This window comes from Tauraco erythrolophus, chromosome 7, assembly GCF_009769465.1.
Source record: "Tauraco erythrolophus isolate bTauEry1 chromosome 7, bTauEry1.pri, whole genome shotgun sequence".
NCBI classification, from domain to species: domain Eukaryota; kingdom Metazoa; phylum Chordata; class Aves; order Musophagiformes; family Musophagidae; genus Tauraco; species Tauraco erythrolophus.
Genome location: NC_141471.1, coordinates 36,790,256 through 36,862,344, shown reverse-complemented (window position 1 = coordinate 36,862,344; position 72,089 = coordinate 36,790,256). Strand labels below are relative to the sequence as shown.

At 38.2% G+C, this 72,089-nt stretch overlaps 1 protein-coding gene across 5 annotated transcripts; it reads left to right on the top strand.

Moving 5' to 3' along the window:
* Positions 1-17,001: 17,001 nt before the first annotated feature.
* OSBPL3 (oxysterol binding protein like 3) lies at positions 17,002-60,840 on the top strand. 5 transcript variants are annotated; one of them, XM_009979659.2, is made up of 22 exons: positions 17,002-17,149; positions 26,827-26,943; positions 27,140-27,193; positions 27,391-27,504; positions 28,240-28,410; positions 31,739-31,865; positions 32,711-32,814; positions 32,952-33,044; positions 33,649-33,805; positions 36,184-36,314; positions 39,110-39,217; positions 42,045-42,179; positions 42,864-42,957; positions 45,992-46,242; positions 48,104-48,241; positions 50,935-50,998; positions 54,044-54,122; positions 56,205-56,349; positions 57,578-57,722; positions 58,408-58,534; positions 59,106-59,228; positions 60,697-60,840. In XM_009979659.2, exons 1-22 carry the CDS (start codon positions 17,057-17,059, stop codon positions 60,791-60,793), a joined length of 2,667 nt encoding a protein of 888 aa, XP_009977961.1. In that variant the 5' UTR covers positions 17,002-17,056; the 3' UTR covers positions 60,794-60,840. The 5 variants fall into 5 exon arrangements, with proteins under 5 accessions (XP_009977961.1, XP_086470345.1, XP_009977962.1 ...); XM_086614219.1 differs by having other exon boundaries at positions 26,824-26,943; XM_009979660.2 differs by lacking the exon at positions 32,952-33,044.
* Positions 60,841-72,089: the final 11,249 nt, after the last annotated feature.

Here is a 72,089-nt window from a genome sequence, read left to right as displayed (position 1 = left end):
TCTAAGGCCAGATTCATGAGATACCTTACCTTAAAAAAACCCACAAATTTTCTCTCTCTTTTTTTTTCTCTGTGAGTTTTGTCCATGTATACATTTGTCCCCAGGAGGTTTTTTTACTTCTAGTACTTAAATATCTGAACAATTTGACAACTATTCACAGGTGTCTTTGAATGTACTGCAAGTAGTAGCTTATTTTAAACAGCAGGAGTTGTGCTTTCAGAAAAATCAAAGAAATTTAAATTATTATTCTCCTTTAGATGTCTAATACTAAGTGATTAATGAAAATGCTGCACTATAGAAGGACAATTTTCTAGTAGCAACAAGTGTCTGGAAGTGCTAACAAGCTGTCAAGTGCTATAAAATGAAATAATTTTAATTCTTGGGGGCTCTTACATTAGCTAAGAGGTAGATGCTGTCAGCTACAATAATAGTCCAGAAACAGCAGTGCTCCCTGTGGTGACAGTGAAAAAGCTGCATGTATATGGTTGAGACACATCAAGAGAATTTGGTGTTGCTGATGAGAAGGACAAGGAGAACTGAAAAAGTGCCCTGTCCCTGTGTGATTTTTAACACCGGCTTTTATTGGGCAGCAACTCTTTGCTTCTAAAGGTTGAAACTGTTTGTTAATGCAGTTTTTAATATTTAATGACGCACCACTCCCTACCTGCAGATTTTATTTTTATCATCAGTGGACAAAACGATATTGACAAGTGGTCAGCAAGGTGAAAGCTACCCTAAAATAAGCTACTGTATAGTTTTACTTGTAATACCTTCCAGCATCTGGCAAACAGCTTTTGAGAGAAAACATTTGGTTCAGGAGAAGTGGAAAAGTATTTATGCTTTCGCTCAAGCTTTGGGACTCTGAAGGAAACTGAATTCTCCACTGTATGAAGGGAGATAGGCTGCAAAGTTGAGAACTGAAAAGTTTATTGTGAGGGTAGTATAAATTTGCAGATTTTCTATGTCTGTAGATGGCTTTCAGAGCTAGTAAACTTCTGACTAAATTTAGCATGTTGTAGTGAAATGGGGATGCGAAAATATAAACAGAGCAGACTGCTTCCTGAAAAAGGAGACATATCTCTGTGGTCTTGTAAATTAAGGTGATACTGGAAGAAGGACAAAAACATCTCTAAATCCAGAAGAAAATTTTGGTTTATTTTTAGTTGGCTTTAACATTTTTGTATGATTGCTTTTTATGAAGATATGGAAAGACTGATTCTCATTAGAACCTAATGAACTATATGTGGATATTTGGTAGTAAATTTAGCTTAGCAAAACAAAGCATTTTCAGACAGCTATACATATTAATTTATATAACGTGGCATATGTCTAATTCAGATTCTTAAGTGAATTCTTTCATTACTCTTGGAATGGTGACTAAGGTGATATTTGGTGTATGAACATTTCCACGGAAATTGGTTAAAATACTGAAAAAGTAACTTTTAAAAATAATTTTTAGATGTGCAACATACATATATTTAATTTACTGAACCAGAAATATACAATTGTACCACTGTATTGGTTTGCTTCTGGTTGTACTTCAGAAGTGTAAAAGCTACTCCCTTGCAGTTTGATATTTTGTTAATTTATTAAGTGATGAAATAGTAGTTTTTTCAGTTCCCATTTGCCTTCCTCCTTTTGACTGAGCAATATACAACACTTATGACTGGCAGCATATATTAACCTGAAGAAGATCTTGCTATATAAAAGCTCATGTTAACTTTCCAGAGCAGCCTTGATTCTAAGTAGGTGATTAACAGCTCTTCCTAATCCCATGGTTAGAGTCCTCTTAAAACCTTCTGTTTAAGCATGCTTTAATTTGCATTTTCAATTTAAATCACGTTTAGTAGAATATCATCAGGCAGTGTAATCATAACTTCAGAAATAAAATTTCAAAGTTAAACATTTTGGCAATATTATCTTTTGTTGGTCTTTCAGGCTGTCCATAATGACCACAATTTCAGTTTTTCTAATGTTCTGTCATCATCTGGGGTGACAGAATCCACCTGTTCTCTGAGAAACAGGGACACAGCTCTCCTGTCTCCTTCCTTTCTATTCTCTTAATGGGAAAGACAACAGGTCATAAAATATGCAAAAGCTCTAACTGCCACGCTCAAAATAACAATCAGACAGTTATTTGCTTCCAGTAATACGTTATACAAGGAATGACTACCAAAGACTTTTAAATCAGCACTGGTTCAACTCAGGGTTTATGATCTGTAGTGTTATAGTTTGGAAAAGATATTAATGAATACAATAGTTTACTCATTTTTTTCTGTGTGGTGTTTTTTCAAGTAAACATAAAGGAATGAAAATGTAAATAAAAGTGAGAGTTTTTTCTACAGCAGATCACTAAGCCTGGAGAATTTCTTGCATGTGCCGTATCTTTGCTGTATGACCAACTGTAGAAGTGTGCACATCGGTGTCTGAAATAGTAATAAACCTTTTAGTTTGGTTTTCTTATAAATCAGTTCTTGACAGTTCTTGGTTTTATTTCACCCATTGTTGTTGAAGGATGTATTGGAGAGAAGAAAAGGGAGGCCAACAGTGGGTGAGGGAGGACTGTAGTTGGGTGTAAGAAAAGTGGAGGGTTTACTGCTCTGGTTAAATCATCATCTTGGCTTTGTGCAGCATGGGCTTTTCTACAGAAGTTGGCTGTATTGGGCAGTTTTCCAGAGAAATAAATACTTGGATGAATCAAGTTTGGTGACAAGTTTCTTTTCCTTACTAGTCCAAATCCTGCTGGGGGAGTGGTTGAAGAGTGAGGGAGTTCACTTGCTTGTTTTTAAAGTCTTCCTGTGACCAGAAATTCCGATTTTTTTTAATTTATTTTTTTTTTTTAAATCTCCTAAGTACAAAATTATTTTTCCCTCAGGCCACGATTCATGCTTTCGCTTAGACACTGAATCTAGAAGACTATTTGTTCTCTCTCTCCAGACTGTAGTTTATGCTTTACCTTTAAAATTTTTGCATATGGTTTATGGTTTGGGTTTTTTTTTTTTGGGAGGGGGATGGTTATTCCCTCCCTCCCCAGTGCCATACAGTTAATCAAGGAAATCTAAAAGAAACCACTAATTAAGAGGTGGTAATAGCTAAGTAACAGCTGTTAAGGGCATGATTCAGCATCTCCCCCTGCAAGTTGAGATTTTCATCTGCCCTGTGTTTGCAGACTCCTTGGTGAAGGAATGCTGGTGACCAGGGTGCAGGGGCTACTGCAGTGGATGAACTCTGTGCTTCTCTGTGCCTGACTCTGGCCAGTGCCAGACGCTACAGAGAAAAGTGCGTCAGTTCTTATCCTGAATAGTTATAAAACATTTACCATTTTGTCAGACCTTTCCTGGAATCTTCATCAGGGTGAGTTACAATCTAATGTTAAAGAGGCTATCTTTAAATTATTTTTTTTCAAGTTTATAGAAATTGCACATTCTATTCTAATAAGTGTATACACCTTAATGGTGTACATGAAATTAAATATATTGTAGAGATTGACTTTGGGTATATTTGGCAAAAATAAGTCTGCTTTCAAGGGTGGTGTATATTACTTCTACGAGCAGCAATTGCCATGACCTAACGTATCAACTTGAAAAATAATGCTCATTTAATTTAAATAAAAACAGCGAAACTACAAAAAAGAAAATCCCCAAACACCAAGCTAAAGAAAGCAATGACCATAACAAACCATAATAGCTGCAATGAAGTTTGCCCTTGAAATGAAAGGGGGACTGGGGGGAAACACCTCTCCCTTAGTAAAGTAGCTTTACACCGTATCACTGAATCTCACTTGAGAAAGTTGAGGTGTCTCTTTCAAGACACTTGCAACGAGGAACTTTGTTTTCCATTTGAGGCTGTTCTCTTCCCACCCCCAGAAATGCCTGCAAGCTCTCACTGGTTTTGGCGGTGTTCTTAAGTTTTTTCTCCCTGCAGTTGTATTTGAGATGGAAGATTTTCTGAACAATATCACAGAAGTATTCATCAAAAGAAAAAACATGTAATATTCCTAAATGCTGAGTATCTTTCAGATTGTCAGTATGTCAAAACAGTATCACTGAAATGAGTGGTGCTTTAGTAAAAGTGGATGTGTTGGTAGGAGAGTGGCACCACGCATCAATAGTCATCATCTCTGTATGGTGGTGGGAAGTGTGGAGGACAGTACAGCTGAAAAATGTAGAGGACGGTGGCTAGAGGCTTTAGAGAAATATAGAAAGAAAGAAATGAGTGTTAAGAATTTATTATGGTTTTTTATTTCTGCACTTAAAATCAGATCTTGGGCTTTGTATAATACATGTCTCTTTCAAAGCAGAAGTAGAAAGATATTTTCAAATCATGAACAGATTTCAGGGTTCTGTAAAACCTAACCGGGCTAAAAATCTTATTTCTAAATATATTTCATTTTATTCCTGTCAGTGTTGTCTTGCCTCTCTTATATTTTTGGAAAAGCAAATATAAGTGTTTTGAAAACCCTCACTAAGGCTGAAATGCAACTCAAGATACATGGCTATCGCAGTGGTGTTCTTTTCTTTGAAGTCCTAATGGAGGAGGATATAAATACCTCTGAAAAGTTCTGTTGGCCAAGCCACAGGTTATTTAGTGTGCATCTGTTTAGGCAGATTTGAATATCTGGGGATTTATCTTGTTAGCATCTTCAGACCTGGTTAATTTATGACCAGCAGCACAAAATTTGCAGAATACTTCTGAAGTAGATTCTTTGGCTGTGAGCTAGAGGCCCTTTTAGTAGTGGCTTGCAAGGAATAAGGAATCACTGACACTGTCTTTTGCCTGGATGTCTGGCTGTGTGGGGGATGCTCCAGCTGTGCTGTTAGAATTGTCACCTGTGGGAAGATAAATTCATGTTTTTCAGTTACATAACTATGCATCACATTTTATTTAACTTATAGCCCAGAAGTCTTACCGCAACATTCTAGATATGATGTATGCATTTAAAACACAAAGGTATTGTCATGGAAAAAATAAATTTGCACATTAAGACTTGATTAAAAAAGGATCAATAGCACTTGAACCAGGTAGTAGCATTACTGTGGATGTATGTAGAGAAAGCATGTATAAAAATAAATGCATATACTTTGCATAGGTATTGGAAATAAAGCAGCTTTATGACCAGCAAGACTTGTGGATTTTGTCATGGAAGGTGCTGCAGAAGTTCTTAGCCTGAAAAAATGGAATACAGTAGCTAAAGGTGTATTGGGTAGAGAGGAAGGCTGCGGTTCCACTGAGTCTCCCAGGCAGGTGGCGTACTGATGAATCCAAGTGGAGTGGCCAGCTCAGAAAGCCCAAGTGGTGCAGATCTGGAATGAAACGTCCAGGTCAGTTGAGACTCTGCAGTGACTCAGAGCCAGGGGCTTCTGCCTTAGCTTCCAAATCCGCTCTGTCATGGGGGCGGTGTAATCTAATAGGCAGTGACCTTTAGTTGTCCTTCAGCCTTGCAAGCATAGGGCTGCTACTGCCGCGATTGAGTATTAGTCAGTAAAATTCCTGTCATTAAGCTGGAGTCTGAGAACAACGGGGCATCGTTCTTCTTTTTTTAGGGGTAGCTTTACTTGAGGTCTAACAAAGTGTCCTTAGCAAGGTCTTTGCTTGTTTAGCTGATGTGAAAGAGAGTAACATGTTAACAAAGTGCAGGATAAGGAAGATGTACCTTCCTTTATAAAGAATATCTTTTCTGTCACAAAAGTACTCGCATTTCTGCATGTGCAGAGTACTCTGAAATGATTGTGAAAACCGGCATTGCTGATATTTATTTATTTCTGTTAGCAGTGGTGAACAAGTCCCAATTCAGTATGTTACAGGGAAGATCAAATGGAAGGCTGTTCAATTCTTTTGGACAAATCATGGCAACCTGATTTAACTATTTGCTTTCACATTATTTATTTAATTTGCTGCCTGTGAAATATCCTGTTCCTATGCGTGTGGACTTGAAGGCTGATTACTCTAAGTGGATGTTGTTCACATATTATCTTGCTGCTTGCTCAGCTGAAGAATTGGAATTCATCCCTGGAATTGGTTCTGAATAGAAAGAAGCCAGTGGTTGATTATGTACAAAATGTTAATTGTTGTTCTGCTCTGTTCAGACATAACTAATGTGTGACTTAATTTAGATACATTAGCTGAGAATCATTATATTCACATGGAAAGAAATGCATTTGTTACATGTGTTTACTTGCTCATACTTAATGTGTAATGTCCAACTTGACAATTTCTGCACTTGTTGGTAAGTTTAAACCTCTTTAATGTGCTGTATAAGGTTGTTAAGCTGCTGGTTTTAACTGCCAAATGCCTCATGCTTTTTCTGCATTTCTAGCTCTGGAAGAGTATTCCAGGCTCAGGGAATGGGGCAAGGAGGAAAATGGAGAGACATGTAGCTGTGATTGTACGAACTGGTAACAGGAGATGTGAGCTCTGTTTGGGCAGTTTGTGGAGTCCCCTGGCAAAGTAAATACAAAGTCAGATCCCTCTGCAGAAGGCAGCAAAAACAGTGCATTGCAGCATTTACTAGAACCTCTAATTATTTTCAAGCACTGTATGCTGGAATTGCATAAACAAACCACAAGAGCAAATAACAGACTCCTGAAAATGAGTTGCTGGATGCCATAGGGAATAAAGGCAAATTTACATCCCACTTTTGGGAATGATTCAGTTTAATCGTTGTGTTTTAACTGTCTCTATGGCACAGGTGTATTTTTTTCTAGAAGATAGTGTGAGTTATGAAAATGCTTTAATGTTTGCAAACTTCAAGTTTTGTGGTCAAGACTTGATGAAAACTTTGTACATAGCTTCAATCTTGAGCAGCCTCTGAAAAGACAGCTTTGTCAAAACTGCAATTTTATGGCGTGAGCTTTGTAAAAGTATTTTCTTCCTTTTTGCTTTCTGTATTTTACCCTGTAAAAAAGATGTACTTGAATGAGTTTCTCAGACCTTTTATCCTAAAAGTATCGCTTGCTGGCAAAATTGTGGAAAACACAGTCAGTGAAAGATGACTATTAATAAAAGTTAAGGAAAAATTATGTAGGTCAGCCTGGGTGAAGAGGGCATGACTGCTATCTGTCAAGAAATTAGCTTTCAAGAATGTTTCCTGCAACTTCATGTGTTGTTACTTTAGACATATTTTTATTAAAAATAACAACCCCTTTTAGCTCCTTCCTTGAAGAAATGTGTTTTTTTTCCTATTTTCAGAAATTCAAGTGCATTATATGATAAATTGTGGAAAATGTCTTAGGTATGTCAGGTGCACTTTATGTTACACTACTCATAATTAATCACAGGTTTAATTTATTTTTGTATTCTAAGTCCTGATGGTCTATAAAAGCCAATAGTATATGCCAGCAGTTTAGAAACATGCACAAAAATGATGAGAGGTTTGGAGGGGAGTAGAGAGATGGAAGGCAAAGATTGAGAATGGTGGCACTCTTCTGATATTAAGCAGTTTAAACGAAATCTACATGACTTGTAAACGCTTCTGTTTATTGCTGCTTTTATAGCCTATAATTAAAACCCAAGTTGTTAGCTGCTGTTCAAGCATAACCAACCTCAAAAATGCTGTGAAGCAACCAAGACGCAAGACTGCACACATTATAAAACTCTCACGTTGCCTGCTGTGTCTGTAGCCTGTTTACAGTGACTGGAACTGAAGTAAAAAATGAGCGTACTCATTAGAAATAACAAATAGGGATTGTTAATTTGTAGCACCCTTTTGCTGAGCTCAAAGCAAGTTCTTTGTAAATTATTCATTCTTTCATATTGCTGAGGCATCCTAATTAAAACCTTCCATCTTTTAAACTTCTAAAAATGCTTGAGAATGGGAGAGTAGCTGAAGCTTTTTTTAATAATGTGGAATTTCTTTTGTTTTTGATTAAATTCAAATAAATAGCTAGTAGCTTGCACTACCCTGAATCTAAATGTAAGATTAGGGACAGAGTATCTTTTTACGATCTGTCTGGATCAGTTGAAAATACTACTGCTTCTACTTTCTTGCCCACAAGTTGGTGATGACCACCTGCATTTTGGCCAAAGCAAAGTATGTGAACTACCCCTTCTGACAAATGGCTCTCCACTGAAGTAGATTAGGGAGGGCTTCTGTGATTTTTTTTTTTTTTTTTTTTTTTAATTTCTGTATTTTTTGGCAGGGGAACTGCTAATCTCCAGAAAAGGGCCAGTAACAGATTGCTTGGGAGCAATAGTTTCTTTAACTGCTTTGGCAGTTTTAAAAGTGAGTATGAATTTGAGCTCTAACCTGTCAGTGAGGCACTGAGCTGCTACTGAGACCCATAAAAGTTCTCAGCAGCTTTATGTTCGCTCTGAGCTCTATTGCTGGAGGGAGGCCGTATTCTTACATTGGGATGTCATACTGTAGTATACTTGTATAAACACAGTGCATCAAAACTATACATCTTCCTTATTCTGGGCTGTCTGTAATAGTGTTGAATTATTCACAGTCTTAATTGAAGCTTTCCTTTTTGGCCAGACTCTTAATTTGCTTTTAGATTTTTGTTCCGTTGTGGTTAGGCAGCATCAGGACAAGATCTGACATGAAAGAGCTCTCTGAAATGGACCTTCTGTTCTTCCCGAGCATGGTTGCTGCTTCTGCAGCTTTGTGTTCTCTTTCTTCCTTTTTCAAGGTCAAAAGTTCTCTTACCACCTCTGCCCAAGTAGAGGCTGTAAGGTAACCCTAGCTAGATTCAAGTTCTTCTCCAGCATTTCAGAACTTGAGGAGGTGGTGGATGGAGTTCTACCATTTGAGGTGGAGAGAAGATCTCTTTTATGGTCTCTCTCCTGCTCAAGAGCTACCCTGTTAACCTAGTCAGAGGCCCTCATCTCTAGCCTGCGTCATCTTTGATCCAACTATTGCGATTGATACTTTCCCGTTTCATATTCATTAGGCATAACACTGCATGTAATCATTCAGATTCATAATCTGTTTTCCCACATCTTGCATCTCTCTGCTTCTAGGTCTCTTTCAGTTCATCTTTATTCTATGCCATGAGGATAATGTTGCAGAAAACCGGATCTGTGGAGCTCTTTTCTGGTTCCCATTGTCGAGGCGTTCATTACAACCATAAATATGAATGGATCTAAGACCAACTGTGAAGTAGAATCTTCCATGGTTCATTCCATCCACATCTGCTTCTCATGGTTCTTCTCACCTGCATACATTTATATGATACGTATTTCCAAGCAAAAGGACAGTTGCAGGTATCATCCTGTCTGTCCTTGAAGAGCTCCAGCCAAAGCCTTAACATTTTAATTTAGAAGAAACACATTTCTATGTAGACTTCTTTCTTTACATTTTTTTTTTCATTGAAAGCTTGAAGTTAACAAACTTACCTTTTGCATTAATAACAAAAATACTTAGCACTTGTAGTACTCAGTCCTCAGTATACTTGGCATGTGTTAATTGTTTCCTACAACACATCCCTAAAGTTTCAGGGTTTATTCACACATTACGTGTTCAGAAACACAGTGTTGGGAAGTTAGTGATCCCTCGCCTAAGATGGTGTTAGAAAGGGTTAACACTGATGTGCTAACAATTACCTGCCCTTATTCAGAATGCTACACGCTTCTTTTGATGTTTCAAGCTATCTTAACGTGAAAGACCTTCTGTAAAGAAATAATCTGCATAATATTTAAAAGAAAGCTGTAGCTATGCCTGCTACTGTACGCTGAAGATGATGTACTGGAATGGACTTGAGAGACACAAGCCTCTAAAGATAACGGTAGGTCAATCAAGAAGAAATGTGACATTTTCATAACTCATGGTCATTACACTTTTATAAAGTGTGTAAATGAATTTCCGTGTATCCTAGGAATAACTAAATTTTGTTACCACAGTCAGTAAAGTTAGTGAGATTTAAATTTTGAGCTAATAGGCCTGCTTATAAAGGTGAAGCACTAAACATTCTCAAAGAGAAGTGGTTTCCTTTGTAGCTTTATTTCTTTTAGATATTAAGTGACATATACAAGACGTTCATGGCAATTCCAGTGTATTGTGGAAAAACAGGTATCTGAGAGGAAGACTCTGGTTTTTTGGTTGTTTTTTTTTCTTTGGTGTGTTTGATTGTTTGATGTTTGGGTTTGGGGTTTTTTTTTTGAGAAAGTAAGTGATGCCGAAATGTGAAAAATAAAACGCCACCTAAAAGAGGACAAAGCAGGTTTGTTGGATCTTACCACTCTTTAATGGACTTGTCTAGCTTTCCTGTATGAGATAAAGGATCTCTGTGTTATATTTGCTCTTCATACACACCCCATGATGTTTTTCTTTAGACTTTCGTGAGGATCATTCCTGAGCTCTTCCAGTAGTCTATTTGCTGTTCTACGTGAAACCACAGGTGATTGGTTTTGGGTTTCTTTCTCCATAGTTAAACAACTATGTCAGCTGGTGTAATAAAATACATTGCTTGACATCGGCCTTGATAGATTTATGCAAGTCACAGCATTATGCAGCTTATCAGGTCACAAAGAGAGTCTGATTCGAAGTTACATGGATGCGTTCAGTGATTTGACATGCCAGTGATGTCTTTTTCTTCATGTGCAGGCAGTGCTGCCTTAAGATCTTGAATTACTACATGCTAGCAGGCTGACAGATACTTCCACGAGAAGGCACTGACTTCCAGAACTAACATTGTGCCTATCAAAACCGAATCTAGGAAAGCAAACTGTGTACTTCAGTAATGTTTTAGCGATAACGAGTGCAGTATTAAAAACGAATAAGCCTTGGGGCATAGTGGACTATCTTTGGTTTAGTGAACAAAGCAAAGCTTTAAATAGTAACAGCAGAAGAAGGAAGGGCAACCAAGCTCATGCCAAAGCTCTGATGGTAATGTTTCCACTCCTATCAACTCTGGGATGTTATCACTAACAACCCGACCTTTTTAAGGTTTTCAGTACAGACTGTAAAATGATACCATGTACCTGTCTGTTACTTTCCTTACTGAAAATGATAACAAGCCTTTCTCTTTTCTGCTGCCTGATCATCCTTTGTCTTTTCACTCATAAGGTCTTCTCTAGGTGAACAGCACTTCCTGGGCAAGCACTCACTGCTTCTCTATTATTTGAGCACAGGGAGGGCTGTCAGCGTTGTTAGCACTGCTGTATGCAGTGTATGTGCTCCCAGCGTAGGATTTGATCAGATCACAGCTCAGTAGCTGTTATTTTCTGCACCACCCTTGTGACAGGGAGACTGTGGACCACTCATTTACTGGGTCACACACTGGTTCCTGTGGTCTCCCAGCTTCTGGCTTCTCATTGGAGTGTGTAAGTCACGCTAAGAGCTGCAAGGGGGCACGTGGGACCCCATTCAGTCCAGCAGCTCCTGCTAGAGAGCCCTGAGCTGCCAGGCTGTCCCTAGGCAAGGCTCTTCCCAAAAGGGACAGGAGGAGAATGAGAATTATTAATTATTTAGGACCTGGCTGTAAGCTAGGTCGGTCCTGTTAGTTATGATTCTCAACTGCGATTAAAAGTTGGGTGGAGAACGTGGTATGAGAGCTGACTAATTACTGTACTAATACAACCATTACTGCATGTGTTTTCTGTATCACTAGCTACCAAGACTTTTAACATATCTACCTAGAATATATACCCAGCAAGTTTTCTTTATAGAAGTATAATCTAGCGCGGATCTGCTGGGGGCGTGGAAACAGTGTCAAGATTACGCGTTTCAAATGAATCATGTCGCATGCAGTAGTACAGTCAGTTTCTATGGTGGATGTGAGGGGAAGGTGGTATTTTTATATATACTTATATTTCAGGATGCCAATTGACCTATTTCTAAATTTATATAAGATTTTTCTAATACAAGGATTGAATTACTCACCCCAAGGGTTAGTGAAACAGCAGATGCTTGTTTTCCTTCAGGAGACTCTGACTAAACTTGATATTGAAGCATGTTCTTCTTTCTTGGGGTGTATTCTACTGGTTTGCTTGGGTTTTTTTGTTTTGTTTTTTTGTTTTCCTCATACTGGAACATGCAGGATTTTCTTTCATCAAGTAATGAATATTATGCATGAAAAGTAATCTGGTGTTAAACGTGAAATGTTTGTCATTTGTCTAGCTTTTTCCCTTTTCCACTCTGTGTCTCTCTCGATTAGACAATTAGAAGAGTTTGAGCTAAATTTTGTTCTTTGGGATCACTGAAATAGCATGATCTAATTACTGCAATAGTCTTCTTAAGGAGGTGGGGTAGATGGAACTGTTTCTCTGTATCACGGGCTACTTCAGAGTAGTATGTGTCCATGGCTAACGAAAGCATCTGCTCAACAGGTCGTGATTTGGACGATGTCTAGAGACAGCACCTTTCTGGTGGAAGGCAGTTCTGAAATACTTCCTGTTATTGCTTGAACTTTTGCTTTCAAAGATATTTTTAATAACCTAGTTGTTTTAAACTATTTCGTGTTTGTTTCTGCAAGTTTTCTTCTCTAAAGAGAATAGTTAGCAACAGGATGGTATTTGTGGGCTTTTTTCTTCAATAGTACGAATCTTACCATAATTCAGGAACAGCAGATAACCTGCCTTGAAAAGACATCTCCAGTAGTTGTACGTGACGTATTTGTGGTCTATAAATAATTCTTTCCTTTTCTGTGCCAGATGAGACACTGGGATAGATTAAAACTGACAATTTGAAGTAGAACAGAGAAAGACATGAAAGCAATACTCGGAAAAGATTATTGCTTTGTTTGTCCAGGTGAATGTGAGTAATTTAATAATAGCTACAGAGCAAAGGTTTCAGCTTGGGTTCTTCTTTAATTCTGTGAAATTCACTCAGTGTTTCTTGCAACTTTGATTTGGATTGCTCAGTCCTGTGCTTGCTGTGTCCGCATGACTCTCATCAGATTTTCTGTTGTTCCTATTGTTTTATCCACAAAAACTTAATTGACTACAGTTATAAAATGAGATGTACGCTTCCAGTTTTGCTGCTCAAAATCTCTCTACAGTGTTCTTTCACTGCTGAATCAGCTCTGAAGCAGCTGTTAAGGCTTTATTTTTCTTCCAGAGCTGTAACAAAGATAATTGTGTGAGGGTTTTTTTTTTTTAACTGCAGTTTTCCTTTTTTTTTTCCTGAATTTCTGCTACTGTTCTTTTGTGAGATGTGGAAAAACTTGGATTTTGCTGTAAGCTTATTGGGTTGAGAGTTACAAGAGATGAATTGTGATACTGAGAGGCTGCTTTGAACCTGTGCAATTTTAAAGGTTTAAGGACAAGTCAGGATGGTACTTTTTAAAAAAAATAGGTCTTCCTGTTGTACATATGATAATATGTTTACATCAGCTTTAATTGATGTAGAATGATAAGGCTCTTAGTAACAGGTGATAAGTAGAGATAAGTGCTGTTTATGGCTTTAGGATGTAGTAGCTATAAATAATATTTGATACTCTTGTATTCTTAATTCTTTAAAATGCACCTAGCGAGGTCATTTGCAAAAGTACTCCTGACCTGCTTTTGCTGCTATTGACTTGATAGTGAGGAATTAGGCCAATGCTTGTGAAAATTCCTGTCCTAAATGTATTGGATTTGCCTCAGCCTCACACCTTTGATTTATCTTTTCAGAGTAGACCAAAGTAAGTGGCACTGTGTGCTCCAGAGGAAAGGTGGGAACAAACACAGGTCTGAGGCCATCCTGTGGCATAGGGAGGATCAAAATGTATTGAACATGAAGTAATTGGATCATGATGACCTCAAAACATCAATTTTTGCTGCAATCTTATTGTAGTTAGCATAATACTGATTTTTATGCCTGCTTTAAAGTTGTAATTACTCTTGTGTCTGGTAGCCTTAACTTCCACAGGTAATGTAAAATATCAGTTGCCCTAGAGAGGCCCAGTCACTGCTGTTGGCAGGCAGAGTGAGAGTTAGTTTGGAAAGCAGGATCAGTGTTTTCACACCTTCCTGGAAGAGTAAGTGGATTATTCTTGAAGGACAGCCACAGTTTTCTTTTTTTCTTCCTGAACTTGAAGAGAATTCTAAAAAAGGAGCACAAAGCAGTTGCTGGAGCACGCAGCAGTTTTCACAGATGAGTTGGGACTACGTTCATTATTCACATATACCTTCATGTTCAGATCTGGAAGTCTCAAGGTAGTAGGTTGAATTACTGAGAAACACCAATAAAATAATAAAACGCTTTGGAGGGAGGGCACACTGCACTCCTGCTTTCTTCAGGGCTGGTAACAAAAGCCTTTTCTTCAGCCCATGTAGTAAATTAATTTGAAGGAATAAAGGTAAATTCAAAACCCCAATTTTGGAAGCAAACTGACAAAATACTTCAGGTGCTCTCTGTCAGACTTACTCCGCCTGTCCTCTGCCCCTCATCTGAGCACCTCTGGTGCAAATGACATCAACTTTCAGTGCATTTTGCTGCAAATTAGAGCCTGTTTCTCACTATGAACTCTGCCAGTCTTTGCCAAAATGCCAGATAGTCACCAATGAAAGCCGAGTGCTCGTTTTGAACCTGGAGCAGCAAAGAGGACAAGCAGTTATCTGAGCGAACAGTGTCCCAAAAAAGTAAAGCACTTGCTGCACGGTACTTTGAAGGGGATCTCTAAACCATGAGTTTGCAGGAAGTGTGTTTCTGTTCCTGTTGTGAATATTTGACGTCTGCTTGATAATAGAGATGCTATCATTAAACTCTATTGCTTTGTTTCAAGCTCTATTTAGTAAGAGTTATACTTTATGGGTTAAAAACCTGCATGAAGTGAGACAAATCTAAACTGGTTAAAAGTGCTAGTCCTTAATGAAATGCCACACAAATTTGTCTTCTGGGTAGGGAACAACTATACCTTTTTCAGAACACACTATTCCTAATCTCAGAAGTAATTTCAGTGTAAAATCCATGTGCTAGGCCCAGTTCAGGCCTTTCTATCACATTGCTGTGCTATTCTGGGTGGGGTTTTTTTGTTTTTTTTTTTTTTCAGCTCTTGCATTATGCTTGCTGACTTCTTACCTGTCTGATGGTTTCTGGAAATAATTGCCAAGCTGACTCGCCAGTGAAAGAGCCCCAGCAGAGCTTGCTTTCCCACCTGACTTTTGGGGGCTGGGGCTGTTTCATTACTGTTGCTGAGCATAGATTTGCTCTGGGCATAATTGAATATTTCTAACTAGGTAAGGTAAATGCCATGAAAAGAGACCTTGTTTCAGGTGAAAAGAGTGTGTGTTGGTTGAAAAGTTACAGCAAACTATATTGCCAGAGGTCTCTGTTCAGAAGTTGGAGGCTTCAGACTACAGCAGTAGAGAGAGAGGTTTTGTGCCACGTAGTGTTGTCTTCATCATAAATGTAGCACCTGGTTTTATTTGCTTTTTTGGTTTGTGTTTTTTTTTAAAGGGAAATAATACACAAAGTGTTTTACTAGGGATCTGGAAATGCTACTTCTCTCAGAGTCATGGAATCATAGAATGGTTTGGGTTGGAAGGGACCTTGAAGATCATCTAGTTCCAATCTCCCTGCCATGGGCAGGGACGCTTTCCATTAGACCAGGTTGCTCAAGGCCTCATCCAGCCTGGCCTTGAACACTTCCAAGAACAGGCATTCACAGCTTATCTGGACAACTTGTTCCCATGCCCCAGAATCCTCAGAGTGAAGAATTTCTTCGTTATCTTTAGTCTAAGTCTACCCTCTTTTAGTTTAAAGCCATTACCCCTTGTCCTATCACTCCATGCCCTTGTAAAATGTCTCTTTCTAGCTTTCTTGTAGACTCCCTTTAGGTACTGGGAGGCTGCTAGAAGGTGTCTCCAGAGCTTTCTCTTCTCTAGGCTGAACAACCCCAGCTCTCTCAGCCTGTCTTCATAGAAGAGGTGCTCCAGCCCTTGGATCATCTTTGTGGTCTTCTTCTGGACTCACTGTCACAAGTCTACGTCCTGGTTATGTTGAGGGGCTTTTAAGCCTCTTAAAGAGAATGGCAAACTCAATAACCAGTGATCACAGTTCAGGACTGTTCTGACAGCGCAAGCGAAGGGATTGTGGTGTAGTACCTCCCTGTTCCGGCAATGATTTTTCACTTCTCTTTGTGGAAACTTCCTTACCTTCCTCAGTGGTGGTTCTTGCACTCTTCCTAAAGTACAAATTCCTTGCCTGAGAGAATAAAATCTGAAGTGATACACAATTTATAAAGCTCCTCCACCACCTCAAGTTTTGAAAAGCATTGCCCTTTTGTTATGTCCTCTGTTTTTAAGAAAAATATGCAGTTACCATGGCAACTCTTGCCCACACTGGAAATCCGTTATTGGGAGTTTCTGGCATGGCTTTTATTTGCATATGCTGCAAACAGCACTGTTATTAAACAGACTGTTAATTATTCTTCCAGTCATTGACTGAGACAACTGATGTGACAATAGCTACAACTTTCTGATTCCTGCTCAGAGTGGTCATGCACAGCTCTCTGCAGCTGAGTTTCCATGCTCACTACTCTTCTGTATTGCTCTTTTTATTGAGGGATTTTTTTTCCCTTACAACTTGAAGCTGTGCTTACTTATTTAAATTATCAGGGAACTGGGGAAAATAAGGTGTTTTTTTTGATCACGCACCATCCTTTTCGTGAGACATTTTATTAGATGTTTTCTTCTCATTTTGAGGCTATTTTGATCCATTTTATATAGATATCTATTATATTCTATATTTGTCTTTATTAATCCTTTTTTATGAATTTAAATCTTTAAAAAGATACTCGATACTATATTTGTCCTCTGAATAAATAGTGACAATTAAAGCGTATGTTTAGGATCCAAAATTCGTATTGTTTCTGTTTCAGTCTTGAAAATTTATCTTAAAGTGATTATTCAATTAATTTCTAATAAGGTACAGTAATGCAGTCAGCTTATATTACCAAAGGCTTTATTACAATTCGTGCTACAGGATGGCAGTAAGAGATGGCATCTGCTAACTTGGCTTTTTGTTTTTCTTTTCCCATTTAGGAATTTTCCATGGGATGCAGATCATGCCACTGGACTGCACTGGGATAAAGGATGAGTTCTGCATTTCTCTCAGGAGTCTTCCAACACATTTTCTAAATTACCTTTTAATGCTGGTGTAAGTGAGCTTATGTGAAACAAATGGTATTGGATCATGAGTGAAGAAAAAAGCTTTGGTGTATCCCAGAAAATGTTGTCTCCTTCAAGAAGTACTAGCAGCTGCTCCTCCAAACAGGGTAGTCGACAGGTAATGCAAACTTTTTTAACCAAACTGAAAGCGTTATTAAGATTGGCTGTTACTTCTGCTCTTGAATTTCGGCAAGTCTCTCAACAGGAAAACTCTTTTTTCCTGTTGCTTGCTTCTTCATGGCTTCTTTGTTTTCCTTAACTCTCTTTTCTTTTTTGTTGGTAGCAGCATCTCATTTTGAGTGAAACGCAGTAAACACATTACTGAATAGCAGGCACTTGTACAACTGGAATGCTAACAGTGAGCTTGAATGGTGTCTTTATAGTGAAATATTGCTACTGTAGTGGCTTGGTCTCAATGGCTTGATCCTGAAATCTCAAATCTTCCCTGAAAGATACTGCCTTTGTAGTAGAATATTGTGTAACTGCTCTGCATATTTCAAGTTTTCAGGGAAAGGTGTGCATATGTGCATGAAAGGGAATGCATTTTTCTAAAACTTGACATAGGGCCTCTTTGACAATGAAAAAGTGCCTGTGAATGCATGTGTATGCTGCTTGTTGCTGTAAAACTGTAGTTAGGAAAAAAGTATTTGTGTAATGTGATGCATCTGGGTACCTGATGCAAAGGGTGCTTTGTTTTCTGTGGCTTTGATGCTACTCTTTAAACCTTACAGTTTTAAAAGATGTGTCTATGAGTGTTTGAACCTGACAAGTAAGACTGCTGAAGACAGCTTTTTTTTGTGGACAAGAAACATTGACCTGCAGCCATGCTGAGAATTAAGCTTAGACACGATCAATCCATGCTTGCAACATCACGAGCAATATGCTTAACATAAACTTTTGTTTATACAAATGCTGGCTTAGTGGAGCTCTTGAAGCTGCCTCAGGTTGAAATTTTAATTGGGAAATTGAGCATCCCAATTCCCAAAAGCTTTGGAGACCTCAGCTGCGTTTTGAAATAGCACCCGCTTTTCTCGGACTTCTGGCCCTGTAGAATTGGTGAGGCAGGCAAATCTCTGAACAGTTTGTGCCTTTTAAAGTGCTGTGCTTGTAAGAAACACTGTGCATTTCTAATACCGAGCAAAGACACTCTTGCTTTCGGGATGCCTTTTTTGTTCTCCTGCAACATTATTTTTATATGCTTGGTATGAGATTACCTTTAAAAAGTGTAATTTAAAACATTTAGTATTGTCTGTTTCAACAGTTTGTGTCTATCAAGTGTTATGGTGTGGTATTTACATAAGATTTACATGAGCATGACTAAATCCACTGGTGTGTTACACAACCGTTATAAACAGCCATACTTATGCAGAAGCAATTTCTGTAAGAACCTCACTTACTGCCCTTTAACATGATCAGATCTGTTGCCTGGCTCAGTCTTTTCATAGTATTATTAGTGGGTCCCATTTCTTATCCATTTTGTTCTCACCTGCTCTCTTTGGAGAAAAGGAATAATTCAGTAGGGTTTAATGTTATCTTGTCAATCCCAAATTTCTTAGCCTTTGATCCTTGTACAAAAGTGCAAGGTGTACCTTGCAACTTGATGTTTTGTTTGTATTCCTGGTACATCCATGCTCATTTGTTTTATTCAGGTAGACAGTAAATTGCCTCATACAGCTATAGAGTCAAACTAAATGGAGGTATAAAGCAGATTGTTTCCAAACGTATATGGAAGGATGATACAGTTGATACTTCTTTGTGATAATGTGGGGCATTGTGATAAGTATCTCCACTTTGATCAGTGTTTCAATATTAATCTTTTTGTGGTCAGTCATTGCAATACTAAGTGAGTAACAGTATACTTTTGCATGTGGGGAACCTACATGGGTTGACTGGTTGTCCATGTTTTCAGGGGTGGTAATCATAGAAGGCAAGCCCACAGAAGTTTGGGAGTTTGTGTGACTTGTTATATGCTGGAAAGTGATCACTAAGCAGTGCTAAAAGCTCTGCTTGCCTGCTTCTTCTATATAGTCTGAAAATTTAGACACATTTTTCAGACATTTTTCAGACATCTATATAGTCCGAAAATTTACAAACATTTTTCAGGTTCTGCAGTCTTTTTGTTGTTTTTATTTTTAAATTGGGACTTCTAATATTTGTAAGGAGTACTTTAATACTTTCTCTATTTCCCTCTTTACCAAGTGCAGTAACTTTCTAGCTTATCTTTGTTTGCATCTGCTGAAGTGATCTAGAGGTCTTCCTTCAAACGGGCAAAATTTAGAAAGGAAAAAAAGAAATTAATTCTAAATTACAGTTTCTTTCAGCATTATCAGTGTTTATGTGCATGGCTGTGTATTGCCCTTCCTTCCTTAATTCCCTGATGTTTTTGTTGTTTTTCACGTCTGTTTTTAACACTGAAGTTGTCTTGCAGTTTACAGAAGAAACTGTTTTGCTGAGGAAACAAAAGAGTTGAATACGCTGCTCAGTATGCACTTGAAAATGACTTCTGTGGGTCATTTTCCCTTACGTTTTTTTAAAATTTATTTGTTAATTATAGTTTGTGATAGTAGCATGTTTCAGTGAATGTTTTGTTAGATATAATCTTCTGTGCTGCATGTGGAAAGACGGACCTTTAGGTCTAACAGAGGCAGTACTCTGCAAGACTTACTAGCCTTGGACACAGCAGTGCTTTGGGTGAGGAACGGATATCTTCTCCCTGTTCCAGTTCCCCAAAAGGCTATCGTCTTGCAGACTATAAAGATCTTTACCTTGCTAGGAAGACCCTGTCTTTAGTGATGTAAACCATATAGTATAGCATATCTTATAAAATCTAAATCGCTGGTCTGGACAGCGAGGATGTTGAGATCTGCCTTGTGTCTTTTGCTCCCTTATTCCCACAGAAAATTTCTTGTCACATCTAATCAAGTAGTTTTGTTTATATCATTAATTGCTTCTTTTCTCACTCAGCCTCTTCTAGTGTGGTAAATTGGAGCTTTGCAGTCTGTCCTTGTTGATATCCACCTACTCAGGGTTGACAAGACTGGGGATGAGTGATGCGCTGTCTGGGAGTTATTTAATTTGCCCTTTTCATCTGAATGTTAGTTTAAATGACAGTACTTCAGGTATTCTGTTAAGAAAACAGCAACAATCTAAAGTTCTATAAATCTGCTAAAAATCTTCTAATCTAAAAAGTACCACAGAATTATTTTTTTCTGCAAAGCCCTTGTAGAAGAGTGCAATATAACACTGTTACTGATACTTTTTATTAATAGTATCATGAAAGTTTAAATAATTTTGCCATATGCTTTGCAGATTGAGAAATGAAGTGCTATGACTTTTATATTGTTTAAATGATCTTCTAGCTCCGTGGAGGGCTTCTTATTCCTCCTTCAAACACTTGCACCTCTCTTGCAGAGCTTCAGAGCTAAGCTCATTGCTTGCAGGTTAACAACAGATCTGCCTGACAGGTGCTTTCCTTTGTGCTGCTGATCTGACACAACGGTTCTTTTAATCTGATTAAGTAGAAAGAAATACCAAAACGCACAGGGGAAAGGACATGGACAGTTCACTTCCCCTCTCCCTGCCGCACACACCCCCCCCCCCCCCCCCCCCCCCCCCAAAAAAAAAAAAAATAGTGGGATCTGAGTTTTGAGTCTCTCTGATTTCCTAGGTACAGACTCTGTTGCAGGTACACACTAGCACCAAATAATAAGCAGCTACCTGAGACTGGGATATGGAACACCTGTAGCACAAGACTGCTGTGCCCACTAAAATTTAGTTATTGCTCCCCGCAGAGCAACATGTGTCAGTGGTGTAGAGCATAAGGAGACTTCAGCAGGGCTGCAGGACTTGGAGAGGCCAGCTCCTTCCTTTGCTGAACTTGGTGCCATTTTTCTGTCAGATGCAACACATTTGCAATGTGAACTGAAGATGCTAACAATTAATCCTGTTCCACTAAGTTCACCTTCACCTGGAAGCCCCATAGCAGGTTGGAGGTTACTGCCACATCCCACTTCTCTGCTTTTCCCTCTCTGCCTGTCCTTCAGTCATGGAAAGGGATCTCTTCCACAAAGCCACAACTCAAACTGTGTTTTGTGAGGAAGGAAAACTGATGTTGAGCTTCTTTAAATTTAAATTGACCTGCGATCAAAAGAAGATATATTGTGGTTAGTTATTTTTAAGTCTAATATGTTAACTAACTTTTAAAATAAATTCAGTAGGGAAAATCTTTGTCAGGAATGCTGCTTAAAAAACCCTCATGTTCTAAAAAAGAAAATTAAATCATTTCTGCCAATTTTATGAACCGTAACAAATGCTTTAGTTGCAGCTGATGCCAACCCTTATCCTCCACTGCGCGGGTTTCTATTTTTGGCACTTTAAAATAATCAGTGCAACTGACAGCATTTTGCACTGGAAGAAAGTCTGGCACTGTCATCTGTTTTGTTCAGGGAGCTGTAAGTGCAAGCATCGGTCTGAGAGCCGTTCAAACTCATTACTTCATCCCTTCTGCTGAAATAATTTGCCTTGAGGAGCTGTATGGCACAGAATATTGCAGGAAATGAGGAGGGTTTTGTTTTATTAAATAAAGAAAATGCCTACAGTTACCTAATGACAGACTTATCTCTAAAGACCAAAGTGTATGCTTTTTTTATTTTTTCCCCTCAACCACAGAGCAGGTATAAGCTGAGTAGCAACTAAAGAGCAAATTTCCAGCGCTGATCTGAAATAAGCACCTCTGGATGTGAGAGAAGCAAAGAGTATGTTCCTCCCTCTGCCTCAAGTGAAATTTCTGCCTGGACAGCAAATGCAGTGTTGATCATTTTGTGCAGTTATTGGCCCATAATGATACAAAATCTTTTATAGTTCCATAACCTTAAGACACTACCAATCTGGGTCTGAGCATCAGGCTTACCCTAGAATTGTTAAGGCCATTCAGCTGGGAGGTTTAGTGGTTTTTTTGATGGGTGTGGTTATTGGTTTTATAGTGCTGTGGATTGGTGTATCTCTTTCAGTTCCTTGTTGTGGCATAAGAATCAGCAAAATGGAGCATAATCTGCAAGGCTTCCAGTAGCTTTCAGGAAATCCTGTATCTCCAGTTTGCTCCTCTGCTATTTTGGACAGATGAGAACAGATGATAACCGACCAGCCTGACTCATTTGCCTTCGTTTTAGAGTAAGCAGTTTTCTTTCACGTCTGCATCTGCTCCCAGCAATAGCCAACTGATGCTTTTTCCTTATTAAATGAGATGTCAGGTCTCTCACAAAACAAAATATCAATTAAGATCCTGTAGGGTTTGGGTCAAGAGCAAATGGATCCAAAATGAGTTGCAGCAGCAGTGTTTTGAAAAATGTGGGAGTTTAGGGGTTCAGGTGGGAAAGGTTGGACTCTTCTGGACAGATGTATGTGGAAGAGGACCAGATGCTGTTGCTGCCGTGCTGTACCGTGTATATATCCAGTAGTTCCCCAAACTGTTAATTCTCTGAGCTATTCCTTGCCTTTCCTTGGGTAACTTAGTTGATTAAATAGTCTTGTGCTTTTAAAAGGATCCATTTCTAATTCAACTAAAGCTACCTTTACCTTAAGCTTACAATTGAAATGTCAGGTTCCCAGGGTGAGTTAAGAGAGTGAGTTAAGAGACTCCAATGTGAGTTAAGAGACTTCCCTTCACCTGAGATTTGGCAGGTTATTGGGCCAACTCAATGGCAAGAAGTCCTCCCACTTCAGCTTTTCTTCCCATTTTCACACTTAATCACGGAGGCACTTTCTTGGCCACCTCACTGACCAGAACAAAAGTGAGAAACATGGCTTTCTTGCAGGAACGTGGGAGACACCTTGTGCTGCACTGCAGGAGAGGCCCAGACAGAGTTGGAGTTGTAATGCAGGCCAGGATGTGCTCTGTATTTAAAAGTTTTGCCAAAACTATTTGACACCATCTGTATTCCAGATGGGTGCAACAGTCTGAGCTATTTCTTAGCTGCTTCCTTCTCTTCACCTTATATGCCCAATGCAGCACGGGTCTGTCTCTCTTCAGGAGTCCCTTTCTTTCTAAGCTTGTAGAAAGGTGAATCTGGATTCTTATTTTTCTTGATTGTTCTCAAATTTGTGCTTGTCTCCTGCGAGCAGACCACTCTATCAACCATATACTGTGTTTAAGCTTAACCAAAGTCTGTCAGCACTTGATCCAGAGTTCAAGAAAGCTGCTTCGCTAGGTATAACACTGGAATATTGAAAGGGATCTGCTGTTCACTAGTCTTGACTGCTATCAAGTTAGTTCTCAGTAGAAAATTTATGTGTTTGAGTATCACAGTTTAATATATTACTGCTAAGACAAGAAAAACAACTTGCTTAGTAATCAGGCAAAACAGCTTTTAAGCTCTTCTGGCTAATTTCAAGAAGAAAGAAACAAAAACATAAACACAGCATTTTTGTTAATCTTGCAGATGCTCCTGGTGGTTCTTAATTAGACTTATCTTTCACTATTTCCAAGTCTCCAATTTGAAATTGGTTCATGTCAAGATTATTTTTTATATTGGCTCACTTAGTAGATCGTATTTTCTGAGGAGATAAGATTTTATACACACATGGACATTTAAGCAGCAGTAAGTTCAGCTGTTACTTAGTTAAGGTAAATTGTACCATTATGCTATATTAGATGATATTTAAAGAGGCTGCTCTGTGTCATCATAACAGTCTCACTCCTTGTGATTATATGAAGGTTAATAAATAATCTTTAACAGGAAAAAGAAATCCAAGACCACTACAGAAAGCATTTAGTGTACTAATATTTACATTTATGGCAAAAGAGGTGGGGGAACATAATTTCTCTTTGGCTTTCAAGGTTGTAGACTGGAATGTTCTGTTTTAGGAAATAAAAAAACAAACAAACACGCTGTTGTGGCTGTTAGGCTGGTGTGCTGGAGACAGCCCAGGAGGCTTTCAGCCCTACTAACTCATGACATCCATGAGTAACTTCCCTGTTCCCTGATCAGATCTAATAGTAATTTACCCCAAAGCAGGAAAAGCTTCATGATTATTGAGAATTGTAAGTGAATCCCAAAGTAGTAAAAATGAAAAATAAAGACTATGGAGCGTAACTTCTGTTTTTCAATAGGAAAAAAGATTTCACCATAGTTGGTGAGAAATAATGGTATCTAACTAGCTGTCAAAATCTCTCTCAAACTAGAGGGAGTAAAGAAGCTGTTACAAAACTGGCAAGGGTAAAATCCAAACTTGTAGGGGTGCAAAATCTGTGCCATGATAACAATTTCACGTAGGACAGCTGCAGTTTTGACTTACCATCAGGTAGCAGAACATCGTTGAGTGATTGGTAGGGTGTCGAGTGATGGGAGCTACTCAGCCCCACATTTCTGCTACTTGCAGCCTGTCGTGTGGTGCTGGGAGAGTGAACCCAAGCCAGGGAAGAAGAGCGGCTTTCCACTTTGTTCCCTGAAGTGCAATGCAAGGAAAACAATAACAAAATAGTGAACTGCCACCTGTAATGTGGTGGAATAAGAGATCACGTTCCTTAAGCTGTTTAATTAATGTCTTTCCGAAGATGGTTTGCCATTATGCCTTGTTACGCAGATAAAGAGCATATTGCCTGATGTAACTATTTTTCCTAGGTTTCCAGGGGGGAATTTTAAGGATTCTGAAGATGGATAAATGAGCACATGAGATAGGTTGACCTTGGCTGGATCCCAGGTGCTCACCAAAGCTCTGCAGGACAGGGGAGAGAAAATATGTTAAAAGGCTCATGGGTTGAGATGAGGACAGGGAGATCACTCAGCAATTACTGTCACAGGCAAAACAGACTCGACTTGGGAAAAAATTAGTTTAATTTATTACCAATCACATCAGAGTAGGATAACGAGACAAACCACCTTTCCCCTACCCCTCCCTTCTTTCTTGGTTCAACTTTACTCCTGATTTCTCTACCTCCTCTCCCTCAGTGGTGCAGGGGGACGGGAAATGGGGGTTGTGGTCAGTTCGTCACATGTTGTCTCTGCAGCTCCTTCCTCCTCAGGGGCAGAACTCCTTACACTCTTCCACTGCTCCAGCATGGGATACCTCCTATGTGAGACATTTCTCCACGAACTTCTCCAACATGAGTCCTTCCCATAGACTGCAGTTCTTCATTAACCACTACAGCGTGGGTCCCTTCTGCGAGGTGCTGTCCTTCATGAACTGGCTGCTCAGCATGAGTCCCCCACGGGGTCACACATCCTGCCAGAAAATCTGCTCCAGCGTAGGCTGTGCTCTCCATAGGGCCACAGGTCCTGCCAGGAACCTCCTCCAGCGTGGACTTTCCATGGGGTCACAGCCTCCTTTAGGCATCCACCTGCTCTGGCACGGGATCCTCCACAGGCTGCAGGGAAATCTCTGCTCTGCTATCTGGAGCACCTTCTTCCCCTCCTTCATCACTGACCTTGCTGTCTGCATAGTATTTTCTCTCACATATTCTCACTCCTCTTTCCGGCTGTAGTTGATGTTGCTCAGGTTCCCTACACACCCTGCACACCCCTACCCCTTCTTAAACGTGTTATCACAGAGGTGCTACCACCATTGCTGATGGGCTCTGCCTTGGCCAGTGGCAGGTCCATCTGGCATTGACTCTATCAGACGTAGAGGAAGCTTCTAGCAGCTTCTCGCAGAAGCCACCCATGTAGCACCTGCTACCAAAATCTTGCCACGTAAACCCCATGCAGCACAACCAGCACTCTTACTGATTTTTGTTTCACTTTTGTTTAAAGGTTGAGTCAGCCAAGTTCTTTTTGGGAATACTTCCCTATGTATCTTACAGGGAGTACCACAAGTACTTACCTACCTGGTATAGTTTTGTTTTCCTGTAAGTGTTTCATACCAGTCCTTTTTTTGTCATTATGTTCAATACATTAAAGTGTTGTCTTTTTCAAATATATGGGGATGGTACTAGCACATGCCATTTCCTGTCAGTTGTTCATAATTCTAGATCTGTCAAATCCTATGGTAGCTTGCAGTAAATAAATCATGACATCTCTGGTCAAAAATCTGGAAACTCATGTTATATTGTCATTAGCAGTCATTCCATAAGTGAGAACTGTAAAAATACTGAGATTTGTTCTCTTCTCTGTTATGTTGCTGCAGAGTCTTTCATTTAAGAGTTTCTGATGGCAAAAAAGATAGTTCCTCTTTTAATTAGAGGTGTACCTGATGAAGGGTGGGTTTTATTTTTCTTGTACTCTCCCTTTATGCCATGTTCTTCACAGTACTTGAGTTACTTCCCTGGCTTTTTAATTTTTAAAATTTTATTAATTTTGCTTTAGGGAGGCCGTAATTCACAGCAAGCAAAACCTGGAGTTACTGAATATGGGCGAAACAGTTTTATAGCAAAGGTCCTTATTTTCCGTATCTTTTATTTCTGCTTCATAACCTACAAAATGTGTCCTTTTAGCATAGACTGTTTCTAACTGTGATGGCAGAAGGGTTTTTTTATGCTAAATTGTGACTAGTCTGTGGCTGTACACTGTGTGTATGTATGTACAGAAAAATATACATATAAAATTCTGGTAAGGACATATGTTCAATGAAGGATAGTGTCATCAAAATAGTGTTTTGTTTCATTTGTATTATTTCTATCAAAATAGAAAAGAATCTTGTATCTTGATAGATACAAAACAAAGTGTAAAGATGGATCTAAGGTTGGATTTCAACATAATTTACAGGTTTTTTAAATTATGACCTTCATCCCCTTGATTATTTCTTAACAATTCTGTTCTTTAGCAGAAAAAAGACCTAGATTTGAATTTTCTGTTTAAGCAGGACAGCTGGGAAATTGTAGAAGGACTCCGAGGAGCAATGAATTATACCCAGGAGCCACAGAAGCAGGAGGGCTGCTTGCTGAAAAAGAGGAAATGGCCTCTGAAGGGCTGGCACAAGGTAGGAAAGAAATGTGTGTCTGAAGTTCTGATGCCATATTAGTGAGACTTCTTTGGTGTAGTTTTGTCGCAAAAAGGTTACTTAAGAGTAGAAATTTTTCCAAAGAAATATAGGGGGGGTGTGGTGGTTTTTGTTTGGGTTTTTGGGGTGTGTTGTTTTGGCAATTGTTTTTAATTCTCTGCATTTCTGGTTACAGAGATACTTCTTTTTGGACAGAGGGATTTTGAAGTATTCTAAATGCCAAGCTGATGTAAGTCATCTGAAACCCTTTAAGGCCATTATAAGGTAACAACACTAATTTATCCAAAATAACAGTAATTCCGTATTGTTGGCAATGGGAAATAGAGTTTCAGCAGTTCTAAACAGTAGGTTGAAGGGGGAGAATGGTGCTTTCAGCAGGTGTTCTGCTTTATTCTGGAGTGATTGTATTGTTTTTACTTTTTGCAGATAGAGAGAGGGAAGCTTCATGGCTGTATTGATGTTGGACTTTCTGTCATGTCTGTAAAGAAATCAACAAAATGTATAGACTTGGATACAGAAGAACAGATATATCATCTGAAGGTAGGTCTTCAAGATTGCAGTAACCTTGCTCCCAAAATAAAAACATTAGCTGTGTATGGTGGAGACCTTATTTTTTTTAATAGTAGTAGAGATCTGTTAGTTATACTGATAACTTTTTAGTGTCAGCAGACTAGTTTATACTTTATAACTTGAGGCCTTATTGTGCACTCCAAAGCCAGTCATTCCTGTTCTAAATAGAAACTTTGAAGATGCCCCATGTTTAGCAGCACTCTTTTCACCCAGCAGGTTTTTCAGCAAAGGACATGCACTTGTTGCACAAGTGCGTTTATTTTCCACATATCAAATGTGTTAAATGTGTAGATTTATCTGTTCTTGCGAAGTAAATTGTTTTAAAATACATTACCAAAATCAAATTTCTGTTTGTGGTTAGTTAAACCTTGACTAAACCTTAAAAATGGCAATTAAGAAATTACAAATTAAATATTTTTAGTTACTTTTTTTTCCATCTAGAATTTGCTAAGTATTGTGTTCTGCATTGGAAGTCATAACTATACTGATTGAAGTTTCTCTTTTTCTTGACTTTATCCTGTAATTAATTTTCTGTCATGCTTAAGCTCATACGGTATGCATTTTAGTAGGACCATCATTAGAAAAACTTTCCTGATATTTTGCCAAAAAAGGTCACCCAGGCTAGCTGTCTAATGAGCACAAAATACCTTGGTTTCTTTGTTAGTGATCTTGAATGTGGATGTTACAATCTGAAATTTTGTGTAGGTGAAATCTCAGGAGCTGTTTGATGAATGGGTAGCAAAACTTCGTCATCACAGAATGTACCGTCAGAACGAAATCTCCATGTTTCCTCATGATGTCAATAATCTCTTCTTCCCTGTGTCTACTACTGCGGACTCTGTCCCTGGTTTCTGTGATTCTACTCTGGGTAGAAAGGTAATATTTATGATTTATAAATAATGAGCTTTCATCAGGGATTAAATTAGTCTGATTTGTGTTTGTTAAGTAAAGACCATAATGGAAGCTTGTGATGGGGTTTAAGTTATGATCTAAAATGTCAAGAGAAACGTTATATTATTTATTGGTTTACTCCTAAGCAGTTTTCTCTATGATGCTGTTAAATTTTATAACATTGTTTCATTGTTTTAATGTAGTAAGTAAATTTTCATTATGACTGTTAAAACTGGATATGGAGTAAGAATCTTTGTAATTTTTGAGATATATATCAGTATTTGTCTGATATGTGCTGGTGAATATTAGTCTGGGTCACAGAAGAGCACTCAGCTAGATTGTTTTTTCCCCCTAGCTTTTTTTCATTTATCCTTTAGCTAATAAAACTTCTCCCCTTTTACACTAATGAATCTGACTCTGCTTACTTAAGAAATATGTAGGAATTATCCAAGAGCCATTACCTGTGGCCACTATTTATTTTTTTGACTGAAGAATTATTCAAACCAATCCAGGGACCATGCAGTAGTTGAGTATGGGGTCTGGATGGGTCCAGTCAGCAGTGTACTTCTCTCTAGGTAAAGTCTGTAACTGTTAGTTTCACAAATGACCTGACAAATGCTCAGTCCGACACCATAACTGAGCTCTTTGCGGTATCACGGAAGAGTGAGCGTTCTGTGCCTGAACACAACCTCTGTGTCTTCAGCAGGCTCCACATCAACTGACTGATGTTCACCCGAAGAAGCTCTTCTGTTCCAGTCTAGAACCAGTGTTCTCTTTTCAGAGTAATGTCTATTTTAGCAGTACTGTGTCACTTACTATAGCCGAAATGGCTCTCTGTTTTGGTCAGTTCCTGAAGTGTCTCCTAAGCAGTAACCACCTCTGTTATCCTCTTATCTAAGATTTTCTTTTCTCTGGCTATATTGCTGTATGATCTGAGTGGGCTTTTTCCCCTGATACCTGCAGTTCTTCACTTCGATAGGACTATCCTCTCTCTAAGTATGAGTTTTACCAAACACGAACATGTGCCTAAACAGCTTTTTGCTAGTGGCTGAGAAGGAGGGGATCTGTGCAAGCAGGCAGCTGTAAGAACAGTAGCACCCTGTAGGAGTGGGACTGTCTGTAAAGAGCTGCCTGCACGCTTTCCATTGTGGCAGCACCTCCGTGGCTCTGACAGCCTGCTTTTCTGAGGCTGTGTCTGCAAGGAAATCGCAAACCTTTTGTGGCCCTTTAGTTCTTGTCTCCCAAAAGGCAGCAGGGATAGAAGGGTAGAAGAACATTGAGGGCAAAAGTGGAAGAGTTGCGAAGTCCATGATATCTCTATGCCTATGCTCTCCAAAAAAAAAACCCCATGCGACCAGTGTATCTACAATCTATGCTCACTGTCAGGAAACTAACCATTTCTTCTTTGGCGTGACAGACTTTAATTCATTTCTAATTTATTAATCCAGATTTACGCAGCAAAGCAGCCCTGCTTATTTTCATGTGAAAAATAGAAGGGATAGTTCTTAAGCTGCAGTTAATCACCTTAGCTCTGCTGAAGCTAGATGGAAGTTTGCCAATTTACATCAGCCCTAGTTTGATGTTAGTTGATACCAATACAGCAGTGAGGTTATTTTGAGAAAAATATACTGAGTGAACTTTGCATTGCATTTTATTTGCTTTTAGAAACACCTGATCAGTTTTCACATCTTTTTTGTTGCTGTTGTTTTTGTTGGGAGGTAGATTTATGTATCTGCGTATGTTACTGTGGAATGCTTGGATTGTAAAGCTTAGCTATGATGATGAAAAGCAAAACTATGCTAACTGGAGCTTTACAAACTCTCTCGCCTGTTTCCTGGTAATACCTACTTCCTTCTTCCCTCCTGCTGATGCCCCGCTTATATATGAATTCCAGAAAAGTTGGTTATATGAGACAAATTTCTGAAGAGATGAATGTGGATTTGTTCACAAAACGCCAATACAATTGCTCATCTTTGAATTCAGTTTACCTGTGCTTTTAAAGTTACTGGGATTATTGTTTGGGTATACGTATATAGATGACTAAAGCTCATACAGTTTTATGTAGGAATAAAACAGCTGAACTACACAGATTAGTTTAGAAGTAAGTGTGCTTACACTTACTACTGTTGCATACTAACAATATAAACTGACATAGTACTGAATGACATCACACGGATAGTGCACTTTATTTTATTCTGCAACTCAAGTTGGAGTTTATATTGTAAATTTGAAAAGACCAGCTAAGAAAATGTCAACTGATTGAGATACAGGTGATGTTTCATATGAATAGATTTAAAAACTAGTACTAGCTGAGTTTTGATATAAGGTGAGCAAGAGGTAACAAAGCATGTAGTTTAGAGAAGAGCCAAACAATTTAGTCAGCTTTTCTTGCAACCAGTAAAGTGGTCTTGTAACAGCACTTAAAATGAAACATTTTAAAACTGATTTTAAACAAGATGTTAACAAAGCATGTGATTTGTGCAACTTCCTGACATAGATATTATTAAAGATTAAAAAGTTAGTAAGGTTTAAAATTTAGGTATTTGAATGGCTATTATTTGTAGCTACTATAGAGAAGGAAACAGCCGTTATAGGCCACAATCTACTGGTAGTACTATTGGGAAGAAATTTCTTCCTATTGAAAATTAATGGATTGTACTGCTCACTTAGCTCTTACACAGAATTTTCATCATCTCCTGAAGCATCTCATAGTGGCCACTGCTGAAAGTAAGATAAGTTTGAAAATTACTCCTGAGATGTTGTAAAAGGGCAGTATTTACCCAGATGAGGTGTATAGTTGCTCATATATTAAGGCCTGTCAAGCCAAATCCATGCTAAAGTCATACAACCTTGAGTAAAACTTTTAAACAATATCTAGTAGATATTGCTTTCTTCACTGAAAAATAGCATTAATAAATATGTGCATGTTACATTTAAGTTACTTTTGGGGCTTCTTTAGGGAGCATGGAGAAGGAACAGAATGTCTGACTTTCATACTGTTCAGATATGGTACTTTAGTTGTATTAAGTTGGCTTAGTTGATGCAGAACTTTGCCCTTCCTCAAAATTTAGTTATCACCAAGTTTTTATGGTTCTTTTACTATTTCCACTGCTTGTGAAAAGCGATTATGTGAGATAACCTGACATTATGCTCAATGACTGAACACCTAGTCTAGTTAATACACTTTTTTCCTTCATGCTGTTGATGCCTTCAGTCCTTGTCCCTGATCATGGACCTGAACAGTTTGTTGTCAAAATTTGTGCCTACAACATTAAAATATCGTTTGTTATTCACTTGTTCTTCTTTGGAACAGGCAGGCAGCTTGACCAAACAGAATTCATTGTCAGCTGGAGGTAACTTGTCATTTTCCTTTTCGAGTAACGAGTCCAGGATTTCATCTTGGCTACAGGCTTCTGAAGACATGGAAAAATGCTCAAGAGGTAATGATATTTGAAGGAAGTTGAAATTAGCCTAATATTTCCCCTAGTTTTGCTTGACACCAAGAGTACTACACCGTAAGTAGTCATTACAGTTGGAGTTTTCCCAGAAACTGGAGGGAGGAAAGGGGTAGTTGTTGATTAACTGGCTGCTCACTTGTTTTCGAAAGGACTAGTGATTTTGGATGTTGGGATATCAGTTGTGGTCATGTCTTCAAGGAGCCTATATATTTCAGTACATTTTCTTTTATATACAAATATTGCCTTCAGTAGAAAGATTTGAACTTTCTTAAGCTGAGTATTCAAAAAAGGGAAGCATCCAAAATCTCGTCATTTGAAAAGCACTAAATCTTTGTACTTCAAAGTCACCTTCTGCTTTCATGCTTTCCTAAGAGCATGAAGATCTTTCTCGTGTTGTCTGTGTGATACTTAGTTGTGGTGAAGTTCTACCCATCAGTGAACTTCAGCTCTAATATAGAAGAGCCTCATCTCTAGCTCTGAATGTGCAATTCAATCTTGATGCCTATGGCAGTGTTACCCTCACTGTGAGGAGGGAGCTCTGACTAGTCCCAAACTGCATTAACTATCACACTATTCTAATTTTTCTGCAACCAACTACGGTAAAATATCATGATCATTATACACACCTTATAGATGCATTCATATTTTGAATTTGAACTTGAAGATAGAAGGATACAAGCTTTTTATCCAGTTGTGCAATAATGTGCTTTTAGTCAATTAACAACTTATGCTAGCTACAATCAAAATAAGACTAACCTACAAAGAAAAAAACTTTCAGCGTCTCTGTTACTTTAGGGCAACTGAAAATATTCTCTTGTTCAAAACAGACCTCTCCAACTGTCACACATATTTACTGGAAATGAACCAGCTGTTACAGAGCATGGATGTTCTTCACAGGACGTATTCAGCGCCTGCTATAAATGCTATGCAGGTTTGTTGTTTTAAAAAAAAGTTTTCCCTTGCAATTCCCCAAAACAACCTCAAATCCTAAAAGATCAAGGTATTTCTTCTTAGCTCTGCTACTTTTATGGCAATCTGTATTATTTTTATCCTGTGTGTTGTTAAAAGGTTGGACCTTTTGAAAGTCCAAAGAAGGAAAAGAGAACACACAGGAGGTGGCGATCCAGAGTTGTTGGGAAAGAGGCTAAAGGAATGTTACAGGTAACTTCAGTCCTTTCAGTGCCCATCTTTCTCCAGATCTTAATTATTGATCACTTCTTGGTGCCACCAGTCTAGGAAATACAAATCCTTTCTAAGTAGTGTCCTGTGGTAGCTCATTTTAAGTGGTAATATATCAGACAAAACACAAATATGTTATAATTGATATCTGCAATATCTGCGCTGTTGCCTTTAGGAGACTGGCCTTGTTTTTACCCATTTTTGATCTGCCTCTGATTTGGGGGTTTGTGGTATTCAGTTTTTTTATCAGTACAGATTTCTGCAAATTCTCCAGGTAGTTTTGTACACATTTGCGTCCAGAGGCCATGTGATTAGATACCTGTAAGTGGGGAAAGATAGTATAGCATATGCTACAGCTCTCAAAGGGCTTGTTTTTTGGAGTTTTGCCAAATCTCCAGTTATGATATCTTGGACAAAATTTTATCTATGGTTTCATTTGCCAGGTGTCATCCAATCGAAGCCTATTCGTAGTTGACAGTAGTTTTTCCATTTTTGATGACTCCAACATGTAACCCAGGTGGATACAATAAAACTAAATTGTCTTTTCAGTTTGTAAAAACATGACAAATGGCTGTCCTCCTTACAGGTGCCTTCAGTATTTTCTGCCCCTATGAGACTGCACGCTTCCAATCCTAACTTATCTACAATAGATTTTGTAGAGGATAAAAATTACTCCGATGGCTCTGAAACATCATCAGAATTTACTAAAATGCAAGAGGACTTATTTCACATTGCACATAAAGGTAAATGAAACTGTCTTTCCTATGTGGTTTTGCATCATCACAAGTTAAATAATGATGTGACTTCTGAGAATGCTTCCTGTTCAATGTTTAGAAAAAACAGAAGAGGCCCTCCCTCCTTCTAATTCCCTTGAGGAATTGCAAATGTTGAGATATTGAGTAAGCTGAGAAAAGTGGCTTAATCACTTTTTTAAATTTTCATTTAACAAAGGACATCCCTTTGTTTTATGTGCTAAAAACCTAGATTGTATTTTTTTTTCCAAAAGGTAAAAGTCCTAAAATCAGTTGCTATAAACACAACAGCAGATTTAGGCTCTTTCTGTTTGCATGCGCATGTGTGTATGAGCACATGCATGTTTGTATATTTGGTGTGCTTCACTGTATTTCAGAGTCAACACTTGTTGGTGATGCAAGGGTAGTAGTAACCTATTTTTAGTAACTACAGAAGAGTAAAATCATGTAAAGCAGCCAAAGGGGCAGCATGACTAGAAATGTTTCTTCTCAAAATCATTTTTCATTAGCAGTACTTTGCTCCATCTCCCTCACACCAGAAACATTTTTACTTTTTAAGTGATCTCGGTGAGAAAGGCACTTAAGCATTTATATCTGAAAGACTTTTGGGAGTATTGACTTTGTCCTTGTTTGCACAAGATGTTAGTGGTTGATGTTATCAGTAAACGTTCTTTGCTTGTTTCTCCCTGATGTGGCTTGATTCCATTATGTAAGAAATGTATCTAAGTAGTAAACTTTACAGAGTCAGTTACAGTCAAAGCTGATGTATATTTTCCAAAAAGAGAAAAGAAGTAGGGGTAGGGTGCAGTTGGAAAAGCTGCTATTAAGCAGAGCAAGGAAATCGCTTACTCGATATTGTCTTACCTGAAATGTCCATCTCTGAAATTTTGGTTGGATTGACCCATGCGTTAAGGGGACAGTTGACTTGGTGCTATTTAATACAGTATCATTTTATTAAAAGTACAAAGAATTTTTTCCAAAGTTGCTTTATACCACACCCCTTCTGAAAAAGGGTGGCAGTGAAAACAACTTTTGCTTCAACTTTTGAAACAAATAAAAGGTAACATTAATACTTTAGTATGTAATAATTCTTGAAAATTTAAATGAGTATACAACTTATTAAATGGCATTTAAGGTCACTGAAGATTCTGGTCATGTCATCTACATACGAAAGGCTAATGTAAAATAGATCATAGTGGATACATCATCTTCCCCCCCCTGCCCCCCATGATACTGTTAAAGATTTCTTTAAGTAGGTTAAAATATGAGAATTGGCTTTGGTAATGGTTTGCAGTGTTGAAATATACCTTAAGAATATTAGGTTACATCAAACACTTAATGAAGCGATGATGATTCAGGTTAACTCTGAGTGGATGACTAGGAGAGAGGTATCAGATTTCTTCTTCTTTGCCCTTTCCATGCATCCAGCCTAAATTTTATACCTCCGTTTCTTTGTAAATGGATACGTTTTTGCATCGACAGTTCTCATGACTGTATTACAAGGCTTGATTAGGCCCTCAGAAATGCTCTAATTCTCCAGTTAGATGAATATTGAAATCGAATATAAACAAATATTACTTGAAATTACTTCAATTACTACAAATTTGTATTCCTTGTGGTTGAAGGGAAAAGTAAATGTCTTAAAAGTAAAAAAAAAATAAATAAATAAGGAAAGTGCATCTTTCCTTTAAAAATCTAGTGATTTTAAAATTGCATGATCTGTTGTCTGATTTAAGCATTTCAGGCTGGTGATACTGCCTCAGGAAGGAGTAGAAGCAACAGTGTAACGTGTGCAACATTCAGGATCTCACGCTTTGAGTCACTAAATCATCTAACAAGCTGAAATTTCTTTATCCAAAAAAAACCAACAAAACTCAACACAGTTGACTTGCTTGTGGGGAAACTACTAACCCTATAGCTGTGGCACAGTATGTGTTATAGCTGATTTTTTGATTTTTTTCTTCTATTTCATTTTTTTTCCTTCCCTCTCTTCTCCCCCACTGGAATTCTTAAAGGAATGTGGAATAGTCATGACCATCTGAAGATTCAAGCTAATTGGGGAACAAAAGAAAGTAAAGAGCAGGTGTGCTTAGTTAGCTTTGTTGCCATCTGTCACCAATAATCAGAGTAATTTTGGCTGTGGCTAATATAGTAAACACAGTAGCATTCACCATAAATGTTTCTCCTACTAAAATATCTGCCCTATAACCTTGATTAATATTACTTGTTTTTGGTAACCCACCCTGGATCTCTCAACCTAAATTCTTGTTTCTGTCACCATAAATGATGTTTCATTGAAGCTTTACATAATTGCCATGTATACAATTGGTAGCTGTTTTTAACTGTCACTTTTTATGACGTGGTTCTAGTTTACTTCACCTTGAGGTCAGCTTTCAGCACCATATCTACAGAGAGAGAAAAACTGAAGCAGATGCTGGAGCACGATGCATCGTCATCACCATCTGCGCAAATAGTTGGCTTGAAGAATGCCTTAACATCTGTAAGTGCTGACATGCTGAAGTTCAGCAAGCTTCATTGTCATCAGATACTACTTTAAAAATTTGTAGTAGTCAATTTCTGTTTCTGTAGTGTCCTGTGCTAGAATTTGCAGTATTGAAGCACACTAAGTTGTTATATATGGCATTTTTCAAAGACTCTTTCCTAAATGCTAAAGGTGGTATGAAATTACTGAAGTCTGATAGATTGATTTTAAAGCTATAGCATAATCTGTGTCATTTGATATTAAGTATCAGAGGGCTGCTCTGTGATGATGAGTCTACTTTCTCTCAAAACATACGCTCTGTTTAATCACTTGGTTCTGGTAGGTGGCAGGTTTTCTTTGTCTTTTCCTAAACAGCACCCAACTAGTCATTGTATGACTTGGCATAAAATAAAGGTGTGAGTGGCTGGAAACACTCAGTTGTCTCTTCTAATGCTCTAGAGCTTCACCATGCTGCACCAAGACACTGCAAAGCAAATTCAAGTACAGCTTGTTTATGTTGACTTCCAGCCTTAATTATCTGTTACTCCTCTAAAAGCAGCAATGGAGCTGTTAGGGCAGAGTTCTAAATGACAGAAGACTGTGCTCTTCAAAAAGATGGGGGTTTTGGTTGGTGTGCTTTTTGTAATCCCTTGACACCAGAACTTTCAGGTTGGTCATGTTTGAACGTGTCAATCAAATAGTGATCTGATTTCAGAGCAGTGAGGACCATCGTTACTATGGTCTTAAAATTTCTGTGTTTGTTGCAAATTTCTAATCAGAGGCAGTGGTGACTCCCTGTCATTGGTGAATGATATAGATCATCTTAGAATTATTTCAGTATGAAAACTTCCCCTTGCTTTACAAAAGCTGCATATGGTTATAGCTTTTTAGCATATAACATGCCTCTTTGCCTACAGGCGTAGTACTGGGAGAAAGCTGAAACCTGTTGCATAATAACTATATTCGCTGACCTGTACTTCTTTGTTTTTGGCTTTCAGATGTTCTACTTCTGGTATTTGAATAGGTGACTTATTTTTCCAGTGTTATTTGCCTACCATTTTATATCCAAAAATCCATTTTAAGATTTCTGAACTCAATGAACAGCATGAAATTTTTTTCCTGAGCAATGAAATTCTGTTATCCATCTTCATCTGCTAAGTGTCTTTCAAAGTCATGCTCTTAAGTCTTATCTGATACTTAATAAGCCTTTTGTGGCCATCCAGAAGTGATCTGTGAGCCTTGGCAGTTTCAGCAGAGGTTAACACCTGAGCGAGCTATTCTTAGCCTGCAGATCTGTAAAGGCATGATGCCAACAGAATTTTTCTCACCCTCTACAGCAGAGATCCTGTAGGAGAAAGGAATAAGCTTCCTTCAAAGACGTATGGAAGCACAGATATGATAAACTTGACATATTTCTAAGACTGACTTGCAAGAGAGTCCTGTGTTGGTGACTTTGACTTACTGTTTGTTGTTGTTCATTTCAGTTTATTTTCTATACATGAGTAACAAAAAATCAGACTCACAGGTTGAAAGCTATCAAACATTAGTCTGTTTTGCTCTCATCAGCTTGGCAGAAGAGGAAAAGCGAACAGATTTAAAGAGGATAAACTACCACAAAATTAGCATCTCTGCCTCTGTTTCTCTCTCATTCAGCTAATATCCTTAGACTGTGTGCAGATCAAGAAAAGCAAATACAGAATAGGGGAAAGTACAGTATTTTTATTTTTGGCAGAGGAAGAAGACAGTAGAAGGAAGAAAACACTTCGTAGCAAGCAATGAAAATTAGAAGATGCTGTTACAGGAAAGCCGTGTAAATTCTTAGTTTCACTTATTTGGTGTTGTAGGTATAACACAGTGCTGTCCACTTGAACACTTGACACAGAAGCGATATATGCCTGTAGGGCAAATTCAGACCACACATATGTAAAGCCAGAAAATACTTTCTCCCTTCCATTATCACTTTAGGCTTACTGTCCTTCCTGCCCTCAAGACTGCTTTCAAGAAAAATTACTGTCGAAATCAGAAACGTTTGTGGGACAAAGCGGATGTGTGAACTGCAGGGTTCTCCACATCCTAATATTGATTCAGATCACTAAAGTGGTCAGTAAGTCTTCAGTATTGTTCCAAAATTAGTAACTCAAATTTTTTTTTTTTCCAGAAATATTTTCATTGTAGGCAGAGTTGCATTCTTCCTACAAGTCTAACTGGCATGTGTCCATCAGATGCACCCAGTATGAGTAAATAACATGTAGAAAACATGAGTTTGCAGTGGAGGCTTTTTATTCTGAATGTTGCCAAAATAATCTCATAGGGCACAGATTATACCCTACTGAAATTAAGTCTTATTTCTCTGTTAGTAGAAAGAGAAGGGAACTGTCAGTATACCCGGCTGATGGAAAAATAAAATGGTTTTCCATATGTCAAGAGTAAGAATTAATGTTGCGAGAGGCTAGGTTGGAGATAGGGGTGAAGGAAGGGAGCTTGACAAGAAAAAAATGCGCAAAATTAATTTGTAACTTATTAAATCAACTTGCAGAATCTGCTAACTTGAAATATCTCTGCCATCTTTGGCTTTTTTTCTCCATTTATGTGTCTTTTCCCTCACGCTGAACAAAAATAGTTTTAATTTGAGAGATAAGGAACAGGGTTTGAAGTGTTATAATAAATGATTTGCGGAACCAGTAAAAAAATCATATGGTGGTGGTGGTTTATACTGCGCTTGAAATAATCGTCGCCCCTTTTTACACAATAAAGCCATGTTCAAGTTAGTTGAGAGAACTTTATATCCCCAATATTTTTGTTAAATATTCCAGGCAATAGCACAAAACACAGATCTTAAAGACCGGTTACGCAGAATACATGCCGAATCTATGATCCTTGATTCAGCATCTAATGCAAAATCAAGTCCAGATTTGGTGAAGGTGGGTACGGATTTCCTCTTTCAGTGATGTTTGTTCCTTCAAGCCCCTACATCTAGACAGTGCTGCATAGCTGCATCTTGTCCTGTCCTTCGTGTCTTCCCTACGGTGTGTTGTGTTAGTAAAACGAGTCTGCTTTCATGGTTGAGTCATTTCTGATGATGCGTTGTGTAGTATTTGATTTCCAAGACTTTCCTTGTGAGCGGTTTTCCTGAGCACACTTTCATTGCTTTTTGCTGCTGTCGGCTGGTGTTCTCCCTCGCCTCTTGCCCGCTTCCCGTCCAGCATGAACAGAGCTTTCACCTTGTTAGCCTCGTGCAGCTGTTTCTCTCCCCCTCAAGTTAACCCTCAAGTTCTGTAGTTCTTTCTGTTGACTGTCTAAATATTGTTAGCCCAGAACACTGGCTACCAATGTTGCTTGTGTACAGTATAGAACAACTATCAGACGTTTCCATGAAAGGATCAAAGGGAATGAGATGTACAAGAGCCCTTTCAGCCATTTAGTTTTCTTTGTGTGAAGCCGGGGAGTCTTCTACACATCCAGTTAGCCAGTTTGAGACATACCGTTCAGACAGGTTTTTGGCTTGCCACAAAATGTGTGTGAATATGGTGTATTTGTAGGTCATAGGATCTAGGTGTTAATGGTGCTAGTGAGGGAAGCAAGAACTGTTATTTCTGATGGATTTTCCTAAATCTTAACTCACAGAGAAACTTCTGTGCTTGTAGTAGAAATCTTTCATTAAGACTTAAGTGGATGTAACGTTGTGAGTTTTATATAACTTATTATTTCCTTTTATTTTTAAAAACAGTTTAATCATCCCATCTGTTCACTTCTGGTTTAGTTCTAAGAGATGTGTTTTGGTCATATTTAGCTGTTTGGGGGTTGTTTGTTTTGTTTTTTTTTCTTTAAGGTAGTTGTTCATTCTAATGCCTTTTGCTTTTAATCCCCTGAGAATTTGAACAGCACTTAAACTGCTATCCCGATAAGCATTAATGCATTGTTTTTTAATTTCAAGAGTTCTTTGTTTTCTTATTTAGTGCAGGTCCTTGCAATGACAATGGATAATTTCTGAAACAACTTCTGTGCACTATAATAGATATACACACATGACAAAAATAGCTTTCAAAAGGTCCTTTAGAAGTTTCATTCATAAATTCCCTCTGGCATGGTTTGGGATAGAACTTAAGAATGAAATCACTTATACTGGAGAAGTTTCATGTTTGGACTTGTCTGAGGACGATGACAGAGTAGTGCTGCTCTGAGGAAGGCATGGCCACTGCACAAAACTTGGCTCTAAATGATACATCAGGTGCTATGATAGACCTGTGAAAATTGAAGTGTATAAAGTAGTATTTCACGCATTTGCATAGGTAAAAGTTTAGTTTGTCTGTTGATCAGTTTACGTTGTAGTTTATCATGCCAAAGAGAGAACATGAAAGAAGACAGTGTGCAACTCGTGATAGATATAAAAACCTGCTATTCTTTTATGAGGAGCCTTTCCTGCTCACTTTCCTTCTCAGACTCAAAATAGTATTGGAAACAATCCCAGTAGCAATGCTCATATATATAAGAAGTGGTTTTGTGTTTTTTTTTTTTTAACTTGTAGACTAGTGTAACTGCCTTCCCACAGAAGAGGCAATGTTGAGGTTTCATCTTTTCTTGCTGCTTTATCAGAAGTGTATATATTTAAAAAAAAAAAGTATTGTATGATAACAGTTTGATGTGTTACCATGTCACCATTATCAGCACATACTGAAAAACATTCCATACTGTGGTAAAATCTAACAGCAGAAAAGCTTTGAAAGAAGATTTGTCAGTTCGATTATAGACTTGTCAAATTATTCATTACATTGTTCTGAAAATAAAAAAATTCCTGCAAAATTACGATAGGGCAGTCATGGTTACGAGTCAATGAAGCATGTCATGCAGAAAAGCTTGAGAGCAGCTAATACACTCCTTGGAGCCACCTAGTCCTTCTCGTTAGAGTTGGTGGAGTTATCAGGGAAAACAACAGTGCACAATCTTCGGCTTTTTTATTGCATCCACAGAATGAACCAAGTCTCACTGGTCACCCCACCTTTTCTAGACCACCTCTTGAAACTCTACTTATGTCAATGGTCTGTAGAGCTTCCACAGGAGGAGTTTCTGAGATCCCATGGCAGTCAAACATGCCTGCAGCAGCAAAACCAATGTCACTTACGAGGCTTTGATAATATGCTGGTTTTGGTTAACACGGAGCTATCTCAGGTGTGGATACGAAGGAAGGCTTTCCAAAGCACAGCATGGAGGATTATGTGGTGAAGAAAGAGCTCAGGAGGCATTACTATTATTGTATAGAAAGCAACTTTGCCCCTCTGAATTTTGTATGCCGCTGCACCACAGGCTTTGCATTAAGCAAGACCAGGGCGTAGAAGACTAATTCATTTGCTAAGATCAGAAGGGAATGTGAATCTAGGATGTAATATAAAGCGATGTGAGTTTTGTTCTTTTCGGGGCTTTTTGATTATACACTTGTGTACTGGCTAAATTACTCAAATATCTAAGCATTTTTATCTTTTTTTTTTTGTGGGGAAAAAAGTACATACAGCACCATAACTGGTTTAGAATATGCATTGCTTCTTTCATTCTTTATTTCTTCTCTTTGGTCTCTTTTATTTTAATTTTAAATCCCTCTTTGGAACACATGCTACCTTTCACTAAACTGGAGAGGAGCATGTGCAATCTTCTCCCAGTGTTTTACAGCCTGTAGATTACTTGACTGTGGAATTGCATGCTTGAATGCTATTTGTGGTACTTCTCCTCTCAAAACTTTTTATTTCTTTTGAACAGGAAAATTCGAGAGAAGAAAGCAGAGGTCTGGTTCACCAGGTCTCCAATGAAAGCAGACTGTCTATAGCTGACTCTCTCACAGAATTTTTTGATGCGCAGGAAGTCCTACTGTCTGCTAGCTCTTCAGAAAATGAGGTCGGAGCATTAAGACTGACATCATTCTCATGTAGTTTCTTATCTGCTACTTGGTATGCAGTCTTTCTGAGTGCTAACTGCACATCAGCTGACTGCCAGAAAATGAAATTTTTCAAAATATTTAGAAATTAGCGTGCTGTTTGCATTTATTTGTTGTCATTGTTTCTTCACAGTAAAATGTACCGATTAATATGTAGAAGATGCATGCTGAGGCAAATGGCAGTTAGGTACCTAATGCACAGATACTGCGTGTCTTGTACTGTCTGCCTTGACTCATTGTACAGAGGTGTAAGAAATCATATCATAGAAATATGTAATTGTACCTGAACGTACCTTGGGGCTGATGTTGTGCAGATTGAAGCTTAATAGCTCGTTTGTCACCTCTCTCAGACTCCATAAAAACCTTGTCTTTTGATGTGAGGAAAGCCTCCTTAGCTGTGGGACCAAGGAGACAAAGCATGTCTCCACTAAAAGAATAGCTGAGTTTTCAGTGATGGTGATCTCTCCCAAACTTAATTGCGTCTTCTTAGGACTACTTAGTGCTTTCCTGTAATGCTGAAACACAGCTTAAACAGTTCAAATCTATTAAAATAATAATTGCAGCTGAAAGTAACAGTTTTCATGTGCATACAGGTTTATTTTGATGAGTGATGTACCTTGCTTATTTCCCCACCCTACACTCAGGTATCAGATGATGACTCATACGTAAGTGATATCAGTGATAATGCCTCAGAAGATAACCTAAGCAATGACATGGAAAATGAAAGGCAAACTTTAGGTAAGCTCAGTGTTTTCTTATACTATGTTTTGAGAATTTTGTTTGGCTTTGTTTGGGATACTTTTTTTCTTCTCTTACTAGAAATAATTAATATTACAGGTTTTGAGATATAAACAGCCTGTGTGTTTTCTTTTACAGCCTCAAATTGGTTTTGAACAGCACATTCTGACTAATCTGGTTAACACCATTGATTAAACAGGATGGAGGTTCTGTATCAGCAGAGAAACACTTACTTTCTTGGCTTCTTTGGTGCAACTCCCATTCCTTTTCAGTTCTTTCATGACCACAGGATTTTTCAAAGTACCAAGGTTTAGCTGCTTGCTTTTTCTCAAAAAGTAGTTTCCTTGTCACTCTGTTTTATCAGTCTGCAATTTAACAATCATGTTCAGAGTTAAGTTGGTTTTAGCAGAACTCAGTGTTTAAAGGAATATGAGAATAATTACACACTTGCAGACCTAGTGCATGACCATAAGGATTTCTTGTATGTTTTAATCATGATAGTCTTGTTAGTACATATGCTTATTTAACTGTCTTGCTAATTAGAGACAGAATCAAAAGAAGAGAGAGAAGAATTGGTCATAACAAACTAATTGGCTATGTGCCTTCAACTCCTTTCAGCTAACCACAATATTCTTCCCATTCTGCCCATATATTTTTATCTTGAAAAATGCTCAACAACGGTTTCTTACTAGCAGCTGTTTCCGTTTCCTGATAATCTCAAAAGACCAGTGGATCCCTATGAACTTGGGTAGTTTGAAATGCCTGGAGATCTGTTGTATTCTTTAACTATTTAAACTGTGCAAACTTCTCTTTTTGAAGAATACAGATTCATTCAACTCATCTGAACCTTAGAAAACTGTACTAGTGTGGCTTTTCGTTTTCTTGTAGCAAAGACTATCACTGAAGCTCCTCTGTATTAGCAGCACCTCCACATGCTTCTGGTACCTACTATTTCTGTGCTTTGGGCAGCCTGCCACTCCCACTAACAGCAAACTGAATGTCTTTTTCCTACAGGGCTTTAGCTGAACCATAAATTGTGGAATTATGATAAAATCCTCTGGCCACTGTAACGTAGAAGGTCAGACCAGGTGATCATAGTGGTCCAATCTGGCCTTAAAAGTCACTGAGTCTAGCTGGAAGTCAGGTGTCTTAATCTCCTTCAGTATTGTTGATGGCCATTCATCACAGCTTTTGCAAACCAGAACTGCATGGGCTTTTCTTTTAATGGGGAATGGGCAAACTTCACTGTATAGAAAATTTGGTATCTGAATACCTTAGTTGTTTCTCTACTCTGTTTTGTCACTGGTTTACCTCAATGAATGGACTGGTCCAGAATATGTAGTTCAGTCAATTAGTATTGTGCTTTTAATCAGAGGATGTCAAAGGTTGTAGACAAATCCCATTTCAGAAAGCTCTTTTGAACAAGGATAAATTTTTAGCATTTACCTCCTTTCTCTCCATATAGCCCGTCATTCCTGAGGTATCTAAGGAAACATCCTTCTTTTTGGCCTCTTCTGATATTAAATAAATTTCCAAGAGGGAAATATAGGAGCCAACCTCTTAACAGTATAATTGTTAGATTTTTTGTTTTAGGTTAACTGTAGACTTTTTTTGATTCTTGCTAGTTTTATGCAAAAAGAAAGAGATAGGCAGTAGACTGCAAATAGTTTACCTGTCCTTGTTACAGTAACTCAGTCGTACGAGATATTAGGACTTCTAATTTATGAGTGGCAGGAGAGCTGGAAACTTCTTCCTCAAAACGTTGGGGCTGCTGATTATGCTTGAAAACCTCCATCTGAGACATGGCCTAGCATGTATGGCAGTGGTGGAGAAATTAGCCCTTGTGGTTTTCTGTACTTTGTTGCTGTTGGAAGCACTGCTGGTATTATGCTTATGTCAGTGGACCAGCAGAGGAAATACTGGTTGAAATTGTGCATTTAAGGGAAGTGATTCTTTGGGCAGGCAAGATGTGCTGCTCGGTGCTGGTTTAATTCCTTCAAGATAAAGCTGTGTAGGGAAAGCCAGATGAGGACAGGGATTGACAGACTGGGGCTATAAGTGAATATCTCCAAATCATAACTGATTCTAGGGCAGGAGCTTCCTAGCTGCTTCTAAGGATGTGTAAAGATAAAATATGTTCTTCTAGCGGTAACCATATTCCTCTCTGAAACTAAATTGATGTACAGCTAAGCAATGTAATCACTTCAGACTAGTGCCTGTTGCAGAAGCTTGCAGCTCTATTTTGATCCTGCCACAAATCATTTCATGGCACACTTAGAGCTATTTATCCCGTTCCAATGGCTTTGGCATAGCAACACAGACCTCAGATATTCATGTCAAGAACTCTTGACATGGGTCCTTTTTTTTTTTTGTCTTCAGCAAACCCATAGCTCCACAGTTGCTTCAGCTTTTCTACCTTTAAAACAGGCCATTGCTCCACCAACGCATGGGCGTATTTAAAACTAACATCACTGAGATTTTTTTTAAATGCTAAGCACTATGGGGAGCACTGCAGAAAAGCCTGCATGTAAATCTGTGGTGCAGTAAATTTCCCTGGTAGGAGTATTCAAAAAAGTAGGAAAAGGTAAGTAGGAGTTGTTATTATGCTTGGATCTGTAAGTTACGCCTTGCCTTCTCAGAAGTGTCAACTTAATTGAAGCTCTGTCAAGGAGGAAGGTTTTATATCCCTTAAACAGATAGGAATCCACCTCTCTTACAAATAAGATACTTATAATATTTACTCTTTCAAATTCAGTGGAAAGCCTGAGCCTTTCTTATAGCCTGTGAGGGGAAGGAAGGTAATTTTTTATGCATCTTTTGTACCTGGCATTTACCTCAGCTAACATAGAGAAATTAAAATTTTGTTCTTAATTTTATCAGTCTTCAAACCACAAGTGAAATACTTGAATGAATTGTGAGGGTGGAAGGAAGTTTTCATAGAAAAAAGATGGTTGCATTTTAATGTATGTTTGCAAAGGAGATGAAACTAAGTAAACAGTTAATTGACTCGTTCTGCCATTTCCTTCCTTTTTAGACTGTGTTTCTGAAAGTGGAATCGGATGCAATTCTAAACGAAGAACATGTTTACCAGCTCCGTGTCCAAATACAAGTAACATCAGCCTCTGGAATATCCTGAGAAATAACATAGGAAAGGATCTCTCCAAAGTGGCCATGCCAGTTGAATTAAATGAGCCACTTAACACCCTTCAGCGTCTCTGCGAGGAGCTGGAGTACAGTGAGCTACTAGATAAAGCAGCGCATACGCCTAACCCATTTGAACGGATGGTAAATGTGCTATTCCGAATACTTAGTAACATTTAATATAATTAGAATAGAGTAAACGTAACGACAATCTGCCAAAGAAATGAAGATGCTTTGTTCCGTTTTTCTTTTTCTCCCATCTGAGAGAGGCAGACTCTCCAAACGTGTGCCTATACGTACTTACATACCCACTATTTTTGATTCTTCTGCATAATTTCTGTTGCTTTGCCAGGAAGCATCTCTCCTCAAGTACCTTGTTGTCCTGCAAGGTTAAACGAAGAAGTAGTTTACTTCTGTTTTGCAGCTCTTACTCTGTAAGATTAAAACTTATAGCAAAAAAGGAGTGAGGGTTGAACTAACATACTTCCCTTTTGAGTATGAAAGCTACAATATAACTTTTTTGAGGGTGTCTAATCTTTAAGACATTTGCGTATAGAAGATGCTCGATCTTCCAGCCTGGCACTACTGTAATATCTTTATATTAACTGAATGAGCTCCATTTGGTTCATTAACTGGTTGTGTGAAGTTTTGAGGTTGATACAAAATGTTCAGGGTCTCAAAACAGAGCAATATGAATGTATGTTGGGTACAATAATGGTGTTTTCTTCTGCCAGTCCAGAACTCTGAATTCAACATTTGGCAAAAGAACAAGAGAAAAATGCATTTCAGTTGTTCTGCTTCCAGATGCACAAGAGTTACTTAATATGTAAGCCCATAAATAAAGGATTAAAAGCTCTCTAAATTATCTTAAATGAAAGCTATAGATTGTCCCTTAAACTGAATTAAGCCTTTGCAACTCAATATATCTTATCTTAAAATGAGGTTATTAATAAATGTGCTATAGTCGTGCTATAAATACCATTTGAAAAGCCTCGTGCTCCATTCTGATGCCTTGCAAGGGTTAAAATTTAGTGTCAGTTATCAGGACAGAGCGTGTGGCTATTAACTGGGGTTTTGATGTATAACTTTTTTTGTTCTCTCGAGAACATATGTTAAAAGGAAATGAGCAGTAGTTGTTCATATGGGATTGAAAGAAGCCTTTTCCCTTGTTTCCACACCCAAATATCTGGAAACTTCCTCAAAATGGAGTATTCTTTGCCTTTGAGAAATTCCTGAGGCAAAATTAATGGTAGCTGTTGCATAGTAATTGCAATAATCTGTAAAAGAGCCATTCTGAAGTGGACGCAGTTTCTGAAATTGCGAGACCATCTACACTTTCACAAGATGAAGAAAAGGGAGAAAAATGGCACAAAAGAGACCCAAATTGAACAACCCCAAATTCTAATTCCTCATGTTTAGGAGGAATTATGCTTGAGTTGACTGCAAAAATTTGGAAAGATTCCCTGTGTCTCAGTCAAGACATAATCAAGAACAGTTTCATGATTAGGTAATAGCACACATAGAAGGCAATTCAATCTAAACTGCATTAGAAATAGCAAACTTGGTGAAAACTCATCCAATACTTCCTGTGCCATGTTTAGGGAAAGGATAGCTGGTAGACCATAGAATCACAGGCCATAACTATACAAAATCTAACTGGTTTTTAAGGTTACTACTTTGAACTATGTTGCAGAATGCTAAGCTGTTTCAAACAATTTTCAGAAATGCTGTTTTCAATTGATGAAATTTGCAGCATTTGAGCCTAATAACTCCATCCCTGGACCATTGGATGACTCTCTGAAAACTGAGTAATTCTTTAAAGCGTGAGCTAGTGCTTAACTTGCAGGAGGCATGCATGTTTGTAGTCTGCAGATGATGGGGGAAAAATACAGAATCTGATGTCAAGATAAGACTTTTTTTCTTCTGTTAAATCAGAACGTGTGGCAAAAATTGTGCGTGGCTGGGGTAAATTAATTAATCAAAATTCCATATATGTAATTACCAGGTGTATATAGCTGCATTTGCGGTCTCTGCATATGCATCCAGTTACTACCGAGCTGGAAGTAAGCCATTTAATCCTGTGCTTGGAGAAACCTATGAATGTATTCGTGAAGATAAGGGTTTCCAGTTCTTTGCGGAACAGGTACTGTATACTGCGACCCTTAGATTTGCTACTTGATATGCTGCTTAATTCTAAATACATGACTGGAATCCTCTGGAATTAAGCAAACTACGAAATTACTTTATATAACCTGAGCCCAGCAAAAATCAAGAGATGTTGCATAATTATAAATTAAGGAAATTGTTTCTTGAGGAAAGTCTACTAACTCTGGGATGGAACATGACAACCAGCAGCTGACACTCGAGAAGCAAAAGCTGGCAGGCTGCCTACTACAGTAAATAGATAACTTCTTTGAGTGCAATTCCCCGTGCTGAAATCTGATCACGACTCCAACAAGCATTCACATTCTTGTCATTTTCTTTTGTGTGTGATCATTAAAAATACTGTATCTTCAGCTGTTTAATGTCTTCTTTTGTAACAAATATTTCCCTTGTGCGATTCAATCAACCACTACTATTTTTTATGGCATGATGAATATTTCTGCTTCCTTCCAAATACTTTGTGTGCTAAGCCTTTCGAATCTGGTACCACAGCTTTGTAGGTGAAGGATGTATACAACACATCACGGTCTGACTGTTTATGAAAATAATTCCCCAACAGGAGAATAATTATGAAGTATGGGTGAAAAATGTTAAACAAGCCTAGCAATTTTGATAACTTGGTTGGAGATGTATGTTAAAAAGAAATGAAACTTAAATAATGTGGTGCCTAGCAGAGTAAGAATGATTGAAAGCTGTCTCATTCTGTCTAGACATTATAAAAAAAAAAAAAATACAAAAAGAGCAGTGGGTAAGGGTGTTCAACCTAGAAATTTGATGAGAGGAAGCCTTCTAAGAGTCTTTCTATAGGGAACAAAAGGTGGTTTTGACCACCTCTGAGGATACAAAATTTTGTAGATTATGTTTTAGATCTGAAAAAAAGAAACGCTACATTATCTTTCCTTAGTCTTGGGAAATGTCACAGGCAAGAGTAAAATTAAAGGAAAAAAGGGAAGAAAAAAAAAAAGGGAAAACAGTCAAAGCAAGAATCAAATTTAAAGTTCAAGTAATGTGTCTGGTTCTTCGTTGTGTTACTTCAGTTCTAAGATGATGTGTCTAGAACGTTGCAGAGGTGAATAAAGGTTGGTACTGAGCTTAATGTTAGATATAATTGAAGGAAGAGATTTTCCTCTGAATATTGGATAAATTAGTACAAAGGCTACTTTGAATTTTAATACATGAGAGGGCTTGGGCTGTTAACAACTATTGTTCTAATACCTGCAATAAGTGAGATGAGTTTATAGAGTGGTAAAGTTACTGTGGTAGTATGAAGTGAAGGAATATGAGGAAGGGAGGTCAGTACAGGAGGAAAGAAATTTCATGTAGTTCGTAAGCATTAACTATTTCTCTGCATCAGGAGCTGTTGCTTATTGCTTGTTTGTGCAATCATTTTGATGCTTACTCTAGGTAATTTATTAGTGGAGATAGTATGTAATCCACGAAGTAGATAGGCGAAATGTATAAAATAACAGAGATTCCATTATATTACTAAAGTGAGTTTAGAATAACTCTGCTTAAGTCCATGACCTTACTCTGGAATTATAACAGTTTAAGTGAGAGCTAAGTTTAACCCATGAATTATAGTGACATCTAGGGTTAATCTTGGTGCAGTATGAGAGAGAGTAATGAGAGTTGCTCTTGGTGGATTAGGGCATAGCTGAGAGTAATTAGTACTTTTCTCCTTTTTTTTTTCTTTTAACCAAATAGAGGATGTTCAGTAAATAACTGGATGCCTGCAGAAAAAATGCTCCATAACAGATTCACAAAATTAGTAACAAAGAAGAAAGTAAAACTGCATTTGAGCCACATAGGTGGTTAGGAAATTAAATTCATAGTGGGAAATAGCAATTTGACTTGCAATTAAAGTTGTCTGTCAAAAGAGCAGTAGGCATTAACACATCAGAGTTGTTGGTCAGTTTTTAGTCATGTTCACCAGAAGGGAGAATTTACAGCTGAGGAGGAGTGGCTGCTTTCACTTTGTGAAGTTTTTTTATTATTCACTATTCCCTTTATTAATAGTCTGCATTGTGTATTTCTTTCTTTACTCGCAGTCCTTACTTTGCTATTTGGTGATTGTCCTAATTCATGTATGTGCTCTTTCCCAAAGCTGATAAAACACAGTGTGTGTGGTTAGAGTTTCACACTAGAAATGCCTGAGGTATCGCTACTGCAGTAGTAGGGATTGCTAGATGGAATTTCATGGCTTGATTTCTCCACCTGTGGCCCCCTCAGAGATGGTGATTGCTGTCTCCTCCCTGAGGGTTTTGGGGGTATTTACTGCACAGAAGAATTTGGCTCTTTGGGTTTGCGTGTTTGGGTTGTTTTTTTTTTAATTTTTGTCTGTGTGCTTGCTGTTAATATATTAAGGGGGCTCTAAGGGTTAGTGTAATTACCACGTTGGAGACAATGTACAAAATATATAGTTAGATTTTCATTCGATTAAGAAAATCACAGGCCTTTTAAAATAAGTGCTTCTCGTTTCTTTCAGGGCTTCTTAGGTGTCAGTGCCTTACTAATCTCACTGACTCCCCCTTCAGGACACAACTGCAAAAGGAAAAAACCCACCTAATTTATGAATGTGATATATGAATGAAAAAAGAAGGGGGGAGGAACCACCAAACCAAAATCTATTAATACGTTCATTCTTTTTTCTCTCCTTTCATGTCTTGCTATTAGGTCAGTCACCATCCACCTATTTCTGCATGCCATGCTGAATCTATGAATTTTGCTTTTTGGCAAGGTAACTCTTCAGTCTGTCATTTACTTTTACAGTGTTCATAGTATTCTCATTGTATGTGTAACATGAAGCATCCAGAAATTGGGAAAAGGTGAAATTCTCTGCTTAAATTGTGTTAAATAGCTTTAAAAAATGCTAGCCAGTACTTTCTTGCATGCTTCTTATTTGATGTTCTGCCATTATAAAAATGTTCAAGGTGGGTTTTTTTAATAACATTAACTGATTATTCTTTTCACGTACAAATATCTCCATTTCTCTAAAACCAAGTCTGCTCTGGGGACGTGATTCTTTAGTAAAGAAGAATTGTACCTCAAGCTGTTTATAAAACAAACAAGCTAGAACACAGCTGGAAAAACTACAAGTTAAATTGTGAGCCTCGGCAGATCTTGTAAACCTGTTCGGAAAAATAATTGCCGAAAATGAGCATAACAGTAAGGATAAATATATTGATGATGTCTTTCTCTGCTGGCATTATTACAGTATATAAGATTTAGTGCTATTTGTCTACTAACTGTTTCTAAAAAAGCGTGTTGAAGCTTTGTTTACTGTGTAAAGCTGATGAGGATGTCAGCCAGTCACAGTACCTGTGTGGTTAGATATTTTTGGATTGTACACAGAACATAACTGTACCTTTTAACTCAGTTAAAATCCTTCACCCGGAGGTTTGTCAGTTCACAATGTAGCCATGTTATAACCTTTAATTCTGTTATGATTGATTTGGCTGACTTGATTATAGTTATTATGGATGGAGCTATACTGAACAGAAATTGGAACTCTGTCATTAGTCTGGGTTTCATTATTCAATATAATTCTTCACTTTGTAAACAAATACAGAGACAAGAGTCCTTTTGTTCTTAGCCAAAAAGCAGAGATGACCAAAAATTTATTCAGTAACTGAATGCTGTATAAATAAGACTAGATAGCAGCCTGTCTTAGTAAAAGCTGATGAGACTGGTTTGTTTAACAGATCTTGACAATGGTTATCACTCAAATATTTTAACACTTCAATTTAGAGAAGAGAGCTCTTCTGTAAAGATGAGAGCTGAGAATCTGATCGATGAGAAAGAATCTGAGACTTGGTCTTGATGAGCACGGGAGACTCAGTCGGGGTACTGCAGGGTTTTAGGGTTTTGTTTTTAACTGTGGCTATCTGAGCTTATGGAAGATCTAGACAAGGATTATTTTTTTTTTCCCAGTGCAAGGACAGTTTGTAAATGCTGTGGCCTCTTGTTATGGGGTTATATTAATTTATGTGGAAAGATTAACATTAAGTTAATCACAAAGGTAGCTTGTCAGTGAGGTAAGTTCTGTGTGCAGAGATCTTTTCACTCACCTTATTATCTCCTCAGCCAGAAAAGAGACAGTCATCAGCAGCATTGCCAGAGTAGTGCTATCATCCCGCCAGACACTGACCTTAGTTCATCTGTTTCAACATCAAGAAGTCTCTTGGTCCTCTCTAGCGAGCCAGAAGACAGACTTCTGACAGGGACAGTTATTTCAGAAATCATTTTCCCTGGCTTACGAAGTTTACTCTACTTTTGCGAAGGAGTGTGGACACATGAACAATGGAAATACAGAATACAGAGTTTTAGCTATTAGAGCATCTGTGCCTGAATTAGTCTGAGCATAGCTTTGAAAATAACACTTTGATTTTCTCAGCTGTCCTAAAATTTTTGCGTGATCAAGTTACTCACTGGTTCCCAAGATGTTTCCCGTGTACTGATCTCTGTGGGACAGCTTTGCCATTTATGAGACCATAGAACATAACACAGTCTGATAATAATACATTTGAACTGTTAAACTCAGCAGGGTGTGTCCTTTCCCTTTCTCTTCCATCCCACTGCAGAAGAGAGAAAGCTAGTACAGAATTCAGCTCAACACCATCATAGGGTAGTTTTGGACCTTTTATTGTGCAGTATAGGAATCGCAACAGAATCACTGTCACTAAGGATGCTGGACCAGCATCAAACTTCAAAATTATTTTTTAAAAAATTGAAATTTAAAATTTAAAAAATTATTTTTAGAAAAGAGTTTTTTTTCTGAAGCGATAAGAAAAGTGTTACTTTTTCCATGAGGAATTTTGCCCTATGTCCCATTCTAGCCTTTGCAATAGTAGGCAGCTTGGACTGGGTCAGTACTGTCATTTGCACATATATACTCAGGAGTTACGTAATCTCCTAACTACAGTGTGAGCACCTGTCTCGTAGTCAGCATAACAGCTTCCCTCCACAGTTGCATAGGAAAGAGTGTTTTGGTCTTCCTTGTGTTAGTAGTAGCATCTTTTTGAGAATAGAGATGAATTTTTTCCCTCTTTTTCAGATTGAGCAGGGAATAGAGTTCCTAGTGTCTAATTCAGCAAGGGTACTATTCCCCTGAGCTCTGAAGTTACTATGAAAGTTATTGCCTGATTATCTAGCCTACCTTAACTTTACACACCTTTTGCCGTGCTTCTCTGCAGTTGTTTCTTTTCCTTCCAGGTGTTTTTGCTCAATAAATTTGGCTAAACTTGCACTAAGGTTTCTCATCTTTTTTTCGGAGAAATGACGTGAGACTTGGACACGTCTTTCTGTGATTCAGACAAGATTTTAAAAGGCCCGTTAAACTTGGAGGAAGTTAGACTAAATCCCTCTGCAATTTTGTGCCCTTTGAAATGTTCTCTTGCTTCTTCAATGTGACTGTTCTTAGTTGCTGTACTTTTGTATATGAAATTCTGCTTTTGTTTTTGTAAATGTCTGCATTCATTCAATAGCAACTGATTTGAAGATAAATATGTGCTGTCTATAGCTTATTCAAACTCCTCTTTTGAAAAAGTTTGAGAGGACTTTTAAACCTCTTTTACTTTGCTATTTAAATAACCAATATGATGTAATGGGGGAAAAAAAAAAAAGAAAACCATGTTTGAAGGTCCACAGCATTCTTTGAACACTTTTATTATGTCGCATTTTGTTAGTTTGCATTTCTTGAGAATAAAGTAGATCCCAGAAATAGGTTGATTCACCCATGCCTATGACTAAACCCGTTGTTTTTTTTAATCTCTTCCTGTTTCAGATGTAAGATGGAAAAACAAATTCTGGGGAAAGTCCATGGAAATTGTTCCTGTTGGTACAACACATGTAACTCTTCCGGCGTAAGTGCTGCAGTCGTGTGTTGCTGTTCCCACACAGGCAGACAAGCTTGCACACACTGCAGCCAGGTTTATCCAGATAAGAACAAGCTGTGCTGTGCCGTATTAGAGTTTTTGAAGAATTGGTGATTATGGTTTAGTTTAAAATGAAAGAGGCACAGGGGGGAGGGAAAAAACCACCAAGCCAAAATCAGAAGCATAGAACAGAAATACAAACTCTTCCAAAGGTTATTAAAAGAAAAAAATAAAATAAACATCACTCCTGCATATGTTGAAAAAAGTGAACTAAGTGTTTTCGTACTTCAGTTGAATGTCAAGCCTCATGCATTTTAAACTCACAGGGAAAAATTGCACGTTAGAGGAAGCTATGAATTCTTTTGCTTGAATATGGGTTTGGAGGCAGGGGTGGTGGTGTTGCTGTCTTTTGTACCTATATTTGTACAGACTCTAACAGCATCGGGTCCTAGTCTGTAGGTGGGGCTGACAGCCAGCATCATTGCATAAATAATTATTCTAAGTGATAAATAAAACCAGTTGCATATCTGGTGTTTATTATCCAAGGAAGTAAGCAGCCACCATAGTTAAGCTTTGAGTATAGTTTAATTTAAAAAAAAAAAAACAAACCAAACCTGCAGTGTTCCTATGCTGGCTTGTCAGAATGCCCATAATAGATCAACAATTAAAATTCCTTAAAGTTTGGCCTATATCCATCATGTTTGCAGACCGAAGGTCTAAAGGTTGAGTAGCACTTCAGTTAAATCTGTTTTCCAAAGAGAGTCTACAAAATTAATTATTCTGCCATCTCAAAAAATAAAAATAACCCAAGAACCTAGCGCTTATCAGACTAAGTGACTAAGCATGCCTTTTTCATGTAAGCGGGTAAAACTGCGATGTAGTAAGATAGTATCCAAAGGTGATGTATGAAACACATCGTGTTCATAGTGGCTAGCCTAAGCTGTGGAGTGAAATGTCTTTAGATGTGAGTGAGGGTTCAGAGGCAACATAACTAATGGATTAGGGCCCATGATGGACTGATAAACTGGAAAATAATCTGATTCATATGTGGTCTCCATGTGTTGGTTTGTCTCCCTGTGTATCTGATACAGAGTTGGGTAAAAAAAAAACGCTGAGGCTATAGGCAAAAATGACATGTTAGTATTAAGGTTATTTTTGAAGCAAATACAGTATTTTTAGCATGCATAATAGAGCATGTGACCTGCAGGCAGGGGCAGGAAAACAAGTTACTGTGGGGTAAATTACCCACATATCTCCTAGTCTGTAAAAACTGTCCTTGTGCACGCTCTTACAAAACAGCAAGTGAAAACAAGTGATTAAGGGGAGGTAAAGAAAGATTCTAATACTCTCATGTGATGTGTGTGACACAGGTGCTATGGGGAAGCTGGTTCTAAACTTACCCTTTGCCTTACCAGTAGGAACTTGGCTATTGATACCCAGAACAAACTGTAGAATATATGTCTTCATGAGACTTACCTTTGCTTGAGGTTTTATAAAGCTACTTTATAAGAACATCTACTTTAATAAAAGGTAAAATGTTGTATTACCTATTGGTATTTGTTCATCTCTCCCTGTCTGCTGTCTTCCAGTGTGTGACTGCATCTTGAACTACCTGGTGAGAACTTTTGCTCTTGCCTGAAGCACATCCATAGGCTCAGCCTTGAGAGCTCGAGCCATCAATAAAGAGTCTTCTGATGACTCTGGTGGCCCACATCCTTGTATTTTCAGTTGTCACTGTGTTACAAGCTGTGAAATGGGTGTTTCAGCCAGTAGAAGATATTAGAATGATTACTTTTGGGAACTTCAAACTGGTAAAGAGGGGCAAGTAAATTGACAGAAAACTGAATTCAAGACCAAAGTTTATAGCAGAAGTGAAATCGATTTTCTGGGAGACAGGATTGTTGTCATAGGGTTTGTTTTTTGAGAAGACATGGGACAAGAAGATGGGGCGTTCCAGAAAAAAAAATCGTTTTGTGAGGTTTTTCTAATCAAGTTCTCTGCAATTTATTTTCACAAGTTTATGAGCTCATTTGAACATAGCGTGAGATTTTTCTTGTATTTTTCTTACAGTTTTAAAGACCATTTTGCATGGAACAAGGTGACATCTTGCATCCATAACATCTTAAGTGGGCAAAGATGGATTGAACACTATGGAGAGATCATCATCAAAAATCTGAACGATGACACTTGCCACTGCAAACTGACTTTCATAAAGGTAACCACAGCAATGTTGGCAGTGCCTTTCCTAACAGGCACAGCAGTGGGTGGATGCTCTCTGCTGAAGCTCAAAACAACTGCTTACAAGCTGTATTTTCATGTAGTTCTGCTGTAATTACCTGTGATTCTTTGAGAAACTTTAACTCTGAAAGAACTGCTGCTCAGTAGGTACAGCCAGACAAGAAGAAGCAACAGCTTTCTCAGGTGATTTCACCTGAGATGCACAAAAGTATAGGGAAAGGAAGAAATATAATGAAAACCCTACTCTGTGTTTGATGAGAGACATAGGCACAAGATGTCTACTGACAGAGGTTTACCACATGCCTTCTGCTAACCCACTGGCATCTTTTGTGGTCACATTCATTCATTAACTGTAGAACCAGTGCTTATGTGGGGTGCTTCACCCCACGCTCTTTTCTAGCTCTTTGCAGGGCTAAAACTCAGAGGAGCTTAAGTGAGAGGTTGTGGTGCTACTCAAAGGTTTTGCTTCAGTACAAGGCATCAAGATATGACTTCCTCAGGAAGTGCTCTTATAACTGAAATTGAAATTACTTTTTGGCAATAGATGTATTCTTGCTAGGAGACTTAATTTAACCTGCCTTTTCTGTGTCTGATTGCTGGAGAAAGACTGTGCTTTACCTAGAAACAGACCATACAGATACAAGCATGCAGCATGGCGTGCTCAGCAGCAGGAGAGTTTCCTTTTCTTGTTTGTTCTCCTGATTACTTTGTGCTTTCTAAGAAGCATTAGAGTGATTTTTTTTTTTTAAATACTTAAAGTACTGTAACGTATTTGCAAAGTTGCAGTGAATGTTTAGAGTTCAAATCTCAAAGATTGAGAGCCTGCAAATCTTACACCTTTGATGTTGTAAATTGTCTGAAGTGCAGAGTACTGTATCAGTTCCTGCTCTTCCTTTTCTGTAAATTTGGGGAAGATGTAGATAACTCAGTCAAGAGTCAGTGTTACCGGTCGTGCAAAATTCAAGGTTAGCTGTGCTTCACCTAGAACTGCCCTTAAAAAAGGCAAACAATAAATATGATTCTCAACATTAGTACTTAATAAGCTGGTTAATATTACCAACACCAGTTGTTTGCATATGATATTGTAATGCGCACCTAAATGAAAAGGTTTTATTTCGGAAAACAGCATGGTGCTACTGACATGGCAAAATCACTCACACTTGATCTCTTATGCACCTTTTTCCTCTTGTTCCTTCTAATTCTAGGCAAAGTATTGGAATCCAAATGCGCATGAGATTGAAGGTAGCGTCATGGATAAAGGTGGGAACGTTGTACATCGACTCTTTGGGAAGTGGCATGAAAGTTTATACTGTGGGACGACTTCATCTTCAAACTGCGTATGGAGAGCAAGTAAGTGATCAGAATGGCTAACGTACAGAACTTTAAAATCTGCTTGAGAATGAGCTCACTGTTTTCATCTCTTCATTAGGCCCCAACTTCTTGTTATTTCTATGTGGAATATTAGATTTTTGTCAAGTGTTTAAAATTTAGACCAGAAGAATACATCCTTTAACTTAAATAATATGGAGAACTTAATCCCATGGCTTTCAGCATTTTCTTCATTCTCCCTCATTTTCTTATTTGGGTGTGAAGCGGATATTGAGGACTCTAAAAGGAAAGGGGAAAAAGAAAAAGGAATGAAAACCCCCACTTTTTGTGTAGAGAAGCGTCATGTATTTCGTGTATTAAACATTGGAGGATAGCCCACAAAACTCAATTCCGTAGTGATAGCTCTATTTGAACTTCTCCCAAACTCACGAGACTTTGTCTGCTGTAGTTTGAAAAAGGACTATGATAATAGTGTGGCCTTCATCACAGTTGTGCTCTGATTTAGTTGAGAGAACAGAAATCTGTTTTGTTGCAGTGCAATTATCAAGGGAGATGTTCTCTTTTGTCACACTACTAAGAACCTATTATTCCCCAAGAATTGAGACTATGATTCAGAAACGAGCAAATGACTGAGGGGAGCTTGGAATTTTTGTTCTAAAGATAATAGCATTTAATTGGAATTCTGAATGTACTTTTCTCTCCGTAGATCCAATGCCTAAAGATTATGAACAGTGGTATGGATTTACTCAATTTGCACTGGAGTTAAATGAACTGGACCTGCAAACTAGGTCATTACTCCCATCCACTGATACACGTTTTAGGCCAGACCAAAGGTAGGAAGTTTTAACTCTTAAGTATCTTCCTCAAATTGTTCTTAATCTTCTGTATGGTCAATTTACCCTAAGCTCAGACTATATTGTGTAGATACCTGCAGTGTGATTCTATTTCTACATTAATGTGCATCTGAAACACATTTTAATCACTTACCAAGAGATGATCTAGTCATTATGGACCAGTGTTTCCTAAAATTGACTCTTGGATGCTTCTAGATAACTGCCTTTCCAAAGATGTTAAAACTTTAGTACTTCAGGTCCTGGATGTTGAGCGTATTGTATTTGAATAGCCAAAAACTGAGACACTTGAATCTTCTTTCTGCAGTGGAATCACCACTGCTACTAACTTCCAAGGAAAAGAATATAACATAACAATGACTCTGAGCTTGTTCTGAGAGTTGCTTTTCCTTGAGTGCTTCTTGATCTTGCAGTTGTCTGCAGATACAGCTGTTTACCTTTCAAGCATGGTGAACTGCCTGCTGTAAGGATTAGATTCTGGAGGTCTAGAAGACCTGGCAAAGATGGGAGACAGGAGCACCAATTGTGTCTGTTTTCACTGCTGGTGCTACAGGTTTCTAGAAGAAGGGAATATTGAAGGAGCTGAAATGCAAAAACAGAGGATTGAGCAGCTACAGAGAGAACGACGGAAGGTACTGGAAGAAAACAATCTAGAGCATCAGCCTAGATTTTTCAGGTACTACAGGATAATTAGCATATACTATCATTTATTGAAATTCTTACTATAGATCTGGCTCTAAACTGGCATAGAGCAAGCTCCAGTTTTTTCCAGGTTTCTTCTACGTTCTTGATTTTTCTACTTTGGCGATGTAGAACATTTCAGACTTAATTGAAACTCAGGATTATAGATTGCATTTTCATTAGTGCATTCCTGAATTTTTTTCTGTTTTTTTTTTTGCCTTGATGGCAGTTGTTATGTAGTCTATGTTTGAATTTGCTAAAGTGAATGTAGCATCTTTGATTCTTTCAAGCAAGGTGAAGTAGGTGGATTGAGCTTAATTACCTCTGCTGAATTCAGTGAAATTGCCTTGTGTGGAAGTGTGCAGATTTGTAGCCTTCCATTTTCAGGGGTGTTTTTGAACTTGTTTCCCCTGTTTCACGGTGGGGGAATTATAATTCAGATGGCACTTTATTTCTTCGTGTTGAAAGTCCATTAACAGAAGACTTCAGCCATCAAAAGACAAAAATAAATGCTGTTTTGCACTCCAGCTTCTCTGTTCTCCTGCAATGAAAGAGTTGGAGCCAAGGTGAACTGTACTTCTGAGGCACACAGAAACGTTTAATAGGTGCAGAAAGGGAATGGCTCAGGCCACTACATGTCTGACAAGCTGGTGAGCTAAGTCATTGCATGTCAGTCACACCTACCAAAGAGAAGCAAATGTTGGTTCCAGCAGGATAGAGGCAAAGTCTAGTACTTTGTAATTGTATATTCACAATGAGAACTGTGAATAAGGGTGAGGATTTGAGTCCTCACAATGAGGATTTGAAAGTTGAGATTTGTGCTGTAGATTTAAATAACAGAATAAAGAATTTAATTACTATATAGCAAAAGTGTTACCCAGTGTTAGAGTAGATACGAATTATGCATTTGGCCTTTCCATAGTGATTTCTCTCTTCAACAAATTACAAGTCTTGATTTACTTAAAAGAATAACTAGCTGTTGTGCCAGTAAATGTTGTACACTAGATTAAAAGCAGACTGATTCCTTCAGGGCATGGCTCCTAGGCCAATGAGTCTTACCTCTTGACTGAGAGCTATAGGCTCTCCTTACGCAATACTCTTGGTTGAGCCATCTTTGGAGCGGTAAAATGAAAGTTTCCATTTTCCACTCAAAGCTGCCTTTGAGACTATAAAATAAGCCTGGACTGTAGTTTTAAGTGCTAAGCACTAGCATGTGGCAGTGAAATAAGAGTGCTGATCTCAGCTGAACACTAGGCTACTGAGGTGTGTCTCCAAGGCCCAGAGCAGACATACCTGTTCGACTCTCCAAGCTATATTGCCTTGTGTGAAGGCTGTACTGAGTTGCACTGCACCTGGTTCATGGGCTGGATTTGGTATCCATGCACAGTGCTACATTGTGTTACACAGTATATGTATGGAAAATATGAGCTTTACATTGAAGATACGTGTTTAATCGTTGATAGGAAATCCAACGATGACTCCTGGGTGAGCAATGGAACCTACATGGACCTTAGAAAAGAACCTGGCTTTTCCAAACTGGACAATCCTGTCCTCTGGTGAAAGAGGAGCTAAGTGAAGATATTCTGTGCTGTATTCTCAGAGATGATTTAAAAGAAGTATATACAAAATATATCTATCTATATATATATATACACACATAAATATATATACACACATATAATATATGTGTGGGGTGTGTGTATGTGTGCAAGTGTGCATATCTCCAGAATTGTGCTTAATTTAGAATCTGATAATTTGTTTCCTTTACTCTATTGCAGTGATTGCTTGAATGTATAATACCCTACCTTCTTTTTATAAAATATTTAATAAATAGTTCTGAATGTTAACAGCAAGAGGGAAAAGAGAAGCTTTTACACTACTTTTGCAATGTGTAATAATGTCAGTTCTGAGTTAACTTATGCCTTACTGAATTACGTTGGAGACAGTAGCATCAGCATCTCCTGGCTGTGCTGAGAAATCAGAGTGCGAGCCTTAGTGACTCAAATGGTAAGTAGGCTTCCACAGTCCAATGAGTAGTTCAGCTGTCTCTGGGCTGGTATAAATTGCTAAAACTGATTATCAGCTGGTGCTGGAATCCGAGTATGATCTTTTGCTGCCTGTAGAAAAGACTTAAATAAGCCGCTTTCTTAGCGTTATGAAAAAGGTAGTTCTGAGCTTACACCAGTGGTTCTGCTGCCTTATACGTAAACTGTACCCGGCTAAAAGTAGTGCTAGAAATTCAGGAATCGCCAAAATTTTCCACTGGGAAAAGTTTCCACTTCAGATTTTTAGCCTCCAACAGGGCAAAAGAAGGAGCATCCTTTGTATATACTGCTTGAGCACTGACTAGATGAAGAAGCTCGCTCTTTTCCAGTAAGTAAAATCTATACAGAGCACGAAATCCTGTGCTTCCATAGCTTCATTTGTTTTTATGAACCTAAAAATTGCAACAGTAAGACTTTTTAAAAAGTAAGCAAACTGATTGTTTTAAGCTAGAAATTTTTTCTTAGTATTTTGATATTTTCTACCTCTTAAGAAATAAACAGCATATTTAAGATCTTGTATTTAAATAATTACCATCTGCCTTATGGAGAAGTGTATGGAGTCTTTGATCTTCCTCTGTTTCTTGTTATGTTCAGATAAAAATTTAAGTGTCTTGCACTAAATCAATTGCATCTCTTTCCTGTGGTTTTATATATATTGGTAGATTTGTGAAACTGCTAAACCATAGGTCAGAAATTTGAGCAGGAAACAAATGTAGCAGAAGTCGCACTTTTGAATGAAGATTATAGAGACAGGCAGTATTTCTGTTTTTTCCATCAAATCACAATGCCACAGTCATTAACAGAATAATTTGCATTCCTACCTATCTGCAGCTCAGGCCTGACCCATGATTCTTCCAGTCTGTTCTATGTGTCTGTGACTCTCTGGCAACAATGCGGTTTCCAGGTTATAGATTTATGTCCTGTCACCACCACCCCCTTTTCTTTTTCTTACGTGCCTTTTTAACGACACAAACACAAATGATGTTGGGTTGGCATGTTAAAGTGGCTTATGCCTGGAACAATTGGACATGGCATGGATAAGGGAAACCAAGTAGCTTGCCCTTTACTGTGTGCTGCATTGTTCTGCAGAAAACCCATTAAAAATGGATCCATGTAGTATATGTAACATGAAGGAAACAGAACGCTTCCATTTTAAACCAAATCTGTAATGTGAGATTAGATGTATATTTGAATTTTGCTTTCTCTTATCTTGAAGCCCCATTGTCTTAGAGGCAGATGAATGCTTTTTCACCATTTTTCACTTTGTCCGGAAATTCTGCCTCACTATCATTTCTGTAATTTATTACCAAAGAAGATATCATAATTCTTTCTATTTAATACATCTTTTAAAGACTTGGCATGCCAGCATCTTACAACAAGGCAAGGTTCATATCAATATGAAGATAAAATCTGGGCTTTGATTCCAAAGGAAATCTTAACCCTTGGGGCAGTTTGGCTTTTCAAGGAAAGTGAGGATCTCTTCATGGTTTGTTCCCTTTCTGTGTTTTATTCTTGTATTAACTGTCAAAATTTGGCACAGAAATGAGTTGATATTTTTGTAATTATCTTTGCTGTTGGTAATTACCATTTATACTAAAAATAACATTCATTTAGCAACAAAAAAGGGTAGGGAAAATTAAAAAAAGCTTTTAAGAAAGGGAGCAAAATTTGTGGAGGATACATTAAACTTATTCATCATCATATTTGACATCTACTGTCTGATCTGATTGCTGGGTTTGTATTTTCTGTATATGGAGGGGATTTCTCCATACTTTGTCATATGACCTGATAGTTGATAGCATCTGAAATTAAAAGGATTAGAGGCCAAAAGGTAAATTTAAAGGACTGTAATGCATTAAAAGCAGCAGGTGTTAAATGAAACTAATCTCATATTGGGTGTTTGAGTCATGATTTTTGAGATGTCAGACTGGCAGTGTTGCCTTGTATCTTACAGTCTAAAATACATTTGATTAATGACAGGAAGCATTGGGCTGAGTAGTGCCTTATATAAAAACTTCCTGAGCAAAATTCCCATATCAAGAAGGTAAACTTCAGAATTTTACTATCATCTCCGGAAAAATAATGTCTGAGGATAATCCAGGGCATTTCTTAAATACATGAAGCAAAATCATTGCACAAGTAATAACTCCTTTTGTAAATCTCTGATACACATCTGCAAACATGATGTAACCAGTTGTGAATGATCCTCTGACCCCATGTTTCCTACTGCAGCATAGTTGTCCCTGCCTACTTCTGTACAAAACAGTTGGGTTTAGTTGTTAAACTTCTGTCAACTGTATATTAAGAAGTGGAAGAAAATTGTCTTGATGTTACTTCTGTGTATTTCTGTATAAAAATATATTCATCATTCACAAACCTTAATATACTCTCTACAGTTATTCTTGGTAAAATAGGGAATTTTGGAAATTTTCTTCCCCAAAACTTCAGACGTGTTAATGGGTGCAAAACTTACATTAGCTTTCTGCAATATAACTAAAACAGCTGTTGTTTTTAATAACTGACATTGAGGGACGTTTTTTCCCCCATTTCTACTCTGAGTGGTAAAAAGAACATATCGGGCAACTTACTGCTTCCTTTCATACACAGCAGTGTATCAGCAGTGATCCCCAAGCTCTTCAGCTCAATGGATCAGTCTTAAAATTTCCTGATGACCATTGCCTGCTGTTAAAGCTCTCTTATTCAATGACTTTATAAACATTACTTAATATGATTTTGGAGGGCAGTTTGAGAAGCAGTCATCCAGCGTTGCCATTCTTTGTGTATCCCTTCAAAAAGTAAAAGACTCACTATAAACTTTAATGATGGAGCAGCTCAGGTCTTTGAGTGTTAAAACACTGTCTCAGTTTTCAAATTACACAGCAAAGCAAGAAAAAAAATTCCAGGGAAATAGTGATCATAGAAACAGAAACCCACAGCTCTGCTTCCAGATCTGCAGACTTGACACGTAGTTTCTGATTTTGGTACAGTGTAAGTTTGAGATTATGAAATAGCATAATTTATTTAGCAAGGCTGCTCTCGGTAGCGTAAAGTGCCCTTTAGGCTGAGTGGAACTGGATCGCACCGTTAATCATTGCATTCCTTTCTGAATCTCTGCTCTCTGAGATATGCTTTATGTGTTGGTTTGCCAGTAGATCTTTAAAAGATCTACTTCTTTTAAATGCTTTTGGAAATACAGATCCAGCAAAGTACTTAGGCTCTTTATACTGAGCTCTGAAAATTAGACACATGGCCGTTTTCACTCTTCCTTCCAAAATTTTGATAAGGGAACATCCTAGAGATCTGTTTTTCAACCAACAAGTTTTCTTTGAAGAACTGGAAGCAGCTGTCTTTTAAAACCTGGCCCCTGAAGGAGGTGGTGGTTGCAAACACAGTCGCCTTATTATTTGAAAGTTTAGTGTTGAAGCCAGATCGCTGTACAGAAAGGAACACAAATTGATGAGGCCAGAACATTACATCCAGGGAAAGCTTTGGAGTGGCACAAAGGTTCACTGCTGGTCTCAAAAAAAAACAAACAAACAAACAAAAAAAAAAACCAAAAAAAAACAACACCAAAAAAAACCCCAAACAAACAAACAAAAAAAAAAAAACAAAACATAAAAACCAACGGAACAAAGATCTTACCCCTTCCCATGCCCCCACTTTCCCTCAGCTGTTTACAGTCCTGTTTAAGCTTTCTGCGTGACCTCTGAAATCTAAAAGTCCTTATTCAGTGTCTCGTTTTTCTCTTTATTAAAAAAAAAATTAGAAGAATAGGCAAATAGTCCATTCTAAAAAGCTTTTTAATGACAAATCATGCTGCAGTTAAAAACTTTCCCCATAGACATTGTGGCCTACTTCTGTATCTTTTCCTTGACTGTGAACAAGACTTTCTTCCCACTTGCACTCTGGAGTCAGATCTGGTGAGGGTGGCATGCTACGGAAATGTGCAGCTGTATGTGCTCAGTTTAATGTCCTTGCATCTGCTTTTGTGTGTATCTCTTCTGTTTCTCTAGATGACCAGCTTTGCAGAGCAGGAAATTTTTGGCATATCATTTTGCTCAATACAGTTGGTTTTTGTGTGTACAACTCATACGGAGGGGCAAACTGAAGAGGAGAGCAAAACTTGGCCCACAGTGCATATATAATAGAGAGAAGGATGAAATCCAACATCTCCACGTAACAGAATACATGTTGCAAGGGCTAGAGTCAGATGGTGCTACTCAAAGGAGTGAAGTTGAAATGGAAGGGTTTTTTTTGATTGAGTGTGTTTTCATTTATGGATTACGCCTACTATAAATAAAATTCACAGTATTCATTAACTTATCCTTTTGATTTTCTAACTGCTGGTGGGTGCAGCTCACTCCGACAGCTGTGGGTTCATAAGAAACTGCACGTTACCTGGCTTATCTGCTGAAACTTAGTAAATGCTGTAACCACCAAACGTATTATCGTACTGCTCAGTTCTTAGATGCTGTTCTTGCTGCAGCTTTTGAAAGCAATAAGAGAAAATTTCCACATAAATAGTTGCCATATGTTAAAAATTATTTTAAGTGGTTCCTTTTTTTATATAAATTGTGGATTTGGTGTTTTTGCTGTATAAAACCAAACTATTAAAGCTTATGAGGATGTTTGTGGATTGAAACACAAGAGGTGATGAGCCTCCTGCAGCTCCACACCTTTGAGATGGTTGGTGTCCCTGAGAATCAGGCAGCCTTGTATTTATGTTAACAGTATCTTACTAGTTCCAGTATTGGAAAAACGTACTACATATATGATGTATTACATATGCAAACCTGCTAAATGTTGCATTTGTTTGTTTTGATAAGGCATTAGTGATTTCAGAACAAAGAAAGGTATCTTATGTGTTTTATCACTGACCTTCAGATTTTTGAGAAAACTTTGTATAGTCAGGATCATTCCTGGTTTGTGCTTCATTTACTCCAAAAAATTGTAATAATGTTGAAGCACCTTGATGGGCAATTTGATTTATTATTTTTGTCTCTGTAACCAATTTAGTTGGATGTTAATAAATCATATTGCAAAAGGTCATAAAGCACCCTGACTTTTTCCCAGGGGTTGTAAGCATCTTTCTTCAAAGGTTGTTAGTGACAGCTGAAATAGGTCTAGCTGCTGTAGTGATCAGTGCTTTTTACACTTTCCAAAATGGCAAGTATGAAAGAGCTTCCATCTGCTAGAAACCTTATTTATCACTCTTGCAGTCTGTCTGATAGTTGTACAATGTTCCAGTTGTTTACCCGTTACTCACATGCACCCTAACGCAGTGTTGCATGGCTGTTACACCAGACACGGGGGCACGGAAAGGGGTAAGCTAATGGCATTCATTTACCACTCAAATTTGATTCTGAAAAGCAGTTTTTAGAAGACAGATGTGCAGCATAAATGTTATGCTTTAGCATGAATGTGGAAACCACAAACCACACATTTGGCATAAAACAACTTTTAAAAGCAAGGAAACATAGTATTTACTGGATAAAATAAATAACTGGAAGGAAATGGTGTCAATGTGGTGTTTTCTCCCTTAGAGACAGTGATTGAAGATAGCTCTGCCAATCAGATCTCAGCCATGTCTCACGGTCCCACCATATGTATACAAGATGCAATATGGATGGATTAGGATCTTGAAAAATCTGGGAATACAGTGAGTGTAATTCCTGACCAACCTGTAATTCCTGACTGCAGTTCTGCAGCACTTCCCAGGCTCCGTGTGTACAAAGATCTGGTGGGAGGGAGCATGGAGGTTCCAGGAAGAGCTGGGAAAATTGAATCAATAAATCTTACCACATAAAATATCCTCAGCTGTTGCACATGGCACAATAAGGATAGAGGCCGAAAAAAAAAAAAAACCAACCAGCTTTTATAATGGGAAAGAATCAGCTCCTGTGTTGTGAAATCCAGCTGTTCTGGTTCCGTAATGGGTTAACAACTTTGGAACTTGCTCATCATGTCAGTGGGAATCACTTCACTGCTGATTAATTTCACAGAGATCTGATATGTTTTAATTAGTACCTGAAATAACTAGCTTTTAGTTCAAGTTGCTGGGAAAATAGAGGTCTACAGAAGCACTAATATTTTTTTCGTAATTATAAATGAGAGAGGAAAATGGCAAGGAACGCTCGTTGTTGGAGTCCTAACCATGAAAGCCTAGGGCAACAGGAACTTCTCTTACAGAGAAATGGATATGGAGTGAGTTTCTCCTGATTGCCTCTGGAGCTAAAAACATGCCAAGTACCCACAGTGTGGTCAGTGCCACCCAGACAAAACAGGCTGTTCTCCCCTACAGAAGTGTGAGGTAAACTTGGCTCATACAGACTCTGCATCTAATTTGGGTTTAAGCTCAGTTGTCTGTTCATTTACAGTAATCTCTCTTTTAAAGTCATTTTGCTTGCTGCAGAATGATTCAAACCATCATAGCGTGAGGGAAAAACACTGACAGCTGAGTAAAACTTGCTCTACATAGTAACTGACACATCTTGGCACTTTTTCCTCCTTTTTTTTATTTATTTTAATGCCTCTGTTACATTTCTTTTGTCTTGCAAACATTGCTCTCCGGGTTTAATTTGTTGATTTTTTAACTTAGACCAATGCATCCTGTAGTGCAGCAGATGCATAAGAATTTGCAGGCTTACTCTGAGTTTTTAAATGGGGTTGAAGGCTGGCCAGATACCAAATTCTGCTGTATGCTTATGAATTTGTGTCCTTGCTTAGTCTGTACCAAGGGAAATACTTGAAATTGCTATGTGTAAACCCTTATTTGAGATAAATCAACATTGCTCTACTGAGCTGAGTATAACTGAAGTGTAAGGTAACTGAGAATTTGACTTTGTGGGTTCATCGATGCAAGTTTTTACAGGCTCTTGGAAGAATAATAAATTCCTGTAGGACAAGATGTTGTGTACAAACATCAGCTGATATTTCTGTCTTTAATTTCACAGACTTTGGGAATTATGGGCTTTCTCTAAGTGTTAGGGCACTATTTCTCTTTGAGGATTTTTTTTGAGCTGGTGTTTCACTTGCAATTTTACTAAGACAAGCTGTTAGAATTCAAAAATAGTATGTTTTGCTTCACATTGTTTTTCTTTCTTAAAATTTCTTTAATAAAAAATTGCTTTCCTAAATTACAAATTTCTTACTTTTTAACTTGGGGGGGGGGGGGGGGGGGGGGGGGAGGCAGGAAGCCATAATAAAGGCTCCAGTAAATCTAGTTTGAATTACTGCAGTACACGCCTTGAAAAATCCTTTCCTCCTTAGGTTTTATGAGGATACATCTGCAATGCCTAGATTGCTGCCTAAAGCAAAGAAGATTATGTAGATTTATCAATGGATGAGAACCTGTCTAATAGCTGAGAGAGATTTACTGTTTTGTTTACTCTTAGGTTTGTTATCATTTCAGCCATTGACAGACTGAAGATGGAGTGAAGTCAAGAGATCATCCTACTTGTATTCATTGTTTGTTGCTTGCACTTCAGTCAGTGAAACAAATCTTGTGAAGGCAACTATAGCTATATAATAGCTATATGGGTTTTTTGGGATGGCAAAAACAATTTTCTTACGAAGTTCAAAAGTAGTGCACCAAATTCTTAAGCTCTTTTGGGGGAAAAGCTTCTACTGAGGACTTTGTCTGAGAAAGAGCACCGCAAGTAGGTCAGCTAGAGCAAGCTGAGCTTTTTCTGAGTTCTCTAGTTACCAGCGGATTGTAAGCCTAGCCCTTTCGTTTTGGAGAGAGAGTGAAACTTCAGTCAAAGATGATAGAGGGTAGAGAACTCAAGAATATTATATTCTTACCTTTTGTGAATATCAAACTGGAAAAGAGATCTGGATGTGCGAGGTCGCAAGAAAGGCCATAGTGAGGAAAAGCTAGGAATGTTCTTACCCTGCTGTCTGCAAGAAAAGACCCTTTGCATGCTGAAACTAGGAGGCAGCAATAGCAAGGTGAAATATGAAATGGTTTTAAAAAGAAACCTTAGTCTTAGTACCCAATGGGGCTGAATTATTAGCCCTGTATGAAATGGGGTGAGGTGTTTTTTTTTCCTTTTGTCCTCCCTTGCAGTGTACATTTCCACAGCAGAAGGGGCAGACAGCCCCTGGCAGCTCCTGCTCCAGGGACCCTGAGGAGCCCCAGGAGCTTTGACTTGCCCTGTAGTAGTAGCAATGCAGCCTCACAACTCCTCGGGATATTCTGGGGCCACTGGCTTCTTTGCTGTTTGTGGTCTCCTTGGTGCATCTGCTACTTTTGTGGGCTGTGGCCTGCTTCAAAGATCTCCAAACAAAATTCTCAATTTCTCTCTTTGTGGGTACTTAAAAAATACATTTACTTTGTTCTTCTGGAGAAACCCCTTTCAGATTGCTGTGGAACAGGAATTTCAGTTATTGTTCAGTTCTGAAAGAGAGACTGAGCTGACAGTTAACAGGTAATGAGAGCAAGGGATAAGGAGTTGCGGAATAATTGGGAAATAAAACAAAAGAGGCACAAAAAAAACCCAGAGAAAATTTGTTTTAAAGCATAATAAAGCTATTGCTACAAATGTTGTAGTAGGTGAAAACATGTGTCTGGTGTTATTCAATGAAATAGTAATGTTAGCTTCTGAATATTTTGCAAGGTTTGACGACAGTCATGCTCCAGTTGTGTGTCAGTGTGATACAAACACCATCCGCCCAGCTGCCTCGTGAAGAACTGCAGTCACATACTGTAGATTCTTTGGAAAATTCTGCCCAAATCATTTGCTCCCGTAGTCAGATAGTGAGTGTTTTTGAGGGGCCCTTATGCATACACATCCCTTTAGAGGGAATGTTCCCTTTAGGAACTGTGTGAACCAGAAAAAAACTGGGAAGCTGATCAAAGAAAACTGTTCCTTACAGTCAGCTTTCCTCTCTGCAGGCAGCTTCAGTCACAGGCTCTTCCCCACGGATCATTTAACTCCTCCTGTTTCACCAATTTTGTTCGGAACTTTCAACGTATTCTTTAGATGTGCTTTTCTTAGTTCTTCCAGCCACTGTAACTCTACGGTTGTCTATAAATAACAAAGTCAATATGAACTGCACTGATTTTAGGACCACATTTTTTATTGATCTGAAAATGTAACAGTAGAACAATTATGAGTGGAAGTACAATTTGCTAGATCAATGCATATGGCGTAATTGTTTACCATCAGTTGTACCTAGCTGCCCATAGTACTAGGCACTGTACGACTACACCTTATTTAAGTGCCATGTGCTGTGCAGTTGTACTGTAAAGAACCCTGCCACAGTGCTTACAGGCTGAAAGGTGTATGTGTGCAGAGATACGAAGATGAAGGGCCTCATGTTTTTGAGGCTCAGTGACAGGTATCCTCTGTTTGCAATGTTTTACGGGGAAAAAAAAACCAAAACAACAACACACACACAAAAAAACCACAACAAAAAAACCCCACACCGAGTCCTAATATTTTTAATTCATTTAGTTCACCATTTGACTTTGTAGGTTCTGTTCCAATGGTCTGAGAACCAACGATGTTAAAAAAGAAGAAAAATGAAGAAGCAGGGGGAACAAGCTTCATTTCAGATTTTATTACTGATATTTTTTAGACTTTTGTAGTTTAATGTGAAATAATATACTTTTATATCACTGTTTATATAGGATCTACATAAATGCTTGGGGCTCCTAGACAATAGTTTGATAGCCATTCCTTTTGGCTAATTTATGAGAAAGTCCTACTGCTGAATAGCTGGAAAAATATAGCAACCAGATGTTTTTTGATAAAACATTAATGAGACCAGATGGTTCACAATAAACTATTATGGAAAAAGTACTGTTGAGACATGCAAGAAACATTATCTATTCCTAAGTCTTCATTTATCATTATTGTAAAGGAAATAAAGTTCTGTGGCTGCCATCTAACCTACATTTTAAAGTTAGAAGCACTTCATTCAGCTTCATGCAAACTGTGCTCCATAATACTGTTGGAGACATCACTAGATGACTCCTTAGGTACCTACAATCTATTAGACATGATCCTAACCTAGTCTTTTGGACAATTTTCTTAAAATCATGAGAAAATCATCAAATAATCACAAGGGTTTCATAGCTAGCTCTTTAGAAAGTTAAGAGTTACCCTAAAACACAGTCTCTGCGGGGATTAGAGAGCTTTTACAGTGACAGAGGAGAGCCCTGTGCCACAACGCATGTACTACACAACTTCCACTACACCAGGTTGCCCAAAGCCTCATCCAACCTGGCCTTGAACACCTCCAGGGATGGGGCATCCACAACTTCTCTGGACAACCTGTTCCAGTGCTCCACCACCCTCACAGTGAAGAATTTCTTTCTAACAGCTAATCTCAGTCTCCCCTCTTTCAATTGAAAGCCATTGCCCCTTGTCCTGTCACTATACGCCCTTGTAAAAAGTCCCTCTCCAGCTTTCCTGTAGGCCCCCTTTAAGTACTGGAAAGCTGCTAGGCGGCCTTCTGAGAGCCTTCTCTTCTCCAGGCTGAACCACCCCAACTCTCTCAGCCTGGCTTCATAGGAGAGGTGCTCCAGCCCTTGGATCATCTTTGTGGCCCTCCTCTGGACTCACTGCAGCAGCTCCATTTCCTTCTTATGTTGGGGGCCCCAGAGCTGAATGCAGTATTCCAGATGGGGTCTCAGGAGCGCAGAGTAGAGGGGCAGAATCCCCTCCCTCAACCTGCTGGCCACGCTTCTTTGGATGCAGCCAGGATACAGTTGGCTTTCCGGGCTGCCAGGGTACATTGCTGGCTCATGTGGAGCTTCTCCTCAACCAGCACTCCCAAGTCCTTTTCCTCAGGGCTGCTCTCAA

Bases quoted from the DNA above. Each gene is read 5' to 3' on its own strand.
- OSBPL3 (XM_086614219.1), top strand. From the start codon at position 17,057: ATGAGTGAAGAAAAAAGCTTTGGTGTATCCCAGAAAATGTTGTCTCCT. The intron at 36,315-39,109 runs GTAAGTGCTGAC...TAAATATTCCAG, and splicing joins TGAAGAATGCCTTAACATCT to GCAATAGCACAAAACACAGA. The intron at 46,243-48,103 runs GTAAATGTGCTA...TGTAATTACCAG, and splicing joins CTAACCCATTTGAACGGATG to GTGTATATAGCTGCATTTGC.